This window comes from Pinus tabuliformis, chromosome X, assembly GCF_031772625.1.
Source record: "Pinus tabuliformis cultivar Carrire ecotype Pingquan chromosome X, CPIR1, whole genome shotgun sequence".
NCBI lineage: Eukaryota > Viridiplantae > Streptophyta > Pinopsida > Pinales > Pinaceae > Pinus > Pinus tabuliformis.
In genome coordinates this window covers 57,460,305-57,532,393 of record NC_142308.1, presented here as the reverse complement: position 1 = coordinate 57,532,393, position 72,089 = coordinate 57,460,305, and the positions used below count along the sequence as shown (strand labels likewise).

Here is a 72,089-nt window from a genome sequence, read left to right as displayed (position 1 = left end):
AATTTCTAAAGATAGGGGATTGTTCTTTAGAATTGTCCCTTGATCTGCATTTTGTACACCATACTTCTTCTCTAACTTCTTTGTTTTTCTTGATGTCTTGTAACTGTAGGGTTAGGTTTTCCAGTTGACTCTGAATTTGTTGCATGCATGCATTAGTATCTCCTATAGGGGAATCTTCCAATTTCATCACGATTTCTAGAGCTTCGATTTGAATTCCTATCTTTTGTTGCATTAATGGAAATCTGATATCAAATGGCAGCGCAGCTATAAAACACTCTTGATGTTGTTGTGGAGCTATATCGAAGCTTACTTGATCCAATAACACCTTAAATCTCTGATCAAACTCCCAAACAAACTCAATAGGTGTTTGTTTGATTTCTTTCAACTCGGTGATGCACTACGACTCAGATTTCAGCTTCTTAAACTCTCTTATCAATGTTTTTTTAGTATCTACAAATTTTCTGATTTGATTATTTGAATACTTCATATACCATGTCAATGCTCTATCTCATAACATCATAACGAATTGTGATTTATTTACATTCTCATAGTTTATCTACTTCACTATCCATACTACTTCACATAAAAACCAAAACATCCTCCAATCCAGTTCCTCTGAAAATAGGTAGCTTAATATCGTCAGCGATAATTCTCCTTGAAGGGGAGGGGAAGGGGGAGGGGGAGAAGTAAGGGGAGGGAGATTGGGGGTAGGAGGGGTAGAGGGAGAGGAACGGGGAAGGGGAGGGGGAGAGCCAAAAAAACCCTGGTTATTACTGGCTCCTGGCTTCGGCAAATTCTCAAGTTGGAAAGGTGAATACTACATAGTTACTTGAGGGTTATCGGGGAGGCTTTCTTCACTCTCAAATTCACTCGAAAGATGGCTATAATTAGTCTCTATGAAAGTCTTCAGATATTTTCCATGAGATCTCTTTCTGGTATATAATCTATATCTCTTTCCACTTTGTGTTGTTCCAATCTCTTGCTCAAATTTATTCCCTTTTCTTCCAAACATAAGTAAACTAGCAATCTGATTACATCTGTAAAACTCCCTTTTCACACAGAAGCATCTTGATCCAAAGTTTCAGAGATTTCAAATACTTACCTCGTGGTCCTTTGAAAAATCATTGTTTTACTTCTTTGTAGGGCACAGTTGAGTCTACCACAAACTTAGTAATGAATCCTCCCAAGATTCTATCGATCCAGAAAACAACAACCCTTGAAATTCTATTGCCAGTGCTCTTGAGTCATTGTATCAACTCAGGAGTCCACACCATAAGTTCTTCACCTTTACAACAGTTCATTCTTTCAGCCAACCTCGATATCCACTCATACATTTCAATAAGAAATTAACCAAAGAAAATTCTGTATTGATCTGTAAAAATATACTTCTATAACCAAGCTTCGGTTGTCAAACGAGGGTTTCTGTTTTCTTGCTTCGCAAATTTTTTCTCTTTTAGTTCTATCCAATCTTGAATCTCTTTCTTCGACGAGTGCCACATCCACATATCCCTCAAAGAGATCTTGGTCTGGGTAATGAAACCATTTGTTGGCTTGGTTTGGTCTGACCCAGGTTCGATCTATACTTCACACCAACAAAACCCTCAATCAATGGCCCTTTCGGCAACACCTACAAGTATATCGCAGTCTCATCCAAGGTGACTATGGGAGGATGAAAAAATAGGTTTGTGCAGCCTTGAAGGATGTGGAGATGTGGTATTATTATGTTCTTTTAATCTTAACATTAATAAATCACTTCACCACATTACATAAATCACTTAAACATATCATATAAAGCCATAAATCATCACTGTGTCGAAATAAAGTGGAACTGTAATAAACTGCTACGCTACAACTTATAGTAAGAAAATATACACATGAAGACACCAAATTACCATGGTTCACCCTAATGTGGGGCTATGTCCACAACAACTGTTGCTTATATAATGAATCTGTGTACAATAAACAGTTCTTGACCTATGCACTAAGCTGCAGGTTGTCTGTGCACTCAGCTGTAGAGCCTCTTCCTCAGCACAAAACTACAAATCACAATAATACTACCATAAACACTGATCTAGATCATAAAAGATGATTCTCTTCTTATTAATTACCCTATATATACTATTAAATCGATGGTTTCATCATCAAATACCATGGTCCAAATACCATGCATTCCCTAAAAGAAGCTACTATGGTCCGAAAACCATTGATCTCTTACAAAATTGTGTTCTTCTACAAAAAAGGAGTGGCCTCGACCCACCTTGAATCCCTTATACCACGTGTTATACTCCAACTACTCCACTTCCCATTCTGCTACTCTATTGCATGGTCCACTTCGCGCTCCAGTTCATTATCCACTGCACACCCTTCCTCACAAAATGCGGAGTCTTTGCCAAAATCTAGGCTAAGTTGGGTTGCACCCAATAGGCACCCACCAAAGACATCATGTGACATGACATGGTACCCAGTGGCTATTGACGTGGCTGGAAACATGGGCACCACGTGGCATCACTAGGATGCATCACATGGCATCACTATGGCATGCCACTTGTCCTCACTACACAAGTCCAATCAACACATACGTGGAACAATCTCGGGCCACCACATAGTAGAAACTAATTGGCTAATTAAATTTGGAATGTCAAAAAAAAAAAAATCAACGTTTGATATTTTTACATCACAAAAATACTAAGTTGAGAGCATGTGGGGCTTAAACCCTGGACTCCCCAAAAATAAAACGCACCTGTAGGGTTTGAACTTGGGACTCCCCAATAACCAAACTCTTAACATAGTCGTGCAAACCATGTGAGCCAACAAATCCTTTTGGAAATTCTAACCTAAACATATTATATAAATGTTCTTTATTTTGTGGCTTGAGGGGAGATCGATGAGCGGAGGACGACCCACCAAAAACTCAGAGCACAAAATTAGGTGGAGGTGACCTATTGCCAAGCACAGTAACATATTTTGAGACAGGGGATATTTTCAAGAATATTCTACCTTAATATTCCCAGTATATTTTGATGTTGTGGCATGTTTTTTGATGTTGAAATTACCAAAGAGGTCCAGTAGTGATGATGACAAAACCATATGATATTTATTCTCATTCTTCTCAAAATTTCTAGAGGAATCCATTATGTAATTAGAATTGTGATTTGAGCAATAGATCGAAGGGCTCATAGCTCAAGCCCATGTGTGTCATTAATGATTGGCACATTTTATGAGATGGAGTTGCACTTGTTAGAAGGTCTTCAAGTTTATACTAATTGTTCTAAAAAATTCACAAGGAATCCACTAGTGTAGTCAAAATTGAGATCTGAGGTATATCTAAGGGCTCATGGTAGAATCCCACATGTTTCGTTAAATGCTTGGAATGAACTTCGATATAACCTTGCACAGGCCAGAAGGTGGTCATGTTTATACTCTAAAGTTGTTGAATTTCGAGGTGGAGCTGCTGGTGTGGAGTATGCTACAGTTTGAGGAAAACAAATTTTGGTCATCCCCAGATGTGAGGTATTTCCATGTATTTTTCATTATTATTTTTAGATAATATAGAGGCTTCTCCAATTTGAAATTGGGCCCGAAGACATAGCTCACACATTGTGATTAAACTCTGTTAACAAATCTTGGTGCATTGTCTATAATGTCTTCATTTTTTGTTTCTTCTTCATGGATGTTGCATTTATGGTATTTTCATGCTCTTTAAGCAATTTTGTTTATCACATCTGTAGTATTAGCAAATTTTTCCTAGAAAAATATGCATAGATATCATTTGCTTCTTAAAGATTCCATTATAGGAATATTATGATAGAATGCACATGAATTTCATATTATTCTTATATACATTGAGTATCAATCCAAAAATCTGAAGTACTCAAATCATTTTTGCATGATTCACAGAAGTTCTGTAGAGACTGTTATAAGGGTTTTGCATAGAATTTCATCATTAACTTGTGTCACTACTATTTTATTAGAGAATTTCTTATATTAACTTCTTGTAGGGATCTATAGGTTTTTTATGTGACTCTTGTCTAGGTAAAACCTCTCTACAAACAGAGATGATCCCTCTAGCCCAATGAGTGGGACTAGAAACCTACGTGACAATCTACAATAAACTTTCCAAAATTACAATCGAAATGAGAGAAGAGGAAGATGGCCTACCTCATTCTAATGCTATAACGTCCTCCTTTGTTGAAGACCTAAAATCACTTTCTCCTCAAGCTCATCTCTACTACTCACAGCGTTCGAATGCCTACACAAGAGATCAAAGACACAAAGAATCATACGAATACAAATAACATAATCGAAAGTAATCCACTTAATAGATCAAGGAGCATTAAGATAAATGATGCATTAACACACACATTTATGGAAAGTGAACTAGTAGTTGTATATATTAATAGAATAAAGGAGGAAGCATGCAACCAAGACTTTATGTCAATAAGATCTCCTTGAGTGAATGTCCAATTCCAAGCTTAAGCTCTCCAAGCACTCCTTCTCCAAGCCAAATAAGTAGCATGTAGGAACTATCTTAGAATAAGGGTGCAAATAGCTAAAGTCTAACCATTTTGGAATGGGAAAAGATGAATATATAGGCAGGGAAAGGGAGTTGGGATCTCTCCAAAGATAGGAGAAGTCCCTCATCTCAAGGAGGTAGCTCATAGGGATAAGACCAAAGGGCCAAGTTGAGAGAAATCAACCTCATCCATGCCAAACAACCTCCATCTCATCATTCTGGAAGCCTCTAGATCACGAAGCTTCTTGTCCTCTTTGGAAAAAGTTTCCTTTTAGGGATCATCGCGGGTATCCAAGCCAAAAGCACACTGACAGCGAGTGTTATAACACCACTTACCACCCTTGGTAGATTTGATGCTCTGTGATATGGCCTAGGGCAACCCTTCCCTACTAGACTTAATCCAAATTCTAAAAAACAATGTTTTAAATCCCATACGCGATTTTTTCCTATATAAAGCACGTGTACACATGGGTCAATCTATACCCAACCTGCATATATGTGTTAAAACATTAAAAAATATATAATCTCCCTTAATTTAGGTAGATTTTATGGGTTTGACCTGTTACTCACCTACTATAAACCGTGGCCCAACTGTTTCCCAGCTGAAAAAGCTAATTTGGAGAATTATAAATAAACCTCCATGGGAAGGCCTAAGGGAGGAGAAAATATTAGATATTGATATTATATTTGATTACATCCCTGATCACATCTAAATAAATCCATGTTCCTTCTACTCTCCAAAGTCATAGGAAATCATTATTTCCTTCTTGAGATGTCCATCATCCCTTCATGACATCCTTGTGTATACCTATGGAGGAGGATTGCTAAGGCCTGGGCAGGACGGATCTAGAGGACAATTTAGCTTGGAGCCGACAAACGCCTCAGTTTGTAGTTCTTCCATGTTTTCTTTAGCTTACATTAATAAAGAGTCGATGTCTTGTTACTAATGATTGTGGTCTTTATGCATTAATCTATGTTATGATTTGCTTATAAAATCTCACGTTAATGCTTATTTTCTTACATGCTTATATGACCTAACACTTATACCATGAACATGCTTTCTATTACTATTGTTGTATATTCTTTTCTTGAATGGGTTACAAGTTTTAAGGCATTGGAAGAAGTAGATGGTTTGGACCCTACGGGAACGACCTCAAACATAGGACCTCTGGGAATACCTCTTCTTCCTACTTCACTAGTTTAGGTATTAGGACTTCTTGTTTGCATGTCTCTTTATGTTGTATGCCCTCCGCTCTGTTGGGGTTCTCAACCAAAGACCCTAGGGTGATTCTACCCATAATAGAATTGGCGACTCCACTAGGGAAAGCATTTTTGTTTTTTCCTAGATTGGGTTGTTTCTTCTTGATCAGGGTCTGCTTGATTGATTTCTTACTTTTACAGTTTTTGTGACATGTTTTCTTCCTAGGCATCAATTCTGATCTTTTGGATCATGCCTGGATTTTTTGTTTTTCTTGATTGAGCTTTATATATGAACTTCTCAAAGGATACAATAGAGTATGCACATTATTTTCTTCAAATAAACTCACGTATACACGAGTTTCCTCTGTTTTAGTCATGTATATATGCTCATGTGTCTTTACACAGTCGCGTATACCTTATTTTGAATTATTTTTTCAAAATCTTTGGCCTAGTTAAGATTGTTGCCTGGTGGTTTTTGCTATTTTCTGGTCATTCACTGTAAGTGAAGCTTTGCATTCTTGCAAGTTTCAATTTTTAATCTTCTTCTCGCTGAAAAACCTAGTTAACCTAGGGTTTGATTTTTAAGTAAGATTTTAGTTTGGGCTTTGGGTTCAAGGCTTCTTGTGGAAGTTCTTAGTTCTTTTGAATTTGTGGAACAAGAAACTGGTTGCAGTTTTGTTTATAACCCAATTTTTAGATTGTTCTTCTTTTCTTTCATTTTTTTGGTTGACCTATTTTGTTTTTCATGGTTTTTGAGTGTCTCTTGGAAATCTTGAAAGTATTTCTTGAAATTCTTTTGGTTTTCTGAAGTCCTTTATATTGTTTTTTAGATCAATCTATGCAATTCTGCAGTCCTTTGTCATTTCAAGCTTCATTATATTAATGATGTGCATAACTTCCGAATTTTGGGACTCTTTATGTTTGTTTTTGGTCTTTGAAGTTTAGTAGTCTTTGTGTCCTAAAAAACATTGTTGGGTTCTTTAAAAAAGAAAAAGACAAAAACATAGTTCTTGCCTTTCTTTTTCTTTTCAATTTTTGTTTTTGGTTTCTTCATTATTTTTGAGAAATTGTGAACTTTTTTTGATTGGTTTTGAGGGAAGTTTTTCATTGAATTTGTGCCCTCCTTGTAGTCAAATTGGCCTATTGATTTTGTGAAGAAATACATTTTCTTATTGTATGAGAATCTTGCACCATCACTCTAGTTTGCATTAAGATAGTTTGCACTACAAGAATTTTAGTCTTTTTGTTAAATTTTGAGTGTGTGGAGTGTGTTTTCTGGAAAAGAAAAATATTTCTTTCATAAGTTTTTTCGTAGAACCTCATAGAAATATATTTTCATCGAAGAAAAATAGATGCATTTTCTTATAGGTAAGTTTCTATTGATTTATTTTGCGTCAAAACACCATAAGTTTCACTCTCATTTTACCCATGACCTAAAGAACAATCATTTAAAATCAAGTGCTTAAATAAAAAAGAACTAGATTTTTTTTTGGATTTGTCATTAATTACACCAACAAGTATAGCTCTTTAGGGCCTTAGAATAGGTGAGTGGAGAGTTAACTCTCCAAGGCCACTCAAAAGGTTAAACATAGATGTTGAATAATGAGTGAAATCCAGTGTTGTTATAAAGACATGGAGAGCTCTATGACTGGGAGTCAAGCACGAGGGAGAGTGAAGACAAGGAAGAGAGATACCCCCTCTCCTACTTGTTGGATCCCGCCCCGAGACTGTTCGTCTCGGTTTTTGATATGAACTGGTGTCCATAGTTGTTATTTCTAGGGACCACATAGGTCGCCATAGAGGGGAATCCCATGACACCTTAGGCAGACATTGCATCACGTTCATTAGTACTTTTGGAGGGTATCCTTGTGAAGCTTGGGTACTTTCACCGGCAAAGGCTTTTGATTGGAGGTTAGCATAATTGCTTCTATTACCTTCGCTGGTAGGCTTGAGACGTATTTATCCCAAATTATCTTTGGAAGGTCCCTTACTTCACTTTCTTGTATTTTTGTGTCCGATCCTCATAACTCGGAGTGGAAATACTTGGAAGTTTCTTGATTGGTTGCATATTTAGGGACTTTATAGTTGAGTTCTCTTTTATCTTTGTATTTAGCTGGCTTTAGGTGAATTTGTCTTGTCACTTTTGGACCTTATATTTTGAGCGACTGACCAACCACTTCAATGATCTTGAAAGGCTTTTGATCTTTCTTCTTGAAAGCTGTGGAGTTTCCTCCTTAAGGCAAAGGTTTTTGATTGTGCATCTATCCTCCTTGGAAAGTCATTTGTACATTCCCATAAAGGGAAGGATCTGTGAATAACTTAGGTATGGCCAATATTCCTGTGGAGGCCAACCAAGGAACCCTTCCAAAAGGAGATCCTTGTGCTTTTCCTTTCTTTGGAAACATTGGTACCCCCTTGATGGCCACTTTGAATATTCCTGGGTTGAATGTTGCACTACCAATTTGGCTATGGTCCACTCCGAATATTCCAAATGTTCTTGAAGATTCTTAGATGAATGCTTTATTTCAAGGGCTTCAAATGGGTGTTAATTGTTAATTTTCTTCAAAACAGAAATCTAGGATTACTCTTTCTCCCCACTCATGTAATAACAGATCTAAAAAGAAGAGAAAGAAGAAGATGAAGAAGAAGAATAGTTCTATCCATAAATCATCACCAACCTCTGCAAGTCATGTTGGAGATGAGATTTCATCCGCTGCAAGTAACGTTGGGGGCATAAGTCTAGTTACTGCAAGTCATACTAGAAATTCATCACCAACCCTTGCAAGTCATGTTGGAGATGAGCTTTCAGTCATTTCAAGTCATGCGGGGGGCAGAAGTCTAGTCACTGCAAGTCATACTAGAAATTCATCACCAACCCTTGCAAGTCATGTTGGAGATGAGCTTTCAGCTGCTGCAAGTCACGTTGGGGGCATAAGTCTAGTTACTGCAAGTCATACTAGTAATGAGTCACTAACGTCTGCGAGTCATGTTGGGGAATCTCCACCAACCACTACTAGTCATGTTAGCGGAATGGATGTTGATTAGAAACCTAGGCATAGAATATTTAAACCTAAGTTCCCTTGTAAGATATGTAAGGGAGAAAATATTACTCATTTGTACCCTGGTATTCCAGTGGTACAAAGGATATGGTATGAGTCTAAAGGTTCTTCTACTCCTGAATCTGTTATGGTTTCTCAACAATCTCATCAACCATTGGTTGATGAAGTGGTCGAGCCAGTATAATCTCTGGTTAATTCCACTCCTCTTTTGGGCGGTGAAGTGCCTAACAACATAGTCTTCTTGATTTCTATTACAAAGTGTTCTGGTCTAGGGGGCATTCCGGTCTCTTCAAATGTACCCCCTCCAAATTATAGGAGTGTCTCCTTTGATTGGGATAATCTTGTCGAGTCTCGTCTTCCTTCTGCTACACCTTTCCAAATAAAGGTTAGAGCTAATTACACAAATGTTTATTGATGTATGGTGGATGAAGGATCCTTTGCAAGTATTATATCCTCCCTGAAATGGAAAGCTTTGGGTTCTCCAAAGTTGTTGGCAGCTGATAGCCAGTTGTTAGCCTATGAGAGAAGACCTGGTGAATCTATGGGTGTTCTTCCTCAATTTCCTATTACTTTAGGTGGGAAGATTGTCTTAATTGATATGATGGTGGTTGATCGCCCTTTATAGTTTAATATGCTACTTGGGTGTGATTTTGTCTATGTTATGAATGTTGTGGTGTCTTCACTCTTTCGAGTGATGTATTTTTCTCATAACGGAAATATTGTCATTTTTTATCAGCTTGCATCTGATAATCACCACCCTAATTCGAATATATTACAGAATACCCCTTGGTATGTTCAAAGTGTTCAAGTAGACTCTACCCAACCATGGGTGAACTATGTGGCATTATATCCTCAATGTTCAATTGCTTCTGAGAAGGATCCATTGAACTATTATTTCCTTCGCGGGACTTGGTCCCGAAAGTTGACCGTGTGATTTTTTCTATGGGGATATGGGACCTCTTAATTCCCTCTTTGGATACTTCTAGTTCTCATGTTTTATTGGAAGTTGAGTAGCCTTCACAGGAGGAATATTTTGAAGCCATGAGTTTTAACTACCAAAAGAGTCCTTGGCCTGAGCCTCGCAAGGGGCTTGTCCTGAAGAACTATTATGCGTAATTTGCAAGGCTGCATGGTACCCTGTACCATATTGTACATATAAGAATTTGGAAGACTTCTCCTTTGGACATTTTTATGGTTGAACCTCTCTGACAGGTATTGGTTCTCGAAACTGGCATATAGGTTAGCTTTTTCACCTGCATTGTGCATTTATCAGTTTCATTTTCCTTTTTGGCCTTAGGATCAAACCCACCAAGATATGATGTAGAACCTTCTCATTGCTTAGAAGTGTCATAACTTGTGTGGTAGAGCCTATCTTATCATGGGAGCCCTAGATAGTACCTTTTTGTCACTTGGCACGCATGCTAAACTTTTGTTCTTAGGCTCAGGAGTCCTCTTTAGTCCCGCCATGACTTATGCGTTGAAGCTTCATTCTCTTACTTCTTCACTATTTTTCTAGTTTTATACCCTAGAGGCTCATTTGTGTTAAGTTGTACTACTACATTGCATGTTGACTATTCGCCTCATTTTGGCCCTAAGTCGGCTTCACTTGGACTTGTTTTTAAGCCACTTTTTGACCATGTCTTTTTGCAAAATCAACCTTGCAATCACTTAGTCTCTGCGACTTGACACCTTTTACCCATGAAAAGAACATTCCTTTGAGTGTCATTGACCAGTTTCGTCACCTTGCATTAAGCATAGGAATATTCCCCTCTCAAGAACTAGCGCATCTGTATTTGGACACTCGTTCTTTCCACTATACCATATGCATTCTTTTATTCTTTTTCACGCTTTATAAATATGAAAAAGACAAAAAAAAAATATTTCAAAAAGAGTGGGAATGGGACATTATTTCCATGATTGATGACAACTAGAGTCAGTTGTGTCGCCCTTGAACAAAGCACTCAAAATTAATTCTTTCCTCCATTGGGATGGGCTTTAGTTAGACTTAGGAGAGCCTTAACATTGTTATTGAGTCAGTACTCCTCTAGTTGGTTATCTCTTCCAATCATATGGAGAGTTTGTTTGTGCATCTTGCATGACGAACTTATACAAAGTTATTATATGTTTCCATATTGTCACATTTGAGTCATGCTTTTGTTCAAGGGAAGTAAACCTGAGTCGGACTTGCTATGTTGTCTCTTGACTTATTTTCAGTTGGCTATCCCTGGATGTCAGAGTAATGTTTACTATCACATCAGCTATTTAGTCCTTTTCTCGTGCTGGTTTAAGAAGGTCTCCATTGACTTCTTACTGGTGGGTCTTGCTCTTATCGACTACAACAAATTTCTATAAGAGTGGACCTAGTGTCGCACCCTGGCCCTATTTTCATTATTAATAGGTCACCTTGTGCCCAAAATCAATCAGTATCATGGGTATTTGACTTAGTGGTTTCCCTTGTGTTCGACGTCAGCTTTCATTATCACACATTGGGATTCATGCAGTACCTTGGTTTCCATTAAACCCTATTGGTGAATTCTTCGCCTCTATGTCAGCTTTCATTATTGGTTGGTTTAGAGGATTTTTGTCGTGCACTAGCCACATCTTGTGTATGCTAAAAACATGCTTCGGTTTGGTTACTACATCTTTCTTTGTCTGATTCCTTCCACATTATTGGCCTATGGGTTACACTCATGCTATATTGATGAAGGATGCCTTAATGCCTTCCTTCCAGAAGATATTTTCCCATCGACTTCAACTCATTGCTCTGGGAACAAGGTCTAGAGTCCATTTGGCAGTACCTTAGGGTTTGAATTTATTAGTGGCAGACTCCTTCACTATCAACAGTGGGAAAACATCATTGTCTCCTAATTGATAGAATCTTCCAATTGTTCGACTTCAGCTCGTTTATTCGCACTTGTTAGACTGCATTGGGTACCTTGGCTCTCATCATCATTATCAGTGAGTAGTCTTGCATTTGTTAATGGTATACATCAATGATCGGCAATCAAACGATTTCTCACGTGGTTGAATTCAGATCATTTATTCCAATTTTTTAGAAATGTACCATGACGGTCGATGAAGACCTCGAGTTTACATCAGCATTTGTTGGATCACTTGTTAGTCCCTCCTGTTTCTTCTAGTGACACCATCTACCTTATCTATTGTAGTTCATCATAAAGACATCCTATATGTTGGCACCCGAGTTGCATGTAGTACCATTTGTTCCACTATTTTACTTGGTACTTTTTGGATCAACTTTATGACTTTAGTGATCATCTTTCTACTTCAGCATCATTGATTAGTTCTTTATATGTGATATTGTGACATGTACTTCTATGGATATGATCAGATGATCCTCCATGTACTTGCAGTCCTTTTATACTTGTATACATATTGGATCCGCTTTTGTATTTGATATGTAGACATGCTTTATTATCTCTAAGCATGGGTATGCTTACCTCAAACAACAACTTTCTTTCTGATCTCTTCCATTAGCTTGGCAAGCTGAAATCTGGTGAACTTCTCTCAAGTATTAACATGATTACTTCTATACACTTAATCTAGTTCGGCCATCATGTACCCCTTCTAACCTCATATATTAGGGGACATATGTTATAGCACCATTTACCACCCTAGGTAGATTTGATGCTCTGTGATATGGCCTAGGGCAACCCTTCCCTACCAAACTTGGTCCAAATTCTATAAAACAATGTTTTAAATCCCATACACGATTTTTCCCTGTATAAAGCGCGTGTACACACAGGTCAGTATATATCCAACCTACATGTATGTGTTAAAACATTAAAAATATATATAATCTCCCTTAATTTGGGCAGAGTTTACGGGTTTGGCCTATTACTCACCTACTATATCCCGTGGCCCAACTGTTTTCCAACTAAAAAAACTATTTTGGAGAAGTATAAATAAACCTCCATGGGAAGGCCTAAGGGAGGAGAAAGGATTAGATATTGATATTATAGTTGATTACATCCCTAATCAAGTCTGAAGAAATCCTTGTGCCTTCTACACTCCAAAGTCATAGGAAACCTTTGTTTCCTTCTTGAGATTTCCATCATCCCTTCATGACATCCTTGTGTATACCCATGGAGGAGGATTGTTGAGGCCCGAGCAGGATGGATCCGGAGGATGGTTTCACCTAGAGCCGACGGACGACTCAGGGTGTAGTTCTTCTGTATTTTCTTTAGCTTACATTAATAAATAGGTGTTGTCTTGTTCCTAATGATTATGGTATTTATGCATTTATTTATGTTATGATTTTCTTATAAAATCTCACGTTAATGGTTATTTCCTTACATGCTTATATGAACTAACACTTATATCATGAACATGCTTTCTATTACTGCTATTCTATATTCTTTGCTTGAATGAGTTGCAGGTTTTAAGGCATTGGAAGAAGCAGAGGGTTTGGACCCTATGGGAACAAATTCAAACATAGGACCTCCAAGTAATACCTCTTCTTCCTACTTCAGTAGTTTAAGTATTATGACTACTTGTTTGCGTGTCTATTTATGATGTATGCCCTCTTCTCTATTGGGGTTCTCAACCCAAGACCCTAGGGTGATTGTACCCATAACAATGATTCTAGTGAAGTGCATCTAGCGACCAGCATGAGTTTCCAATGTTAGGGGAGCTATGATCTTCAAATTAGGGTTTTAGAGCTATTTTCTTTATGGGAAGCTCAAGGGATTTTTCCATCAGTGTTTTACGGCGGATCTGAGCTACATATTAGGTACATGATTGCCAGGTTTCAAGTACTTTGGGGTATGCCACATGGAATTGCGGGAGGTGTGACATAATACTATGTAACATGTGCCCCTTAAAGCATGAAGGAAGAACAGGGAGTGATGGATGAGATGTTTTACGATATTTTGCAAGGATAAGAACAAACACTATTAGGAGACCTGCAAATCAATGATGCATATACATATAAAGATCTGATATCAAAACATGAATCCAGGGTATGTACACAGCTACCCGAATAAAAAGAACGATGTGAAAAAGATCCATGGTATGGGGGCAACCATCAAAATGAAAAGGATCATTTGTAAATCTAATATCAAGGGTATGGACACAACCATCTAATATAGAAGGATCAATATCATAAATATAAAGTCCCACGGTATGGTCACAACCATCCATATAGAAGAAACATGTTTACAATCATGAACAACATATAACTCCACGCAGCCTGAGTCATATCAGACAAGACTCAAGGTCTTGTGCTCCATCCTAACCTGATCAAAGTATGAATTCTAACATGCGAATGAATGTGTCAAAGTCAAACATGCTAGAAAACCACCTGATTATCAGCCAATGATGTGGACCATTCATAGGCATGAGAGAAACCATCAATAATGACAATGGTCCCCAAGGTACAATAGTACAATCCACAAATGTGAAAATGAAGCTGAAGTTGAACACTTGTGGAATCATCCGATCAAAGTCCAATGATGAAAACCTGGCATTGGATTCAAAGAACTTTCCATTAAGGCATGCAAGCTCTAAGGTACTAAAAGGGAGTCTCTAATTCATCTTCCTAGATAATGAACTGAAGTCAACAGGAATCAACCCATCGAAGGAGGGTCATAATGATTCCCCCATCATTGACATGAAACAAGGAATAAAGTGGAATGAATGAATAGGATCCAAGGCTGTAGAAAAGGGTGAGACAATGTATAGGTAATGAACTACAGATAGGAATTCTCTTGAACATCGGCGACACAACTCTAGAGTGTGGTACCATTTGAATCAACATAAGACCAAAGGTCATGATGAAGAAATGGAATGGTCAGATGAAAGGCAAAATGGATTACCCAAACCTGGAAGGATAGGTGACTAAGTGAGGATATCCCAAACTCGACATGAGAAATAGATGAGTGTCATGTTCAAAAGCAACATACTCCCTATAAAGGGATGTTTCACTTTCATTTCCTGCCACTATTTCTAGAGAGTACCCCAATTATTTTTAATCACAAACTTGAATGGGATAGCATATGCTTGTCATGTAAGTTCATTCTTCGAATGAATCCATCCTAGTAATTTTTACGAGTCCTAGGAAGGTGAAACTTAGTCTCGTCATGGTGACAAGTCTTTTGTCGTAAATATTTTTAACGAATCCAATGGAACGATAACTCAGTATCTTTTTCATATTTAGAGAGTTTGAAAAAGAGACGAAAAAGAAAATTCCAACATGTCCCTTTTCATAATTTGTCCCTCAAACCTGAAAAGGTAGAAAACAATATTTGAGAGAACCTCTTGACCATATCGACCAAGGTGTACCTTTTTCGTAAATAGTCAATCTCAACCCAAAAAAGCGGTGAAAATATACTAAGATGACGTCAATTCATTTAATTTAATGAGTTTGAAAGGACAAGGACTCAACAATCTTTTCATACTTTGAGTCAGAAAAGATCTTAAAGATGACTCTAGGGGGGTTCCTTTTTTGTTTATTTTTAACGAGTCTGAAAAATAGATAAAACAAAAACTCATTGAATCAGTAAAAAATAATCATTGTATCCACCAAAAAGTACCTGTAACTACACAAAGATAACCACACATCACTGATATTGAGAAAAATAATAAAATGTTGGCAAAAAATGAGTTTAAAACTATAAATAGACCAAAAGTAAAATAATTTTTACCATTTCACTTGGAGTAAATTGGAGAGTGCATTTTACCCCATTTTCTTCTATTTTTTTGGCGAGTAGTGTGGAAGATCCAGGGCATCATTTCACGAATCATCAGCTATAGGTAAGAGATTTGTCTTTTCTCTTGCATTTCATTGTGTTTTCATGCTTTTTCATTGGGTTTTTTCTTGCTAGAAGGGGGGATTTCAATTTTTTTTTTTTTTTATAGTGGGGGTGATCATCGTGGGTTTTCTCATCAGACTCGTGATGGTGTCCCCTGAGTCCGAAAGGCTCTTGCACTGACATCACGGGTTTAATAAAAACATACGAGATGGCCGCAGGGTGGAAAATTTGAATAAAAACTTCCCCTTAGAGTGAATTTTTTGAGTTTTTATCCATTGAAAAGCATCTAATCAATGTTTAATGGTTGTTTTGTAGGAGATTTCGACAACATGGTAACCAAATGGAAGGAGAGAGGCCATGAGGCAGAATATCACCAAGCTACCCAAGATCCAAAATGTGTGAATTCTTTGAGGAATTGTGGGCTACTGAAATTCTTCTGAACCACAAGACTCAGAGCCCAAACTAGTTGCTACAATATTTGATCAGTTTATGGGGATGTTGATCGAGAAATATTCATTATTGGAGACCAAGAACTGGAGCTAGAAGTAGCAGACATTTACTTCATTACTGAATTTTCCAAAAGATGGGAAAGGGTTCAACTCTTCAAATCTCATCCTGGAGGTGAGAGCACCAATTCCCTAATTAGGAGACATTTCCCAGGTGTAGAGACAACAGTGAGCAGGAAGGTGAAGATACTGACTGTCAAAAATCTTCCCCTAAGGATGATTCTACACACCATGGCTCGTATAGCCGTGTTACAGACTTTACATCATATTTCAAAATCTCAATTCCAGTATGAGGTAGACTACCTTACTCCAATAGTATTCAACTGTGTGATGGGTTGTTAGCTAATATGAAGAGGCAACCGACCAAAGGTAAGCAGATAAACCTGAAGGAGATCAGCTTTGGTTCGATGTTGGTCACTTTCTTTTTGGAACGAGTGCCCCTAGTTTCGTATCAGTGGATAGAGGTACCGGATCCTACTCCACAAGATCTGAGGTTGGTTAGATGGAGTGAACTCATGCCTTGTGGAGGAGGGGGCCAGCAGATGCATTTCCCTCCACAGCTTTTAGTTGGTTGCATCGCCAACTGATCATTGTGCATGACTATGCCTATGTAGGCACACATTTCAAATGGGATCCAGATCTACCCTTACCACCAGCTGAACAGTGGATTGATGCAGGTAAAACTTGTTTTTTGGATTTTTCAAGTTTTATGATTTTCTTTTTATTAAAGTGTGTTTCAGATTTAACTTGTGATAAATTTGCAGATGTTGGACCAGAAAGGCCTCTTGGCATGTCGCCAATATCATGGCGAGTAGCAAGTTAAATAAAAGATGCTCCACATGAGGAATGAGCAGATCCCATGGTGGAGATGGAACACAATCTGGAAGTGATCACCCAAGGGATTCCAAAATATGCAACTATAGATGACATGCCACTGTGATACCAAAAGCATATAGTCAGAGTGTCTGCGAGACTGCGTCGGTTATTAGGCTGAGTGATTAGAGTGGTCTCATGTTATCGTGAGCATCATGTGGGTGAATAGCCTTTCTAGTTGTTTTTTGCACTGTTGTAGGCTTTGAAAGCCATGTGTCTCGGAACACTTTATTTTTTGAGATTTTGATGGAAAAAATCTGATAGACATGATATATATATATATATATATATATATATATATATATATATATATATATATATATATATATATATATATATATATATATATATATATATATATATATATATATATGCATGTTTTATTTTCTACTTATGTATTCATGTATCATGATGATATGAACAGTTTTGTTTTATTTTATACTTATGTGTTCATGTATCATCATGATATGATCAATTTTATAAATTACACATATTTATATCAAGAACATAATTTGTCAATGCATCTATTAATACAAATTACATGGAATGTGTTGATATGTGATAATATCAAAATTTATTTCCAGTGATCGAACACGTAAATATATATGCAAAATTTGGGGATTTCTTACTAAGTAATGATTATTCAATTGTAACACAACAAGTTGTGAATCTAATTTAACAACTAAATTCCTAATTCCAAGGGAAACTACCTCGGATAATAGTTCAATGAATGCACCGTATTCGGCATTATTATTAGTTGTCCTTCCCAGGAAAATACCTTGTAAATCGATCAACTCACCATCAAGGGCAAAGAGTGCCCAGGGCTATGGAAGGCAAGTTTCGTGTGCTATGACAAACACCATCAGCAAAACCAATATAATGATTTGATGACATCTGCAAACTGAGTGGAGCACATGGTGAGCAGAAAAAACATGTCTGCAAAGAAAACAATCACACCAAAAAATCAAAATCTCACATGAATGAATTCACACAATAATGTACAAAGGTAATTACACAGATTATCACACGTAAAAAGTTTTGATGGAGCCCATTTTCAGACTCAGGTAATTGATCAATAGAGAATCAAACCGAAGTTTCACCATTGGCATGACATGTAAGCATTGACTCGGCTAAAAATTGGAATAACACTCATAAATGGCTATGCCCCCATGCCCCCCAAGCGAGTGAAGGTTACGAGTCATAGGAAGAATACCCCATTACAATAATGGGAAAATGGTAAAAACTTTGTGAGAAAATCTCATGAAAGGAGGTGAGAAAACATTAATCTCATGATGAGGAAAAGATGCCCCCAGTTGAAAGATTTTGACAATTTTAGGTTGAACCAAAATGTTAATGGGAAAGGTTGCAATAATATTTCCCATATTACCTTAGGCAAGACTTTGTGCACCAAAAGAGGTGTTTGAAGTGGATGTGTCGAGTCATGAGAAATGAAAGCTTCAAGACATGAAGGAATCTCACTTAGGCTTGGAAGAAATGAGCAATGATGATGAATATCATTCCAAGGAGTTTCGTCAAGAGACATAACCTCAAAAATACTATCGTCGATGGGGAATATATCGTTCAAAGGATTTTGGGAATCCCAAGAACAAATCCAAGGAGATTGTGCATAGGTATCCGGGTTCATACTAAGAACAACATGACTTTTTGAAGCAGCCGCTGAAGCCGAGACAATTTCACGATAAGCTTGTTCCAACGGACTTAGAGGCATGGCATCACCAAACTCGAATAAATCTGATCCAGAGAAGGAATAATCCATGGATATGCAGAAACAGAGATGATATTAATCGAGACAACATGTGGAGGTGGGAGAGAAATAGTTCCCATTAAAGAAGAATCTTTAAAAAGACTTGCCCCCACACTCTCATATGGAATTTTTGTATTTCCCACATATGGGACGTTGTCGTTAAAGGCACCAAAAAAGAAAAAGGACAATTGGTCGACGGTGATAATTTTTCCTTCACGTAGAAAACGGAGCACTCAAAACAAAGAGAAAACCACACAAAACATGGCATGGGTCCAACTTCACCCAAGTAGAAGGTTGTAATTCAGATTTGTGTCTACAACTTCCACATCTATCTTGACAGTCTTCCCGTCCAAAGTGATGGGCAAACTTGTGAGAATACTATAAGGATGGGAGCCTTTGTCATCAAAGGCCTCCAAGGTGTTCAGGGACTAGTTAAGGGGTGGAGAGCCAATGGTTTTCCAACATGAAATAGACATGGTGAAAGTGGAAGCACCTTCATCAATGATAGTCTGATGGATCATCTTTCCTTTTATAATAACCTGAATCAGAAAAGCAATCTGATGAGGAAGATGAGGAACATGGTTTTCGAGATAGAAGGTAATCAAACTAGAATCAACGGGATCAATGCCTCCTATAGTAGACAATAATGATTTCCATTGCATTGGACATGTTTGGAGAACTTCCAAAGAAAACATTGCCGAAGGTGCTTGAGCTAGATCTGTGACAATGCTAGCGTTTCGATTATAGGATGATATCTTAAGCACACCTTTGGGAGGTGGTCGGAGAATGGATTCATTATTAGGTATCTCAATATGGAGAGGACCGGAACTGGGTGGAGTAGAAGTAGAAGGTACATCAGTGGCTTCTTTCTCCATCGTCTACTTTTGAGGGGTTTGATCTTTCGATCGAGTAGTGACAGAGATAGGAAATGAACCCATCATCATGTAAACTTGAGAACCAGATGAGGCAGAGGATTGTGGTTTGTCTACAACCTAATTCTGCTAAGATGGAAATGGATCTTTCAAAATAGTCAGATTCCCTTTCAATAAATGATTAACTTTGGCGCGTCAGGGACAATCCTTGGTATAATGGTCTTCCTCACAAATGGGGCAAGGATATTTCGGCTTTCTTTTGGAGGCATCATCAATAGATGACTTGGGAGGATCCTATTTCAGGGTATCAAATATTTCTTTGCATTTACCCTTCTTCTTATCTTTTGAGGCTTTATCTATCCTGGTAGACTGGACGCCATTGACCTCAAAGGTTTTACCAAGATTCGATGGATTTTTTGAAGGATGACTAGAACTAGTATCTGCAACAGATTTTTGCTTCGAATTTTGGTGGAAGTTTGAGACACTGATCCAATTATACCATCAGTAGGTGGTACATCAGGTGACTTTGAAGATGTCGGATCCAAATATGGTCTCGAAGCATCAGGCAACATTTCATATAGCGTGCCAAATTGGGAATAGACTAAGTCCAAATATTGGGCATGGGAAATATCTTAGTCCTTGGTAACACAACCACCCATTGGTATATCTTTAGCAATTTATTTTACGAATGATTTGGTGAACCATTCAGTTAACAACTCATCAGGAATTTCAAATTTGATGAGGTGATACCGACTTCTCCATTCATCGATGTGATTGAAAATATGGGTCGTGGTATCTTGCTTAAGAGAGGTAAGCAAATGAGTACCAGTTTCATACTGAACCGAAAACTGGAAGTGGGTGAGGAAGGTCATAGCCAAAGAATTAAAGTTTGCATAGGTACCTCGAGGCAACTCGATATACCACTTTGTGGAAACACTTGTCAAGGTTTGCTGAAAGAGGCAGAGATGAATAGAATCGTCAATGTAAGAATTGGAAGAACACCATAAGTGATATGTCATCACATGGGCTTGAGGGTCCTCTTTAGGTTTTCCTTCGAACTTGGGGCAATCACTCGGAATTTTAGTAGGAACTAGAGGCCAGTAAGGTGAATGAAGAATGGGATCATTAGTAAGCCTCGAGACATCGAGTAGTTCCAACGTAGCTAAAAATGGCAATTGCAGATTAAAAGGCATATAAGGCCTTTGAGGAGGCCCAGCCTGTGGGTTCCAACCTTGTTGGTAAGGATTCTTCCCCCAAAGTGAAGGATTTTGACCATAGGGGATTTTATTTTTCCCCCATTGAGGGGTACCTTGACCATAAGGTGGATTCTGTCTAGGGTAGGGTTGATATTGACCTACCATAGGCCGTTGATAACCATAACGAGGATAACCATTACATGCGACATATGGATTGTAAGGTTGTTTCACCTGCTGACCTTGGATATGAAGTGATTGGCCTTGTTGCTGTAGGGGTTGACCTTGTATCTGCAAGTTTTGACCTTGTTGGTATATCGGTTGTGCTTGATGTTGCAAGGGTTGACCTTGTTACTAGAAAGGTTGGTTGGGTTGTTGAACAAACTGCGTTTGTTGTTGCAAAGGCTGTTGATACTGCTGCAAAGGTTGCCCATATTGTTGTAACAGTTGTTGGATAGTTCCTTGAGGGATTCCGTGTGGGTATTGGTAAGTTCCAAATGGGATTTGACCATATGCACCGGGAATAGCATATTGACTAGGTTGCACATGGGGACCTGTTTGTGGAATATAGGGTGGATTTTGTAGTCCTTGTGAACCATATGGAACATAAGACTCTTGGAGTGGTATCTAGGTCGTGTAAGGCTGTTGATACTGGATATTACTTGCCCTGGATGAACCAACGGGATAAGGAATATGTTGACGGTGCTGAAACCGCCAACATCAGGGGATCTCCCTGGTATGAAGTCCCAACTAGACCTCACATAGTTTAGTGTAGGAGTATTTTCTGATATGATGGCTGGGTTGCCATTATCACTAACCCTGAGTGCGAGGCATTGGAGCCACTACTTACTCCTCAAAGAAAATATTATAGACTCTCTTGGCTATGTGGGAGCAGCTGAGGTGAAAAGTCCTTTGCATGTACAAGTGAGGGGGTATTTATAGCCAAGGGTGAAACTAACCCTTGTGGTTGTTTGACTACCCTCATGACCATTTGGCTTCCATGAATTTTCAACTTACATGACTCTTTGTTCAACAAGTGAGTCTCTTGGACTTCCATGTTACATCACATTGATTGATGACATAGCCCACAGTGGAGATGTGGGTGACATGACTCATGAAATGACATGACATGACTTGACATGACAGTGCTGGTACATTCGTGTTGCTGCTGGAGTGCATGCCAAGCTACAGTGTTGTTGGGTGATGGATGTCTTCATGGTTTATCATAGCTTCACCTCCGCATGGCGTAGTGTGCGGAGTCTTCGATGGTCCTTGGTTCGCTTGATGAAGCTTTAGCATGTTGGTCCTTACTTGCATGCTGGAAGGCTTGACAGGCTCATCTGTTCACAAAGGTGCATGTTCGTCACATTTGTCTACTTCACATGCTTCGTTCATTCGTCCGTCAGTGAACCTGTCCTTCTACATGTTCTCCCTTCGGTCATCCCATTCGTCGTCTTTCCATGTTTGTTGGTGTACCTGTACCTGCAGTCACTCATGAAGAGACGACATCAAATCCAAAACCTCCTAGTCTACCATGGCACATGATCATTTCAGATGCAGGTGACCAGTAGAGGTAGCAAGGTTGTGAAGCGGTATGATGGCTTCGGGCACTGCTGATTAAAACTATGCAAGAGTCATTAAGTGATGGAGATGGGCAATCTGAGTCAATAGTGATTGCTTGTGAGATCTAGCTCAACTGGGAGGAAAAATTGCACAAATTTTGGGAGTGACAGTCCGGGCTGTAGAATGGCAAAGCAGGCATGCTCTGCACATTTTTCAGTATGAATGGGCAGCGGCAGCTGGACTATTAGTTCTGCTACATATTGCTGATATTTAAGGAGCACGAGTGGGCTCGGTCCTTGGTTTTGCTCAAAGGAGGCCCATACCGGTCGCTCTCAGCTTCCTCTTCACCCCATCCATCCTCTTTTCACCTCCATTTCCCAAGAATTGCTGTTAAAAATCATATAAAAACCTTTACTCTTAAGCCCCAAGCGCTAAGCTTAAAACCCCATAACACCGCCTCCACATGACCCTACGCCTTCACAAACCATTTACCCGCCATCACAGTCGTCGATTGCCACACCCGATGAAAAACCTGCTTAGTTTATTCCCCACCGTCCGATCATCTTAGTCGCGATCGGACAATGTTCGCTCTTCCTGTGCCCGCAAAGTGACAGCCCATTAATGCGTGATAGAGGGCGATTTCCACTACCATGCATCACCCTCTGAATGGTATCGCACGCCCTTGTACCTTTACCACCCATCGTCTGAAAGTGGTGCAATCGATACCGCCTTTCCCACCTGTTAAATCCCATGTGCCTCCTCCATCTGATGACAGTTGGATCTACCCACCCAAGATCCAACAGCTCACGATCGCCTTGCTCCTGCTTCCTCCCGCTGAGCCATATCCGCCATCCATCTGCTCAATCCGATGGCCAATCTTTTTCCTCCATCTAGTTCGCCCACCTGCTACGTAGTCCATGCCCCTTAACTGCTCTGCGCACCCGAGGGACTAAGAGAACCAGTTTTTGGTACTGTTTGCATTTGTTCCTCAACGACTGCATTTAACAAACAGTATGGCCAAGTAGGAAAAAGATGGAGCCCGAGCAGGTGAGTGCATTTAAAACTTATGGGGTTTCGTTCTACACAGCACTCCACCTGCCCGAAAAGGACAACAAAGCACCTAAGAAGATCGGATTTGTTCATTGAAACAAGAAAATTGCACCAAAGACTCCATCAGATAGTTAAAGCGGTTGGTGATCAATTATGACCTCCCCATACTTAGAATGGTCGAGTGCCTTTGTATTCAAACTCTATATATGCCTAGAAAGAAGATGTAATAAGGGTTGATGGTAGTTGTTTGGATGTAAGGTTCAACTTCTAGAGACTATAACTACCTTGATACTTGCAGCGTCTCATCTTCATTTTTAGTTAATACAAGCTTCTTTTGTTGTTAATTGCTCACTTTCCATTTCTATTATGTTCTAGGCTGTGCTTGATATGCAGTTTTCCTGAACTCTTGATGTTTAGCATTAGAGGAGCTGTCATCCTACCTCTGTGTCTAAATCTTGCATGTATCAGTGAATGTGTCATTCAAGTTTCTTTTCACTTAGTGACAGAGAGCTGTCATCCTATCTGAACACTAAGGAATTAGATTTGCAGACCTCTTTACTGGTTATAGCCGGCCATCACAAGGTCTTGTGCATCTGTTGGTGTGGTTAGTATTCTCCATATTCACCCAAATCTCTGAACTGTGAGTAATTGGCAGTCTAAAGCCTTGTAGTCTCGGGGTGTTCACGTATGTCTAGAGTTAAGCATAGTAGAAGTGGTTATCTGGCTTGAACAAGCATCATTCCTTCCATTCATCCATTTCCAACATTAAGTTGAGTTTGTAATGTTCCTGAGCATCTTCGAGCTACAACCTAGGAGAGGTTCTTGGGGTGATAACATTAATTGGCGCCATTGCCGAGGAGAGGAGATTGAAGCTCAGCTTCCCTAGGAGAATGAAATAGTTCTAGCTTTGATGATAGACAAAGTCTGGACACATTTCTGGTTGTAATCATCTATCTGGCCACTCTACTGGAGAACCAACCTAGTGGCGACTCACATTTCAGTTTTGGCTCCGTTTGTGAGGCATACCCGGAGAAATCCTCAGAAATCACCAGTTGACCTAGTGCCTAACCCTGAGAAGATTGCTTAGCACAGGAAGACATCACAGAAAGGAGCATCAGGATCAGGTAAGCCCAAGAAATCTTATGCATCTCTGAAAAAACATATTATCGTTGAGGATACACAGTTTGAAGATTTAGAGCCTAGCATTGTTAGTGAAGAAATATCCTTAGAGATTCATAAGTCTCCTTGTTCAGTCAGTTCCCCTTTGGATCTCAGTCCAAAGAAAGCCTCCCATACAGTCCAGCATATTCCTTTATGTCTGTCATCTATTTCAATACTTCCTACCATTCAAGTTGCCAGTATCGTTCCACCTATCCCAGTCATGGCAGGTCAGCAAGCTCCCATGAAGATGAAAAGAATCATAGCTGCTAGGTATGGACCCCTGGTCTTGCCTGTTCCTTTGAATTCCATGCCTGTAGGAGAATATCAGAAGTATATGCCCAAGTTCACTGGCACGGAGGGAGTAACAGCTGAAGAGCACCTTGAGTCTTTTTATAGTTACGCTGATAACTTAGATATCAGTGAGGACAATGTGTGGATGAGAGTATTTGTCCAGAGCCTTGATGGAGAGGCTAGAAAGTGGTTCAGAGAATTTCCCCATAGGTTAATAGTGGACATTGAAGCATTAGATGATGCATTCCTGAAGCAGTGGGGGGATAAGAAAGATTTGCTCTATTACCATACAGAGTTTGGATTAAAGAGGGAAAATCGGGAATCATTACCTGATTTTAATAAAAGATTTAACCATATGTATAGTAAGATACTAGTTGAAATAATGCCTACCCCCACCTCTGCCAAACTTACTTATGCCAATGCTTTTGACTCTGATTTTTGCCTGCTTTTGAGAGAAAGAAGATGTGCCACTCTAGCTGACATGCAGGATGCAGCTCTAGAGCTAGAAAGTCATGCTGATAGAGGAGGCAGAGAGGTGAGGCTTCTTCTTCCTTTGATTCATATTCAGAACCCAAATTAGATAAGATGACTAAAATGATAGAGTCATTGGCTGCTGAGATATCTAAGATGAAAGTGGAGCAGAGTTCTGGAAAAGCAAGGCTTCCAAACACATTTGCTCCAAGAAATTCAAATCCATTCAGAAGAGCAAATGAACAATTGGAAATCATTCAAAGGGGTAAAGAAGAAAATGAAGAACAAAGATTGAAGGCTCCCTTCCAAAACGCAGTCATGGAGGAGGAGCAAGTTGAAGATGAGGATGAAATTCATTGCATGGAAGACAAAGGCAGTGCTGCCTTTTTGACATTGGCCGCATATGAAGAATCATTGCTACAAGACCAAAGCAGTCAAGAGTGGGACAGAGAGGTTGTTCTACAGACGGGTGAATAGCAAAGATACAATCTAAGGTCAAAAGCAAACAATGTCAAGGAGAACCTTGCCCAAAGAACTGTTGTCCCAACAGAGCAATAGAATATCAAACGGAAAAGACCAGCAGCTGATCCAGTAATCCTCAAAGCACCAGCTCAGGAGGTAAGAGGTCCTGACAAGTCCCCTTCCCCTTTCATCTTTGAATCAAAAGTCCGGAAGTTAAAAATATCCATGCCTTTGATAGAACTTGCAAAGAGTGAAGTTTTTAGAAAGCCTATCCTTGATGCCCTTGAGCTAAAAGCCTTACAAAACCCCACTAACTACGTCAATTTGCAAGATGATAAGCCTGCAGTTGTGCTTAGCCCCATGATCAAACCTGCTGATAATAATTCCCCATAATTTTATGTCTCCTTGAACATTCATGACAAAATCCACCACAATTGCCTGTTAGACACAGGGGCCAGCCACAATTTGATGCCTAAAGCTGTCATGGAAGAGTTAGGCCTTGATATCACTAGACCATATCATGACTTATTCTCATTTGATTCAAGAAAGGTAAAATGCCTAGGATTAATCAAAGACCTAGCCATTACCCTCACTCAGTTGCCCATGAAGAGCATGATTATGGATATTGTGGTAGCAGATGTCCCTCCCAAGTTTGGCATGTTGCTGTCTAGAGGGTGGATTAAGAGACTAGGCGGGACATTACAGAACGACTTATCTTATGCCACTGTCCTAGTATTTGGAGGGGAAAGCATGAGATTGTACAGAGAAGCACAGTTGGCCTACATCATTAGTGATGAGAAGAACCCTTCTAATCATCCCATATATGTTGTGGACACTGACTTTGGAGCTTGTATTCTCCAAATTGAAGAATCCCAGAAGGCCTCAATCTAGATCAAGAAACAAGTGAATCAGGCCGAGGTAGAGCAAGGAAGTCAGGTTTGGGAGATGTTCTTTGATGGAGCATGTTCTAGGGAGACTACAGGAGCAGGGGTGGTGCTGATATCTCCAGAACAAGAAAGCACACATCTGTCTTTTAAGCTAGCCTTTCAAGTTACTAACAATATAGCAGAGTATGAGGCTATGATATTGGGTCTCAATGCTGCTAAAGATAGAGGAATCAGGAGCATAAAGGTGTTTGGAGATGTTGATCTTATCATTTAGCAAGTGAATAAAACATTTCAAGCAAAGCACCCAAGGCTGAAAGCATACAGAGATGAGGTATGGAGACTTAAAGATTCTTTTGATAATTTTTGTATTTCATATATCCCTAGAGTAAAAAATCAGCTTGCCGATTCCCTTGTTGCATCTGCTAGCATGTTTATCCTTCCCATGGCTCCCAGACTAGTTCATGAGGTTCATATGAAATATAGACCATCCTTGCCTGATAATGTCCAGCATTGGAAAGTTTTTGAAGATGATGATGTAGTGAATAGGTTTCTGCAAGTCATTGATGAATTTTCTGAAATGCATATTGACCAAGAAAATGAAGCCTTGGAAGAAAATCCCCAGTCCCAGCTTAGAAACAGAATTGGTAAAGATATAATTGTCCAACTACCCAGCAATCATATACCTAAGGGTATGGTTCCATTAGAAAAGTTGTTTGACCAAAATGGTGTGCATTATAAGGCTGCCCAAAAGGAAGACCAATCTATAGTCTGTAAGCATAATATAGGTAGTCCGGGATGACCAAGATATATAAATCTGTCCACCCATCTATCTGCTTCCCAGAGTGCTAAATATTGCAATTTAATGAAGCAATTTGCTGATATCTTTTCCAAGGAATATAGTGACCTGAAAACATATGACAAAAAGATCATCCAGCATAAAATTCCTTTAGAGAAAGACACCATCCCTTTCAAGCAGAAGCTGAGACCAATAAATCCGTTGCTCCTTCCTCTAATTGAAAAAGAAATCAAGAAGTTACTAGCTACCAAAATCATAGTCCCTCTCAGATATTCAAAATGGGTAGCCAATTTGGTAGTGGTGAGGAAGAAAAGTGGAGAAATCAGGCTCTGCGTTGATTTCAGAAACTTAAACAAATGTTCTAAAAAAGACAATTATCCTTTACCCAAGATGGAACATTTGCTGCAGAAGATCTCAGGCGCCAAAGGAATGTCTTTCCTAGATGGATTTTCAGGGTATAATCAGGTTGTTGTACATCCAGATGACCGAGAAAAGACTGCATTCACCACTCCTTGGGGCACTTTTATGTATTCCAAGATGCCTTTTGGGTTGATGAATGCTAGAGCCACCTTTCAGAGAGCTATGGATATAGAATTTGTGGGAGAGAAGGATAAGTTTGTCCTTGTCTACCTTGATGATATAACAATGTATTCCAGCAGCTATCAAGACCATTTACAACATTTGAATAAAGTGTTCCTGAAGTGTACAAGGTTTTGGATTTCAATCAATCCTAAAAAGTCACAGTTTTCTTTAGAAGAGGGCAAGCTGTTAGGACATATTGTTTCTGCTACAGGTGTCCGAATTGACCCAGAAAGGGTAAGAGCAATACAGACCTTGTCTATCTGGCACAGATGGATTTATGCCACAGACTTATTATATAGTACCTTGTATTAACGAGTAGGTGTTACTTATTAGATAAAACCAAGTGGATAGTGCAATAGAACCTAGTCAATTTTAGGTATGTGAAATTACAAGTTACTCTTTGCAATAGGTGGAATTCTGTAATATCGGGCTCTACTCGCTCTAATAATTAATATTGAAAAAACCTAATCCGTCTAGAGGGTCGAATTATTGGATCAATAAGATCGAGAAATGAAAGGACAAACTGGATATTCATATTCTTTCTTACACCTAAACGTGAAATTCACAAAACTTTGGCTATGTCTGTGGAGAGTTTTCTTCCGGTCCAGTCTCTGGACCGATAGCTACTGGTAAAAAGATAATGCCAGGTGATCCAATCGTATTGATTGAGAATTCATTCACCCTGTAAGAATATTACATTCGACAATTATATCTACTATACATATCCTATAGTAGATATAGGAGAATTGGTACGAATTGGGACAATTGATCTTTTGTATTCTGATCTCAAGGTTATGAAAAGAAAAATTTAGGTAATTTTCTCATGAAGATATGTATAAACCATATTTCATTCAGTCCTTCCATGCCTACTATAACTATAATTAGTTATTTCGGTTTCTTATTGGCTTCTATCATTTTCACCCTAGTCCTATTCATTAGTTCGAGCAAGAGACAACTTATTCAAAATGAAGGAAGGGGAAACCCTCTCAGTTCACTATTTCAATTTCAATAATTTTGTTTATTCCCTCTATATAAATTTCTGATCATTGAGATTCATAGCAAATTAAGGGTACTATCCAGTATAGCTATTATCCCTACTTATTCCGTTGAAGAGAAATTATTGAGGCTTTTCCATCCAGAATTGTGTTAGGTCTAATTCCTATAACTTTGGCCAGATTATTTGTAACTGCATATTCACAATACCGACGTGGTGATCAATTGGATATTTGATCCTGGAATAGCCTCCAATTTCATTGGCCTCCTACTTTTCCTGGGAGGTTAGATTCCATTGCTCGTTCCAGTTGGAATGAATTATCGATAATTTTGAGGGTTGGATTTGATAGGAACAGAATCACGCTCTGTAGGATTTGAACCTACGGCATCAGGTTTTGGAGACCTACGTTCTACCAAACTGAACTAAGAGCGCTTTCTTTAATATTCGGAGATGAAGGAAAAATACCTTTTGTTGATACTCTTAGAGCAAAACACTTTCGCATCTGATACGATTCAATTATTTGATGTTCCCGTCGAATCGATATCAAATGATCTTTCATTCCTTTCTTTCCATAGAAAAGAAGGGAAAGGTAGGGATGACAGGGTTTGAACCTACGACATTTTGTACCCGAAACAAACACGCTACCAAGCTGCGCTACATCCCTTCTAATCATTAGATAATGTTATTTTAATTTTATTTTATAGAATTCGAAATATGTTTCCCACATTTTTCCACCTTCATTTCTCTTCGGTCTCGTGAGTGAAAAGACTTAATACATGTAGGGTCTATTATCTAGAATATCACTATTCATTATGGTGATGAAACATCCTTTTCCTTTTCTATAAATAGGACCACAACCCGGATCACATTATATATATTCATCAGTTCCGAGTTTTCTCTAGGATTCATAACTATTGATACGGTTGAATCACTTACACATTATGATCAATAAGGAGAATTTACAATGCAAGATTTAAAGACCTATCTTTCCACAGCGCCTGTGTTAGCTATTTTATGCATCAATTTTTTAGCCGGCCTATTGATAGAAATCAATCGTTTTTTTCCAGATGCTCTTATTCTTTCCTTTTTTTAATTTTTTTCCTCCCCTTAAAGCCAAGGGAAAAAATATTGTGCTAGATTAACTTCTCCTACCTCTTGGAGAAATTAGTGCATTTAGCCCCAAAAAGGATCTAAGTTTAGGACTAGAAGGGGGTAGAATTCAAGTAGAAATATCGATCTAAAGATTCTTTCCACATTCAATTTTGTAAGTAAAACTGAAAACTCACTCCTGATCAATTTTTTTTTTACTTTCAAATGTTTCATCGTAGGATCTCCGGCTATCAACTTCTATCCCTTTTTCCCTTTTTATTTTTGAGGTCGAAAAGCAAAACCAATATTCAGAGTAAGTTTATGGCCAAGAGCGGAGATATAAGAGTAACAATTACTTTGGAGTGCACTAGTTGTACCCAAGATAGTGTTTATAAAAGATTCCCGGGGATTTCTAGATATACGACTCGGAAAAATCTACGCAATACACCTATTCGATTGGAATCAAATAAATTTTGTCCCTATTGTTACAAGCATACCATTCATGGAGAGATAAAAAAAAGAGATTAAACGTACTACTCCTACCCATGGATAGGAATAAATCACAGATATAAAAAGAAATGGTATTTCAACAAGATCTTTAATGGAACAATATTTTAAAAAGATTTGGAATAAATAGTATTCAAAAGGTTCATGAAACAAACTATGGATAAACCCAAGCAATCTTTTCATAGACATTTGAAACCAATTCGCAGACGTTTGAAACCAATTCATAGATATTTGAAACCAATTCGTAGACATTTGTCACCTATTAGGTCGGGAGATCGGATCGATTATAAAAATATGAGCCTAATTAGTCGATTTATTAGTGAGCAAGGAAAAATATTATCCGGCCGAGTGAATAGATTAACTTCAAAACAACAACGTCTAATGACTAACGCTATTAAACGAGCTCGTATTCTATCTTTGTTACCTTTTCTTTATAATGAAAACTAATTTGATCCATGGGAAATAAGCCTACTCCTTAATCAAATCGGAGCTGTAATATCTATTCGATAAAGATGCAAATCTTGACTCTCTTGTTGAAAAAGTCAACAGGATTTCATTTTTGGAAAAGAATTGGATTGAATTCTTTTCGTTCATTTCCAATCCAATATGAAAAAACTTTTCAATATTTCGACCTTCCCGGAGGGAATTCTCCGGGAGAATCTATTCTATCCATTCCATCTTTGCCTATTTATTTCATCTATACCTAACCTATTTCATCATACGATAAGTTGTTAAAGATGGTGGAAAAGCAATTACTATCTAATACAACTATTTGTGCAAGTGTCTTACGATTTGGAAGCAACTGCCTCTTGTACAAATATTGGACGAATCTATTATAAGAAACCCCATTGGCACGAGCTGCTGCATTGATCCGAGTAATCCACAAATGACGAAGATCTCTCTTGCGTTTACCTCTATCTTGGTGGGTGGAAACTAAGGCTCTAGCTTTCCATTGGTTAGCAGTTCGAAAAAGTTTCGAATGAGCCCCTCGAGAGCCTGATACAAATGCAAGAATTTTTTTCCGACGTTTTCGAGCTATATATCCACATTTTACTCTGGTCATTGAAGTTTAATCTCATGAATCGTTAATATTTTTCTCGGTTAGTCATTTGTTTTGTTTGGTCCATTGAGAATAACACTGATTCTTCTTATTTAGAAAATAAAAGTTCCAATGGCTTTTGCTACTGCAACCTTCCCAACCATAATTCCCTTTGGATAGGCATCTTCCTGGTAGGCAAGGACTAGGACCTTGTACTAAGAATGAGAAAAAATCATGGGTTTCATCGTTTCTATGGTTCTTTCTCCAACGGTAAGGTCCTCTCTACACGCCGGAGCCTTTTATTCATTTCCGAAATATGAGATGAGTATGTTATCGGTAACTTGTACGGTTTACCATCTCTAGCTCTCCTCTTGAATCATTAAGTAATAAATACTCTCATTACAAGATCTATTAATACAGTAACGACATGTAATTCTAGGGTTGGCCAGGTAGCTGACCCTGTTGTTCCGTTCTCGCAGCAATATGAGCATAAATTTTATGCTTCTTCAATTTGCATGATTTCCCCACTCAATGGATTGATGACCATTCGCTACCAATGAGGAATTGCTTTTCATCCCACATCAAGGTGATTGGATTTGCACCAATGGAAACCATAAATTTCATCCCCGGTAAGGTTAGATGATGGATATTTACTTGATTACAGCGGAAAAATTCTTCTGTTATTCCGTTGTAAGAATTTCCCAGTCTGTTTAAGTTTCTGATCCAAACGAGTTGCACATACACCCTAGCACATACTCCTCTATGCTGAGGACATCCTCGAAGAGCAGGAGATTTTTTTCTATTCTCTATTGGCTGTCTTGCATTTCTAATAAGTTGTTGAATAGTGGGCATTCTAGCTGTATTGTATGCGAAATCAACTGGTTCGTATTGATCCTAACCATACCATATCAGGTGATTATGAATTGAATCACTTCCCCCCCCTTTTTTTTGAAAAGGAACAAAGAGATCACAGTTTACAGTTCATTATAAAAATAAATTACAAAGATGATCTTCCACTATGAGATCAACCTTCCGCTACGACATCAACAATGCCATAAGATTGGGCTTTTGTTGCTGACATAAAAAAATCTCTGTTCAGGTCCCATTGAATTACCTCTCCGGGTTGGTCCATTCTTTCTATATAACATCTGGTTATGTAATCGCGAAGCATCGTTACGTGTTTCGATTCGTTATGAAAATCTGCAGTCGATCCGTCATAATAGGAACTAGCAGGTTGGTGGATCATAACCCTAGCGTGAGGTAATGCTATACGTTTAGGCATTTCTCCCCCGATTAGGATGAAAGATCCCATTGAAGCAGCTACCCCCATGCATATTGTATGTACATTTGGTACTATTGCTTGCATCATATCGAAAAGACCTACCCCTAGTAATACTGATCCACCGGGACAGTTGATAAATGAGAAAATATCTTTATTTGAATCTTCTGCACTCAAATATACCATGAGACCCATGAGTTGATTTGCAATCTTGTGATTGATATCCTGAGCCAAAAAAAGTAATCTCTCTTGATAAAGTCGGTTGTATAAGTCGACCCAAGTTGCATCTTCATCTCCAGGGGCTCAGAAAGGCACTTTTGGAACACCAACGGGCATTTGTTTTAATGGAAAGAAGTGAAACACTATACTCTAATATGGGAACGTAAAGTATATGAAGTTGTGTAACATATGAACTCTGGATGGATGGTATAGGGAAAGTTTTGAACCTATCTAGAAATAGAGCTTTAGATGGATCAAAGATCCATGTAAAATATCCTTCCATTATTCGAGTTGATAATGTAACGAATCACACTTTTACCGCTAAACTATACCCGCCACGATCCGATTGTAACATACGGATCGATCTTTTGTCCAACCAACCCATTTAGATTTTTTTGAGTCTTTTCCAGATAACTTCGATCAGATAACGATAAACCCCATTCACTATTAAAATTATTAAAATTATCAAGCATGAAACATTTTGTATAATTTGAGTCCATAAAGTCTTTTTTATCGGAACTGGGCCAATTGATCACAAATAGAGATTCCATAAATTGCTTTAGAGTTGTTTTAGTTGCAATAATTAATTTCTGAAGGGACTCCATTTTATCGATAGGCAAGTTTATTGAAAAAAAAACTTGAGAAAACCAAGAATTCTGGTCATACTATTGACAACTTCCCGATCACTTTCATATTATAAAGAATAGATTGGTGGCCCCTATCGTCTAGTGGATCAGGACATCTCTCTTTCAAGGAGGCAACGAGGATTCAACTTCCCCTGGGGGTACCATGATCCATTCGTTAGGTATCCTAAATAATTTTCAATTACTGTCTTGTTCCTGGGTCGATGCTCGAGTGGTTAATGAGGACTGACTGTAAATCTGTTGGCAATATGCCTACGCTGGTTCAAATCCAGCTCGACCCAACCAATATCATCAATACCAATCTATCGGTATGGTTATATTCATGCTAATCATGAATGAAAAGATAATTGGTTATTGAACCCCGACATCGATATATATTCATATCGTAGATGCCCAATTCCGTATGAATCGATACATTTCAAAAATTAAAGAGAAGGATAAGATATTTAATCGACCTAGCACTCGCATAATCTATATGACCTATCTAGCACCTATCATGAAATAAATATTATCCAATAGTAGGTGAACTGTACTGTATTTCTATAGATCAGGGGACAAGGCTTGGGTGTTTCAAGTAGCTGTAAAATGCACGCAAATGGCCTTTCAGACTGGATTCCACGTCTGATTCATGCATCTGGAAAACTACTGCAACATAGATAAGATATTTCAGTCTTTCCGCTAATGGAATCAGGAATTTCCCTACTGGAATGTGAGGCATTTCTTCATGCCATGAATTCCTTCCCCTCCCTGACCTGGATGGCTCAAAGTGTATGGCGATGTTCCAGAACAGGTGCATAGTCAATAATGCATTGTAATGTAATCCAATCGAGGTAGAAACATGTGTTCTGTAGCGTTAAGTGAACATCTATCTACAGGTAGGACCTGCTATTTTGTGTCGGTAAGTGCATGTAGGAACGTGTTTTGTTTCATGGCAGTAAGGGGATCATCATCGCGTAGGTTAGGTAATCGGGCTCAAGGAATCGGGCTCAACTAGGGACTAGGTAGGAATCGGTCCCAATAAGTCAATCGGGCAATAAGAATCGGTCCCAACAAATAGGCTCACCGAGGAATTGGGCTGAACAGTTGAATTGGTAACGACTAGGTAATTGTTCTAAATAAGGTAATTGGTTTCGAGAAGGTAATCAGTCAAACCGGGGCAATCGGTCCCAACAAGTGAATTGGGAGCAAGAAGTGAGTCGGTAACGGTAATCGGGCTAAACAAGGGCATTGATATCCACAAGGGGAATGGGTGCACCTCACCACTGGGACTCCATCCCCCACCCAGCCACTTTCCTCCCAGACATACTCCCTTACCATCGTGAAAGAACCAACCTGACCAGCATGTCTGATTGATCGGCTATTACAGGCAAGTAATCTCGGCAATCATCTGTTGGCCCACCCATTTCAAATCCCTATTCCGTTGGCTCACCCCTCTCGAATACATCCGTCGTCTGCCTTAACCAGGGGGGCGGTATAAAGTATATAAAAGCAAGCAATCGACATCGACATCAAAATACATTTCCACATCCAAAGAGATACTTGAGGGTTAGTTGCCTGACTGGCTGGAGAAATGAAGATCATTTGAAACAATCCAGCATTTCTATTAGAAGACTCTATAGTGCCAAAATTTCAAAAAGTGCCAAAATTTCAAGTCGGCTCATACCTATGATAAATCACTATAGGCCCTTTGAACGATCTTTTACCCTATTCGTGTGATATCAGTTCCCTAGAAAAGAACTAATATAGACGATTTATAGGAATTATCTTGTCCAGATCTCAATAGATGAATCAATCCAAACCTCAGATTTCAATTAGACCCCAATGATTTTATCAAATCCCCAAAAGGTTCTCTAGGTAATAACCTTTTCATTTTCAATCATTCGACAAAATATGCTAACTAAGAGAAATCAGATACTATATCATTCTTTGGTCATAATCAGCATAATTATGAGAGGGGATAGATCCTTCGATTTATTATAGGAAATACCTCTTTCAATTTCTTTATTGGAAGTTTGGTGACGAGAAAATGATAGGTACAAACCATAGTTCAGATCTTCCAGAACATATCTATGATAGACCTCGTGCTCTAGAGATTCAATATTCTAGAAATGAAATATCCAACGAGGTAGGACCATCTTGATGAAGATAACAGATCGGTCTTCTATATTATAAATATGCATCGATTTCAACAAGTCGCACACCCATATTCCAAAAATCCTTAGAGAAAAGTAATTACACGATCAAACTATTGGAACAAGATAAGCTAAAAACTCAAAGCCACTATTTGGTCTGGGTTTGAATCCCTCAGTTCTTTTTTTTTCTTCAAGAGCTCACCAGGTGAATTTTGGAGTTCCTCAGCCCCAACTAACCAGAATCCCATCCAATAAAACAGAAGAATTATAAATCTCCAAGATAATAGATAGGAATACTGCAAATAGAGCCATTGCAAAACCCATAAGAGGAGTAGTTCCCCATCCATGCGCTACTTTACCATATTCTGAATTAAGCAGTTTTAAGGTCGTTCCTACAAGGGTTTCTTTTGGCGTGGTTTTGGAAGTATCATCAATGGTCAGTGTAGCCATAGAAACTATTGTATTGGTTGAGATCTGTTAACTTTGTTATTATATGGTAAACATACCATGATATTGGGATCACCTAATAATGGAAACTGCAACCTTAGTCACCATCTCCATATCTTGTTTACTTGTAAGCTTTACTGGTTATGCCCTATACACCGCCTTTGGGAAACCCTCTAAACAACTTAGGGATCCTTTTGAGGATCACGAGGACTAATTGAAAGAATGACCTTCCCTATAGGGAAGGTCATTCTTTATTTGATGGGAGAGAAAGAATGACGATTTGGAGAAGAAAAATTATTTTGCCCCTTTAGTCGGAAGTTTGGGTGGTTCTCGGAAGAAAATAGCGAAAAAGATTATCCCTAGGGTCGATACCAACAAGAATGTATAAACCAATGATTCCATAGATTTGATTTGATCATAATTTACAATTATGGAGATAGCTTTCGTACTAATATTTATTAGAGAAGAGATAGGAGCAATATCATACCACTTGTCTTTTAGTAGTTGGATCTCCCAGTTTTTGGAATGCTCCAAATTCTACTCGAGCATCTAGATCCAAGTCGATACCAGCAAAAACATCTCTGAATAAGGTCCTAGCACCATGCCAAATGTGTCCAGAAAAGAAAAGGAGAGCAAATGTAGCATGTCCAAAAGTAAACCAACCCCTTGGACTACTACAAAAAACACCATCAAATTTTAGAGTAGCACGATCTAATTCAAAAATTTCACCTAATTGAGCACGTCTAGCGTATTTTTTAACTATAGCAGGATCACCAAAACTGACCCTGTCAAGTCCACCACCATAGAACTCAACAGTTACACCTACTTGTTCAACACTATACTTTGATTCTGCCCTCCTAAAAGGAACATCGGCTTTCACAATTCCTTCTTTGTCCACCAGAACTACTGGAAATGTTTCGAAAAAGGTAGGCATACGATGTACAAAAAGCTCATTTCCCTCCTTATCTTTGAAGATAGGGTGTCCTAACCAACCAACAACTATTCCATCTCCATTGTCCATTGCACCTGCTCTGAATAACCCCCCCTTAGCTGGATTATTACCAATGTAATCATAAAAAGTGAGATTCTCTGGAATTTTGGACCAAGCTTCTGATAGGCTTAAATTTTCGGCCAGACCGGCACAAACCCGTCGATCTATTTCTTGTTGGAAGTATCCCTGATCCCACTGGTAACAAGTGGGACCAAATAATTCGACCGGAGTAGTTGCGGAGCCATACCACATGGTCCCAACAACAATGAAAGCTACAAAAAACACAGCAGCAATACTACTGGATAGGACCGTTTCAATATTCCCCATGCGTAATCCTACGTATAAACGTTGGGGAGGACGAACACTAAGATGGAATAGACCTGCTAATATACCCAAAATACCCGCTGCTATATGATGAGAAGCTATTCCTCCTGGAACAAAAGGATCAAAACCTTCATCTCCCTATGCTGGATCCACTGGTTGTATTTTTCCAGTTAGTCCATAAGGATCAGACACCCATATCCCAGGACCATACAAACCCGTTACATGAAATGCTCCAAATCCAAAACAAGATACTCCTGAGAGGAATAAATGAATTCCAAATCCTTTTGGCAAATCTAAACAATGTTTTCCCGTACGTTCATCACAGAATATGTCCAGATCCCAATATACCCAATGCCAGATAGCTGCCAAAAAGCACAGGCCAGAAAACATGATATGTGCCCCGGCCACACCTTCATAACTCCAAATACCGGGATTAATTACAGTTTCTCCGGTGATGTTCCATCCACTCCATGAATCCTTTATTCCCAAACGAGTCATAAAAGGTATAACGAACATACCTTGTCTCCATATTGGATCAAGAACAGGATCGGATGGATCAAAAACTTCTAATTTGTACAGAGTCATTGAACCAGCCCAACCAGTAACTAGAGCTGTATTCATTATATGTACATAAATTAACCGTCCAGGATCATTCAATACGACGGTATGAATGCGATACCAAGGCAAACCCATGCAAACACCCCTTTATCGGAAAAAGTAGACACTATGTAACTTTCTCACATTGGATTGGAAGAGATCATGTTATCGAGCTAGACCCAGATCATCTCGAAAGTGAACATCTATTCACTTGGACATTGCTAATGATGGAACAGGTTTGAAACAATTTTGTTCATAAATAATAGCAGGGAGAGGCAAAGATATTTTATAGTTTGTATGTACCAATACACAATGTAGGGATTGGTCCCATTTATATTGATAAAAAAAGAGGAAAGAAACGAAATATTCTAATCCTTCCATTCGTTCATGAACGATACCTTTGCAATTTATGGACTAAGTCAGATATAATTTTTGATGAAAAAATATCATTTTTCTACTAAAGAGTGGAGCTATTACTGTTCCATAAACAGTAATACTTTACTGCGGGAAAAAATAAAATACTGAGTTCAAATGCTCAGTCAAAATGATAACTTTATCATTTTGTGCTATGCAATGAAAAAGAAGGTCAAAATAGGAAGTCTCTAGGTTAATGGACCTTTTCCGTTCCATAGAAAGATTCGGGGTTATTCGTTTTTAGGATCAATAGTGGATGAACGGAGAGAGAGGGATTCGAACCCTCGGTACGGATGATCCGTACTACGGATTAGCAATCCGTTGCTTTGGTTCGCTCAGCCATCTCTCCAAGATGGAAGAGTTCATGTGTAACAAAATGAATGGTGGAGTAAAGGTGTATATCATAGTATGTACAGATTGTATTGGCAATATAATGAATATTGCCATTATTCAGTTGGATAAAGAACAATCCAGTCAATCGTATTGTTCATTTCGTTAAAAATAGTTCTGTATGACTGATTTTTTCTGCTTTTCTTGGCCTGGCTGATGGCCAGGCCAAGAAAATCAGAAAAAATCAGTCATACAATGCTTGACCTAATTTGATAGCTAGAATACCTGCTATAAAAGCAAGAAAAAAAGCTATCAAAAATTTAACCTCTATTACCATATCTTCATTCCCTCCCCAATTAGTTTGATTAAATGCGTTACATGGATTAGTCCATTTATTTCTCTCCAGTATCAAATTTTATTATCTAGATATTGAAGGGTTCTCTATCTATTTTATGTATTATTGTAAAGATATCAGTTGCTCAAGGCCATAGGTTCCTGATTGAAACTACACAATGGGTAGGAGTCCAAAGAAGACAAAATAGAAGAAAAGTGATTGATCCCGACAACATTTTATTCATACATTCAGTCGATGGAGGGTGAAAGAAAACCAAATGGATCTAGAAGTTATTGCGCAGCTCACTGTTCTAACTCTGATGGTTGTATCGGGCCCTTTAGTTATAGATAGATAAAGCTTTGGAGGGATTAGAGATCCATCCAAATATCCTTTAACTATTTAAGTTGATAATGTAACGAATAAAACCCACCTGTATCACTAAACTATACATGCCACAATCCCATTGACGGATATTCCGTCACTTCTTTCCTTCCACATTTGAATCCAAATTCCGGAATTCCTTAATTCTCTCTCTTCTATTTCCGAGAGAGAAGAAAGGATTCTATCCATTCTAGTTTTAGAAATTCTAGGTTGTTCTTTCTCTTTATCAAGGAATTTTTTTTTCTCAACTCCTCTAATCTTCTAATTGAATTCTTTCTAATTCATTTTAGAAAGATCTTCCTCTTCCAAGAAGAAAAAGAGCCATAAACTGGAATGGCTCCATATTCTTAGCTCTCAATCTTTGATGATCTCTTATAGTAATCACATCTTGAGGTTTGCAAGGGTAACTTGGTATATCTACCATATGGTCATTGACCCAGATATGTCCATGATTCACTAATTGTCTAGCTCCGGGAATGGTGGGAGCCATACCCAATCGAAAAAGAATATTATCCAAACGCATTTCAAGTAATTGCAATAGGACCTGACCCGTTGAGCCTTTGGCTCTTCTAGCAATATGAACATATTTAAGCAAATGCTCTCAGGCATAACTTGTCTCCATCCGCTTCGTATCAGCTCAGCCCAGAGTTTCCAGTATAGCGATCCTTACCCTATGAGCTACTATAATATATGTTCTCAACTTGATATCTATAAAGATAGATGGATCATCCATATCCAATTTGTTGTCCATCTACCATAGTAGACTCACTCATTCATATATGATGAGGGGGCCCTTTTAACTCAGTGGTAGAGTAATGCCATGGTAAGGCGTAAGTCATCGGTTCAAGTCTGATAAAGGGCTCATGTTTCCCACGAAGAAAGAGGGCTCGGGTGTCCATTTCTATTACATAGATACAAATATTTTCACTGAAATATGAAAATGACAACAAATCGGATTCGGATCCAGTCCGTTTTTTATCTTCTTTTATGAGGCGAACAACGGGAATTGAACCCGCGCGTGTTGGATTCACAATCCACTGCCTTGGTCCACTTGGCTACGTCTGCCCTGGAAAAACCAATTTATCTATCTACAGTCATTTCTTCCAAGAATAAAAAATGAGCTAGCGTTTGTTCTTATGTGGGTCGGTGACCTCTGATAGGGGATCAAAGCAAGATCGATGACTAATTGTCAACTCTGGCACAAGTTGTATGGCTTATTATCAAATATGTGATAAATATGAAGTATTTTGTATTTCTCCCAGAGAAATATCCCGATCCCATCTTCCCTCCATTCTTTTGAACGTGAAAGAAGAATCTTTCTTCTTTCGTATCGATCCTTTGTCTATTCACTCATGGGCGATAATTATTGTTTTTCCCTATTAGATTTTAGTTTTCAACTAACACAGTTTTGCAGATTGGTTCGGTAGATCCCATGTTATTCGAGTTGTAACGAATGGGCCATAACCATTAAAATGGTTCAGTGTAAATAGATCGAGATCTATCTCGATATTTATTGTATGTTTTATCTTGATACTAAGATCTTGTCCATCTGAACAACTCTGGGCAAGATAAATTTTGTAAGGAGGTTTATCCCAAATTTTGCAGAACTTGTAAAACATATTACCTCCATGTTGAGAAAGGGGTCGGAGATCAAATGGACTGATGCAGCAAGAAGATCTTTTGAGTCCATTAAGAAATCCATTACAGAAGCTCCCACTTTAAGAAGTCCAAATTACAGCAAGGAGTTCCATATATTTTCATTTGCCTCTGAAGACACCCTTGCAGCAGTTTTATTGCAAGCAGATGAAGAAGGCTCAAAGCATCCAGTGGCCTTTTCAAGCAAAACATTAACGGATGCTGAGTTGAAGTATGATATCATTGGAAAATAGGCATATGCTCTTATTAAGTCTTTGAAAGCTTTCAGAATTTACATTATGCATTCCAAGATAATTGCATACGTACCCTCTGCTTCAATAAAAGATGTTCTAACGCAGCCTGATGCTGATGGAAGAAGGGCTAAATGGATTGCAAAGCTGATTTAATTTAACATAGAATTTAAGCCCACCAAACTGGTCAAAGGACAGGGCCTTGATAAACTAATGGCAGAAGAAAATTGCAAAATGCTTGACATAAATCTCATAAGCACAATTTCAAGGAATGGTCAGATCGAAGAAGAAACAGCTGAACCAGGGAAAGAACAGTCATTAGCAGAAAATCTAGCTTCTTGCAACTGGTACTTTACAATAGCTCAATTTTTGCTGAAGCCAAAAATTCCTCCAGGCCTTAGTTCAAGCTAAGCTAGAACTATTAAGCTCAAGGCAGCCAAATATTGCATTCATGAAAACCTGCTCTACTAGAGGGACCCCTCTGGAATTCTTTTGAGGTGTCTGGACAAAAAACAATCCATTGAAGTCATACAGCAATTTCATTCCATCATGTGTGGAGGGCATCATTATTGGAAAACTACAGCCCATAATATTCTCAGAGCTAGGTACTTTTGGCCCTCCTTATTTTCTGATGTCTTTTTATTTGTTAAATCTTGTGATAGGTGCCATAGGTTCGAAGGAAAGCAATAGTTGAAGTCCCTTCCCTTAAAACCCATACATGTTGGTGGCCCTTTCTAGCAGTGGGGCTTGGATTTCATTGGAGAAATCAATCCACATTCCAGTGGCCAGCACAGATGGATCTTAGTAGCCACAGATTACTTCACTAAGTGGATTGAAGCAATCCCTACCAAAAAGGTTGATCATAATGTGGTCATGAGGTTCTTGACAGAGAATATCTTTACCATATTTGGTTGTCCACATAAACTGGTTATAGACAATGCAGCAGACTTCAAGGCAAAAGAATTGGTGGACATGTGTGACTCAATGGGCATTAAGCTGGTTCATTCCACCTCATATTAACCTCAAGGCAATGGTCTAGTAGAATCTTCCAACAAGAGCCTAATAGGGACAATGAAGAAATTGTTGGAAGACAACAAGAAGAATTGGGATTCTAAACTCAAGTATGCACTATGGGCTGACAGAGTAACCACCAAGAAATCCACTAGGAACTCTCCATTCAATTTGGCATATGGCACTGAAGTTGTATTCCCAATTCAATTAACCCTCCCTGTGGCAAAATTCCTACAAGAAGAGCAGGATGGGAAAGAAGACATGGAAAAAAGGATCACTGATTTAATAGAGGTACATCAAATCAGAGAACAGCTGGTGGAGAAGTCTGCAGTACATCAGAAGAAGATCAAGGAAGCTTTTGACAGAAGAACCAAAACAGATAATTTTCAGGTTGGAGATTTGGTTTTGAAGTGGGATGCACTGAAAGAGAAGGAAATCATGGGAAGTTTGATGCTTTGTGGATAGGGCATTTTATCATTTCTCAGATCCAAGGAAACAATACTTTCATACTGCAAAGTATGGGAGGGGGAACAGTTTTTGATGGCCTAGTTAATGGGCGGTTTTTGAAAATTTATGTTGCTCAAGGTCTTCTAGCCTTAAGGTTGTAAATATGTAATTTTATCAGTTTTTAGTATAAGCTCAGTTAGACTCCATGCCCAATGGAACACTAGGAAATTTTGCTAATTTGGTTTTCACAGGAAAGGCAATGATCTGCAGTTCTTGAGACCTCACAGGGAGGATCTCATCCCCAGAAGGAGCCAGTGTTAGTTCTGCTACATATTGCTAGTATTCGATGAGCAGGAGTGGGCTCGGTCCTTGGTTTTGCTCAAAAGAGGCCCATACCGATCGCTCTCACCTTCCCCTTCACCCCATCCATCCTCTTTTCACCTCCATGTCCCAGGACTTGCTGTTAAAAATCATATAAAAACCTTTGCTCTTAAACCCCAAGCACTAAGCTTAAAACCCCATAACACCACCTCAATGCGACCCTGTGCCTTCACAAACCATTTACCTGCCATCGTAGCTGTTGATTGCCACACCTGACAAAAAACATGCTTAGTTGATTCCCCACTGTTCGATCATCTCCATCGCGATTGGATGGCGTTTGTTCTTCCGCGCCCACACAGTGACAGCCCATTAACGTACGATAGAGGTCATTTTCCGCTGCCACGCATCACCCTCTGAATGGTATCGTGCACCCTTATACCTTTATCACCCATCATTTGAAAGTGGTACGATCGATACCGCCCATCGCCGAAATTGCCTTTCCTGCCTGTTAAATCCCGTGCGCCTCCTCTGTTCGATGACTGTTGGATCTGCCCACTGAGATCCAACAGCTCATGATCACCTTGCTCCTGCTTCCTCCTGATACCTCCCGCCGAGCCATATCCATCGTCCATATGCTCAATCCGATGGCCAATCTTGTTCCTCCATCCAGTTCACCCACCTGCTATGTAGTCCACACCCCTTAACTGCTCCGTGCACCTGAGGGACTAAGAGAACTAGTTTTTGATACTGTTTGCATTTGTTCCTCAACGACCACATTTAACAAACAGTATGGATGAGTAGGAAAAAGACAGAGCCCGAGTAGGTGAGTGCATTTAACAATTATGGGGTTTCGTTCTACACGGCACTCCACGTGCATAAAAAGGATAACAGAGCACCTGATAATATCGGATTTGTTCACTAAAACAGGCAAATTGCACCAAAGACTCCATCAGACAGTTAAAGCAGTTGGTGGTCAATTATGACCTCCCCATACTTAGAATGGCTGAGTGCCTTTGTATTCAAACTCTATATATGCTTAGAAAGAAAATGTAATCAGGGTTGATGGTAGTTGTTTGGATGTAAGGTTCAACTTCTAGAGACTGTAACTACCTTGATACTTGCAGCATCTCATCTTAATTTTCAGTTAATACAAGCTTCTTTTGTTGTTAATTGCTCTCTTTCCATTTCTATTCTGTTCTAGGTTGTGCCTGATATGCAGTTTTCTTGAACTCTTGATGTTTAGCATTAGAGGAGTTGTCATCCTACCTCTGTGTCTAATTCTTGCATGTATTAGTGAATGTGTCATTCAAGTTTCTTTTCACTTAGTGACAGAGAGCTATCATCCTATCTAAACACTAGGGAATTAGATTTGCAGACCTCTTTATTGGTTGCAGCTGGCCATCACAAGGTCTTGTGCATCTGCTGGTGTGGTCAGTATTCTCCATATTCACCCAAATCTCTGAACTGTGAGTAATTGGTGGTCTAAAGCCTTGTAGTCTAGGGGTGTTCACGCATGTCTGGAGTCAAGCATAGTAGAAGTGGTTATCTGGCTTGAACAAGCATCATTCCTTCCATTCATCCATTTCCAACATTAAGTTGAATTTGTAATGTTCCCGAGCATCTCCGAGCTACAACCTAGGAAAGTTTCTTGGGGTGATAACATGGACAACCAGATTTGCACAATTTTCTAGAGGAACAGGTTGGGCTACATGAAGGGTCAACAAGAAGAAATTGCACAGTATTTTGGAGGAACTGCCTGGGAGACTGGCAGCCAAAACTGTGCAATTCCCAGAGGGAATAGGAAATTGGCTACTGGGGTCACTGCTAGTTGGTTGCTCTGTCACTGGCAGTAGAAACTACGTAATTCTTGAAGGGAACTGGCACTCTCCTGCTAGGAGATGCTAGTGGGGAAATTGCACTGAAGTTGGGAAGCCGACATGCTGATCATCTTTGCAAAGTTTCTGAGGTAAGCGGACTGTTAGATAGCAGAAGGCCTGCTCATGAAAACTACGCAATTTCTTGGATGAGCAACTGATCGACTGTTTGAATGACCGACTCAGAAAACTACACAATTGTCTGACAGAGATAGGGACGGACACTTGGTGTCTGTTCAGCCTGTCTACGCAATTTCCTTAGTCAGTTGAGTGAGTGAGGTCAGTGGCCTCTATGCAAATTTTGAAGGGAGTCAGTCCCAGGGTGACTACCAGGTCTAGCTGCCCAGATGGTCAACATGGAAGTTGATTGAACTACTTGCGAGCAGGGCAACTTGAAAATACTATCTTGGTGCTTCTACGATGTTCTGGTTGATAGTTGATCGAGTCAATGGCGGGGTGATGGCCCAGCTGTCAGAGGGGAGTCTGGTCGTCAAGACTTCAGCAAACACACAAAGCAAACACACACTCACATGACTCGATGACGAAATGGCTCAAACCATCCAGACACACAAAAATGACTAACAGTGCAAGTGATAAGCGCGACACTCGTGATTGACCGTTCATTGATCGAGATGACGTTTGCACGACAGTGAACATGACTCTGTGTGTGAGTGAGACAGATGCTTTCATAGAGAACACAACAAACACATACAAAGCGAAGACTTCGATCATAACCAAAACATGGTCACAAGCATGACTTAGACACCAACATGCAGAAGCTTGAATGAAATGAACAAGCAAGGTGGATGTGAGGACTCACATGAGCTCATGGAGCGAACCCGCGTGTGTGCAATCTGTTAGAGTCAATATTTGCATACTACCATCAGTGATCAAAATCCCTCTTTTATATGATATTAGTGTCCCGCTGAAATTTTTTGCATTCCACTTAGGTCATCGTGCAAAAATTTACTCAGTGATTGTAGCCCAAAATCCAAAATCACTTTCCCCTCTCAAAAATTTGTGTTTGCTGGCCCACCTTCATGTGTCTTGCTAAGCATCCATTGACCATGTAGGCTCATTTCATCATGTTTTATATTAGTCAAATTCACCATCTCACTGCATAAGGTCAGCAAAATATGAGAGTGAAGCAAATAATATCTTTTTCAGTTAAATAAATGGTTACAAGCATCTAACCATGGTTAGTGAAAGCCCCAAATTTGATTTCAAAAAGGGAATTTATTCCAATTTGAAAATTTTTACTTCAAAACAGATGTAGTAATTCTTATTTTCATCTATGTAATTTTATGTCTATTATATGTAATAAGTCACTATTTCAGCTGTATACTCAGTTCCATTTGCCAATAGTATTGAAAAAAAGGTCATCAATATTGCCAAAAGCATCATCCACCTGTCAAAAGAAAAAAGGGTCAGAAAGTCAAAAGAAAAGCATTAGTATGAAAGTTTGAAAAGTGACATGGAACATTACAAAGTGGGTTTGCAACTCATAAATCAAACTAATTCAAGTATAAAAGCTCTCAAGACATCTATGCAAACTCCATTTTCACTCCTACACTTTCAAATCTCCTTAGCAAAAGAAGATTTTCAAATTTAAGGTGAAATTGGGCAAAATAGAGCCAGAGGGCGCGTTTAGACAAGGGAGGGCATTGCGCATTTGCCAGAAATTTCAGTGCATTTTTACACGATGTTGCGCTTCTGTAGCTGAAGGATGCGTTTGAATGGGTCGATGTGCATTTGTCTGGGAGGACCAAAAACATGCCAGAACATCCTCCATCACCACCAAACTTCGAAATTTGTCATCACACACTTCAGTAAAGGAGGTAGGTGGGAAAATATATTTAGCCCTCCCCTCCATTGTTGATCTACATATGGTTTCTTAGTCTTTGTTGTCATTTCAAAACTCAAAACCCTAGTAATATATTTTCACTCTTAAATCACATTTCTAAGAATTTCATTATGACTCCTATCACTTAAAGGCTATCCGTTATCACCTCTCTCATACCACACATCCCCATTCCCTCCTCATCAAATCTCCTCACATCATTCCATATTTCCCACACCCAGAATCCATTTTATCATCTCCCTAGGGTTTTGACAGCAATAAATCATGGGAGAAGAAGAGCATAGAAGTCAGAGTGAGGAAGAAAGACAAGATAGGAGGCGATATAAGAAAGGAGGAAGAATTATCAGACATGAGCCAACCAACACCAGAGAACTCATGGTATCTCTCATCACTCTGGAAAGCTTTAAACATATGGACTATTTTGAGTTTTGTGAGAAAGTGGACAGGATCCAGCATCATCCTGAGTTGACCAGATTATTCATCACTGACCTCCATAACAACCAGGCAACCCTTGATGGTGTCACCTTCACCATATCTCCTTATATTATATCAGCTGCCACTAGGATCCCAAATATTGGAGAAAAATGGTTTAAACAAGGAGAATTAGATCATTACTATTATGAGCCATATCTTAAACCAAGCTACAAGAATGAGATAAAGAGGATTTTTCCTTTCTCTTACCCACTAGACAGATATGTTCCCATGATGAAGATCATCATGAAGTACTTCACATGTGAGGGTAGGTTTTCTAGACTCTATTCCTATCATATTCTATTACTCATGCATTTCACAAGAGTCAAAATGCTCAATCTACCCCACTATCTTTACCGGGACATTGACAAGATGTCATTCATTGCCTGAAGAAAGGATTATGATCATAAAATGCATAACATATTTCACCACTCTCTCATCAAGATGATAGTCCTACACCATCTTGATCAGCTTAACATTGCATGGGACACTTTCATATCTAATGAGATTTTCACAGTCCCACCTATTCAGCATGGCCAAGAAGCACCTTCATCTTCTCACCCATCCACCTCCATTCCTCCACCTCAGCCCATACATCATCCATCTTCATCTGATGAGTCAACCACACCATCACCTCCATCATCACCATTTCATGAGCCTATTCATTCACCTGGTAGGGATGAAGGTAGTGGGCAAGAGAATATTGATCATGGTGAGAGTAGCAAGCCAAAAGGGGTTGGTTTAGGTACCTTGGCACATACCTATCAGAGAGGGAATGGGAAAGTTTTTGCCCCACTGATTGTGGGAGGGGTTTTTCCTTCTTCATCAGCAAAGTAGGTACAAAAGGGTAAGGAAAATGTTAAAGAGGAAGAGATCCAACAGTAGGAGGAAGACCTCCATGAGATAGAGCATGATTTTCAGTTAGTTGATTCAAATCAGCATGATGAAAGTGAAAGCACAAATATTGTCATCAAGAAGAATAATTCACTCATAAGAGAGCTCCAGGTAAACTTGCAAAGGGCCAAATACATTATTTCCTACTATGAGCAGGAGAATAGGCAGTTTGAGGTCAAACATGAGCTTATGGAGATTCAGCTCAGAAAAGAAAAGAGAGAGGTTGAAAAGGCTAAGGCCTTACTTGATGAGGCATATGGATAGTATGGTGAACAACTTGATGAGTAGGTACTGAGAACAAGGCCAAGGACTAGAGGCCTAAAGAGAGCCTTGGAGCTAGAAAGGCAAAAGGAGGCAAAACTAGCCAATGAGCTCACCTTGAATGAGAAATTTGCCAAAATGATAAATGAGAACCGGGAACATTGGCTCGAGAGGGTAAATGGTCATCTTGAGAGCCTCTTAGATAAGGCCAACAGGGATGTTGAGATTCTGAATGCAAGAGTAAATTTCGGCAAACATCTCAGAAGGAGCAAACTTCATTAGGTCCCAAAACATGGAGAAAGAAAGAACCGCAAACAGAAAGATGTGGTATAGCCTTGTATGCAGAAGAAAAAGAAAATCAGTGGTACATCAACAGTGGATGCTCGAAACACATGACAGGTGATAAAGAAAAACTTTAGTCATATAATGCCTTAGAAAAGGAAAAGAAGGTCTTATTTGGAAATGACACTTCTACAGTCATAAAAGGTAACGACTCTATTCTCTTAAAAGAAAAGGTTAAAGCTGGGAATGTTATGTATGTTGATGGTCTAAAGCATAATCTATTGAGTGTCATTCAAATGTGTGATCAAGGAAATGAGGTAGTATTTTGATCAAATGGATGTGTTGTTCGTGAGCTTGATATAGGAGAAATAGTGATCAAAGGTATAAGAACTCCAAATAACCTATACATACTCAAGTGAGGACAACAATAGTGTTACCTAAGCAAAAATGATGAACACTGGCTATGGCACAAAAGATTAGGGCATCAAAGCTTCTCTCAAATAAGAAAAGCATGCAAATGCAAGGCTGTTCGTGATCTTTTAGATATCAACATTCCAGAAAATACAATATGCAAATCATGTCAATTTGGTAAGCAAACCAGAGCTCATTTCCCTAAGAAGAAAGGATCAGCTAGTAAGCCTCTTGAACTTGTTCATACTGACTTATGTGGTCCATCAAGGAAAAAGTCACCTCGTGGAGAAGAATACTTTATATTGTTCATTGACGACTTTTCCATAATGTGTTGGATAGGACTTCTAAAGCATAAAGATGAAGCATTTGAAAAGTTCAAAGCCTTCAAAGCATTGGTTGAAAATGAATCAGATCGCAAAATAAAATGCCTCAGGTCTGATTGAGGAGGGGAATTTACCTCAGATGAATTCTTCGACTTTTGTGAAGAACATGGAATAAAAAGGGAATTCTCTACCGCAAGGACTCCTCAGCAAAATGGAGTGGTAGAAAGAATGAACAGAATTGTTCAACAAATGGCTCTTGCCATGCTAGATCAGTCTAGAACTCCTGCAACCTTCTGGGGTGAAGCTGCATTTGCTGTCGTCACTATTCTCAACAACACAAAAGTTTGAGTAAACAACACTCAAACTCCACATGAACTTTGGAATGGTAAGACTCCTATTGTAAAATACTTCAAAGTTTTTGGAAGCAAATGTTACATCAAAAGGACTGATGAAAACCTTGGCAAGTTTGAACCTAGAGCAGATGAAGGCATTCTCCTTGGTTACTCTTCCCGAAGTAAAGGATATAAGTGTTATAATAAAAGACTTGGAAAAATTGTTGAAAGTATTGATGTTGTGGTTGATGAAGCAGGCAAAAATCCAAAGCAGGTAAAAACCAAAGATTATGAAGAAGATGAGGATTATCCTTCCACATCAAATCAAACTAATTCTGAAGAAGAAACCAATGAAGCACCAGAAGAATAGATAACGATAGAAGAAAAGACTCCATCTAGGTATGTGCAGAAAAATCATCCAGAGACTCAAATTTTGGGACAAAAAGAGGCAAGTGTGCAGACAAGAAGAACTATTACAGAAGCTTCAAGCTATCTAGCATTACTTTCCACCATCAAATCTCAAAGTGTACATGAAGCATGCAAAGATGAATGTTGGTGTTAGCCTCCTATTGCAACAGGTGTTCATCTTTCATGATTGACAGTTTTACATGCCAAATATGTCATACTTTGCATACTGCAATGCTCCATATTTCTTAAAGAGGCCAAAGAAGAGGCCATGAAAATGTGCCAGTCTAAATGCCATTGCTATATTCCAATTTTGATGACTTAACCATTTTTGAAGAATGTTCTGTAAAAGGGAAGTCCAATCAGCTTAATCTTGGCTTCCTTAGGTTTCAATTTCTTGTTTTAGAATGTAGAGAATTGATATCTGTCCAAATAGTTTAATCTTGGCAGATTTGTAGATAGGTAGAGAATCAAAGGAGCCCAACTGCTTAATCTGGGCCCTTGGAAGAAATAAGGATAGATTTAGATAGGAGGGCAGTCAAAAGAAAAGTTGTAAAGCAGGGTCTGCAAGTCTAAGTGCACCCAAACCAAAAAGAAGAAAAAATGCTAGGTAAGTAGGTTGGGTAGGTAGTTTTTGAGGTTGCAGAATGTTGATATGTGATCAGTTTTGTGTTTTAAAGTGATATTGTACTTCAGATCATAGGTACAAGGCAGTTTTCATTTGGAGGAGCTCAAACTGGACATCTCTAACCTCCCCTTCTTCCTCTTCCCCCAAATCACTCACTAATTTCCCTAAAGAGGTCAAGATCTGCTTCATTCCTCTTAGTTTCATCATTTTCCATATCATTTGCCTGGTGAAGATCTCCTTCACTCAAAGATTTCCATTCTTCCTCTATGAGTCACTTTTCCCCCTTTGATAGCCTAAGATCCACATACTTAGCGCTTTCTTGTCATTTCCATATTAACTACTGACTCTATTATGTAAATCCCTATCTGTGTTCCCCTTCCCCTACTAAAATTATGTTAATATCTCCCCTATATACTTATCCCCTCCCCCTAGTTGAAACATAACCATAAGTTCATTGGGAATTGCTAAGTTTATCTGAAACTCAGCATAAACCCTCATCTCCACCCTCAAACTATTTCTTCATGCATATTACTCCATCACACAGCATAAAATTCCTTTCATGTGTATAAAAACCATCTTATTTGACTTATTTTCACCCTCCCAAGGCATAAACCCCTTGTTTTGCCTTAAAACCCTTCTCAAACTGCATAAATCCATATTTCTAGGCTTTTGGACCCCTCCCGATGCCTTTAAAATCTATTATAACCATAAACCCACATTTCTAATGTTTAAAACCCCCCTTCGTTTAATAAATCATTTAAATCGCGCCGTGGGCCCCGTCCCTAATCCTCCGCCACCTCATCTTTGCCGCCAACCGTTAGATCTGGCACGCCGCAGATCAACGGTGGGCGGGTCCTTTCCCCAGCAAAGCCACCGAGGGTTAATGCCCGGGAGATCGGCGGTTTTGCCATCGTACTCCCGCCACGCGTCACCCTCCCGGCTGTGGCGGAGCCCCCTCTGCCGAAACCACCTATGCGGATAGGCAGTGTGCCCGAAACCGGATACTGCTCTCTCCCCCTTCCTGCGTCAGCATGACATCACCCTGCCGCATCACCATCCTGCGCCGGCCTCCTGCCACTGTGTCCTTGCCACGTAGCTGCCTCCGTACCGCCAAGTCACCTCCTTTGCCGTACCGCCATGTCACCCAGCCATACTGCTGACGTCATCTGCTGATGTCATCTTGCCACGTCACCATCGTACTGGGACCCACTGCTGACGTCATGCTGATGTCATGCTGACGTCATCGTCAAAAAGTGCAAAAGGCGAAAATCGCAGCCTAGGAAGCCCGGAATCAGAATCTGAGGCAGTTTTTCATGCGCGATTAGCGCTTAGCGCTAATCGCGCATGGCTACGGGAAATAGGCCAAAGTGGAAAGCCCCTCACCACGCGGCCCCTAGCAAGCCCGAAAGGCGCAGAATGACCCGATTTTCTTCACGAAGCATTCAGAAAGGGGCAAACATAGTTTTTAAAGCAACAGAGAGTCGAACAACTGCCATGAAAGATCGATGGGACAGTCTAAACCACTCAAAAGATATTAAAGACTCCAGGATCAGCACCAAAGAGGATCAGAGGGAAGATGAAGCGGCAAAGAGTATCAGTTCAGCAACATCAAAGTAGGTGAAAATTAAAAACCTTCATCAAAGTCAGCAAAGCAGTTAAGGCCATTTAAAAGCTAATCTGGTCGGGATTAGTGCACATTAATGCCATCAAAACAACAGCAAAACCAAGTTAGAGGTGGAGATAAAGGACAAATCACAGTTATTACAGGAGGACTGCACCAAGCCACCTAGGACAAACATTAACTCAGTTTTGATATAGCTGCCCTCAGCGCAGCTCAAAGATATTTTCATGCATTTATTTCTAGATAAGATTAGGTTAAAGTAATCATTTTCTCTCAGACCTGTTTAGGTCGGCTGTAATAGATTAATTTTTGGATAATTTTCCCTATTTATACCGACCCTCTGTATTGTTTAAAGGGTTGGTTGGTTGATAATCCTCATTAGAGACTCGCACTAGATATCTGAGATGTTTTACTTAATCAAAGATTGTAGAAAAGCTTCGGAGGAATGACTGTCTACTCCGTGTCTAATGGTTTGAAGAATTGAATGCGGAATTCTTGTGCTGCTATATGAATCAATAAGTTTTCCTTACCTCTGTTATTTCGATTTCACATATGCTCAAGTCACAGAACAAAGGATTGGTTTAGAATTTGCTTGGCTGCACTCTATGCTCAGTTTCTGTGGCTTCTTAATGTTTTCCTCTTGAATTAGGCATAAATATGAATTCTGTTATGGCTCATGTTTGACATATTTCACATATGAATGACTGTTATCTAGGAATTCTTAACTGCTCCTAGATAGGGCTCATTTATCTTCTCTCTGCTAACTAGAATGAGAGATTCTTAATTGCCCCTCATTCCTTAGCCTTTAATCCATCTCTTTTACCTTGAATGATTGTTTCATATACGGCTAGCTTGCTCCATATTCCTTCTAGTGACCAAGAAAACGCACCAGCAGTCCTACTCCTTGACTCCATGCCCAATGGTTCTAAAACTTTCATGCTATCCCTGCCTCTTTACTTGAAAGCATCATCCTTCCCACCAAAAATCAAAACAAAACCCCTTGAACTCAATAACTAGCCTAAAAACCTTATCAACAAAGCTAAATCAGAAAGAGAGAGCCCTCTCTGATTGCAGGTGGGCTAGAACCTGCAGTCCAAAGATTGGTCTGTGGTTACCTCGGCCGTATCCTTTTGAGCTGACTAGAAGGACAACTTGAGTGTTAACATAATGGTGACTCCACTGGGGACATCCTCAGTTATTTTCACAAATCAAGTTGGAAAACTCCATAGGAACAAAAATCAGTGCTGTCTATTCGTTAAAACTACAGATGAAGTCTGAATGTCGGCTAGGAAGCCTTTGAAAATGTTCTTGCTTTGCAGTTACAGGAGTAAATAAATGTTGCTTCAGTCAATCTTCATGCTAGTTTTAAACTACAGATAGCTGTCCCAGAAATTTGATCAGTTCCTTGCTAATTCTAAAAACATTCGCAGAAAATACCAAAACAAATTCAGAATCTGGCTCCCAAAAAGAATTCTCGCTATACTAGGTCAAATCCAGACCCAAATCCCCCAGCTGCTTTTGAAAATCCGAACTTAATCCCAAAAATCCTTAGGAAGCAAGAACAAAGAGAAGATTTTGCTGATAACAGTCCTGAAGCAGTTCACCCAAGCAGTGTTCCAACCCCTGTCAAAGTTTTATTTCGTTCAACCCCTGTTTCCCCTTGTTCATCATCTAATTCCCAAAGCACTCCTTCCACACCTCCATTCACTGCACATACTACCATTACCACTACTGTTGTTCCAGTTGTCCCAGTTGTTCCACTTATCCTTGTTGTTCCGGTCGTCCCTGTAAACATGGCCAATAGATATGCACCCCTGCAATTACCTGCAAACCCTGGGGCTATGCCTCAGGATTATCAAACTAAAATCACATATTTTGATGGGACTGGTACTTGCACAGCCCTTCAGCATACAAAGAAGACGTAAGACTACTTTGAGAACTACGAAATAGATGATGATAGTGTGAGAATGAAAATTTTTGTTCAAAGTTTAACAGGTGATGTAAGAACTTGGTTCAGATCACTTGCTGCAAATTCCATAACCACTCCGAATGAGCTTTACCAATCCTTTACCAACAGATGGGAGAAAAAGAAAGACCCCTTGCACATACTTGCTGAATACGATACAATAAAAAGAGGCCCCCAAGAGTCTGTCCTAGATTACTGTGCAAGATTCAATAATGTCTATAATGCAATACCACAGAACCTAAGACCTCCACCTGACCTTGCCTTCTATAAATTCCCTGATGGATTCGACCCAGATATGGCCTACCAGTTAAAAGAAAGAGCCCCTCAAACCGTTGCAGACATGCAAAATGTTGCTGTTAGCGTAGAGGCCAACCTAATTGCCAAAAGAAATAGAGCTAGAATGGAGAGAAGAACCACTTTCAAAGAAGAACCCTCAGCCTTAGATCAGAAACTTGATGCTATTATCAATGGCATGCAAAGGCTGGGAGACAGAGTAGAAAGTGCTGAGAGGAAATCATCATGGGAAGGACAACAGTCCAATACCATAAGGAACCCAAATTTCCGGAAAACACAGAACACAAATGCTGGTAGGTCTAGTCCAGACCATGATATAAGACCACCTTTTCATGAAAATTATGCGGAAGCATCCACATCCGGTGAGCCCACAGAGGACACTCACATGAACCTGGTGGATTCAAGGGCTGAGCAACAAATTTTCCTAACTCAAAAAGACCAAGATGAGCATGACTTTAATCAATTTCAGACTAAGTCTGGTGAGTCTTTTGATTTTAAACAAGGCTATGATACTGCTGTGTATGAGGTCCACAAACAATATAAGCTGATAACTAGGACCATTGACATTCCCGAACCTAACAAACCAAAGGATGGCAAACAGCCCAACAAGATTAAAGGAAAGGCTGTCATAACAGAACCAGCTGATATACCTGTCCCAAACCCGCATCAAGTGACTTTAGAGGACATAACACAAATGCAGCCTTCTATTGACCAGTCTCTGCCACCTTCTTCCTCGAAAGAAAATTTGAATAGCATTCCAAAAAGCCCTCCTAAAACAAAAAAACCGAAATCAAATACTTCCCATAACACTGATAAACAAGACCAAATTGCTGATACTCCAATGGAAAAAGGGAAACCTGCCTCTCACATTACTAAAACCCAATCTGAAAAATCATTTGACTTAGAGGCAGAAATAGGTAAACTGAAGATATCCATCCCCTTATCCGAACTGGCCAAACATGATGTGTATAGGCAACAAATTCAAAGGTCACTTCAAATGCCAGAGGTAAAGGATGATGTGAATGTTCTTGATGATCAATTCTTGGTCCAGAAGTTAATGGAAAATCAACATATGGATCTGTCTTGCCCTTTTATGTCAGTTTACATATACATGACAAAGTCCTGCACAATGCCATGTTTGACTCAGGTGCCTCACACAACCTTATGCCCAAAGCTGTAACGGAAAAGCTGAACCTTGATGTTACAAGACCCTACAAAGATCTATTCTCCTTTGACTCAAGTCAAGTCAAGTGTTTAGGCCTCATCAAAGACCTGTGTGTCTCCTTAGTCCAATTTCCTAACAAGACAATCCTCATGGGTGTGGTGGTTGCTGACATTCCACCAAAGTATGGCATGTTATTGTCAAGATCTTGGGGAGCAAAACTCCAAGGATCCCTCCAATTGGACCTCTCTTATGCCACTATATCTGTCTTTGGGAAACCAAAGAGACTGTCTAGAGAAACCCTGATGAAATATGTGGTAACTAGTGATAACAAGCCTGAAACTTTTCCCATTTACTCAATCCATTCTGATATGGATTCTTTCATTCTATTTAATGATGAAATAAGTCCTCCCATTGATGAAAAGCCGTTGGCTTTAGAATTGAACACACACATCAATGAAGAATCAGTTGCCCATACTGATAAAACTGTCAAAACAATCAAGGCAACCAGCTTACAAGAAGAACCTCCCCAAACAGAAAATTCAAATCTGTCCACTGCAAGAATGACTGAAACTCTTGACACTAACCACAAGCAAGAAATCACATGGTATTTAGAGTTTGATGGCTCTGTCAACAAGTTAGGAGCGGGGGCAGGTGTCTGGATTCACAATACACATAACAATCATGCAGAAGGCCATGCCTACAGACTAAATTTCAAATGCACTAATAACATGGCAGAGTATGAGGCTCTCCTCTTAGGCCTTAAACTGCTCAAAGCTCTAGGAGCTGCAAAAGTATCCATTTTAGGTGACTCTGATTTAATCATACAATAGATGAAATGTAATTTTGTTACCAATGACAATAGAATGAGGGCCTATAGGACTGCTGCCACTACTATACTCAATACATTCACTGAATCCAAGCTTGCCAAAATTTCAAGAGAGCATAACATTCATGCACACAGCCTAGCCACTTTTGCTAGTACATGCAAGCTTCCCTTTGAGCCAAATCATCATTTTACTGCTGAGATAAAACACAGGCCCGCTGTCCCAAATAATGTTAAAGATTGGCAAGTGTTCGAGAATGATGCCCAGATTAACAATTTCCTCACTCTTGAGCATGAGTTTTCAAATATTAACATTGACATGGATGCTATGATGGATGAACAACAGCAAACGAATGAAAATCAGCAGGTTGTAACACCTATAACGGCCAAACGAATGCTGAACCCAACTGTTTTTGATAATACAAATATAGAAGAGCTGAAACTGATGCATTTGGAGGAAATAGCCGAAACAGAGGCCGAGATCGTTGATCTGAAAGATAACTTACTCCCTGCTGGCCTCACTCCGTTGGAAGACATGTTTGATGCTAATGATGTTCCCAAGAAACCAAAAATGCAACCCCTAAACGCTGCTATAGAAGAACATAACATCGGGACAGCAGAGAAGCCCAAAATGATCAAATTATCTAAAAATTTGCCACCTGATCAGAAGCCCAAATATGTTGATTTGTTCAAAGAATTCCAAGATGTATTTGCTTGGAGTTATGAGGATTTGAAATCCTATGACACCTCAGTAATCCAACACACCATTCCCTTAAAACCAAACCAAAAGCCCTTCAAACAGAAACTGAGGAGAATCAATCCTATGCTTCTCCCTTTGATTGAAAAGGAAGTGAAAAGAATGTTTGAAGCAGGTATCATAGCACCCATCAGATTTTCTGAATGGGTATCCAATCTTGTTCCTACAAGAAAAAAGACAGGTGAGATTAGGCTGTGTGTAGACCTAAGAAATTTAAACCAAGTCTCCCTAAAAGACCACTACCCATTGCCCAAAATGGATCATATTCTGCAGAGAGTAGTGGGATCATCTAGAATTTCTTTGCTAGATGGCTTTTCAGGTTTCAATCAAATACTGGTTCACCCGGATGACCAAGACAAGACAGCCTTTACCACACCGTGGGGAACATTTAAGTATGTGAAGATGCCATTCGAACTTAAAAACGCTGGTGCTACCTTTCAAAGGGCAATGGATATTGCATTTTCCAAAGAAATACATGATTTCCTAGTTGTATATCTTGATGATCTAACCCCTTCCTCTAAATCTGATCAAGAGCACCTGAAACATTTGAGGCAAATATTCATGACATGTAGGAAATATGGCATTTCCTTGAACCCCAAGAAATCCCTCTTTGGCCTTGAAGAAGGCAAACTCCTTGGCCATATCATATCAAAGGACAGGATTAGAATTGATCCTGAAAGAATCCAAGCCATTCTCCAAATCCCATATCCAAGAAACATAAAAGAATTGCAAGCATTCCTGGGAAAGATCAACTTCCTAAGGAGATTTATTCCAAATCTAGCTGAGCTGATAAGACTGTTAAGCAACATGTTAAAAAAGGATGCCAAGGTAATATGGTCTCTTGAAACCAAACAAGCCTTTGAGGGCATAAAATCTGCCTTAACCCAAGCCCTTGTCCTCACAAGTCCACAATTTGATAGGGACTTTATCATATTTTCTTTTGCATCTGATCACACCATAGTTGCTGTTCTTTTGCAAAAGGATGATCAGGAAGCTGAAAAGCCAATTGCATTTTTCAGCGGAGCCTTAAGAGATGCCCCTTTGAAGTACCCAATCATGGAGAAGCAGGCCTATGCCCTGGTCAAAGCAATCAAAGATTTCCGAGTGTACATTTTATATTCACATGTGATTGCCTATGTCCCAAATGCTATTGTAAAAGGCATATTAACCCAAGAGGGATTAGAGGGCAAAAGAGGCAAATGGATTTCTAACATCCTTGAGTATGACATAGAAATAAAACCAACCAAGCTCATAAAGGGACAAGGTTTAGCCAAACTGATGTCCGAAACAAACTTTCAAGCCTTAGACATTAACCAATTGGGTAATGAACAGGAGCTGGCGACTCCACAGATCAGTGAAACCTTTTTGCAATCCCCATGGTATGCTGATATATGCTTTGTATTGTTAAACCTGTTTGCTCCCCCAAGATTGTCCAGAACTAAGAAAAGATTTTTAAGAATGAAGGCTTCAAAGTTTTGTGTCATAGATGGTGCTTTATTTTGGAAAAATCATGAAGGTATATTGCTTAATTGTTTAACCATGAATGAAACTAACAATTTCATGAAAGAATTCCATGCAGGTGACTGTGGAGGGCATCTATATTGGAAGGCCACTGCTGATAAAATTCTAAGGGTTGGTTTCTATTGGCCCTCTCTTTTTGCAGATGTAAAGAAGTTTGCCATTTCATGTCATAAATGCCAAATCTTTGAGGGAAAAAGAAAGCTGTTGCCCCTGCCCCTTAAATCCATTTCAACTGAAAAGCCTTTTCAACAATGGGGTCTTGACTTCATTGGAGAAATCCATCCCTCTTCCTCAGGCCAGAACAAATGGATTTTAACAGCCACCGACTATTTCACCAAGTGGGTTGAGGCCATCCCATGTAGACAAGCCAATGACACCATCATTATCCAATTCCTTGAGTGCAACATCCTTTCTAGATTTGGCTGCCCTGAGAAGATCATTACTAACAACGCCGCTGCTTTTAAATCCAAAAAAATGATCAATTTTTGCCATAAATTTCACATCACCTTGGGGCATTCCACAGCCTATTACCCCCAAGTAATGGCTTGGCTGAGTCATCTAATAAGAGCCTGATTAATATCATAAAGAAAGTGCTAGAAGAAAACAAGAAGAACTGGCATAGAAAGCTCACAAATGCCCTATGGGCAGACAGACTTTCAACAAAGAAATCCATTGGGATGAGCCCTTATGAGCTAGTATATGGCATGGAAGCCAGGTTTCCTTCATCTTTGGGCATCCCTACTATCAGACTGTTACAGGAGATTCAGGCTGAACCAAACGACATTCAACGAAGAATCAACCAAACCATTCATCTTCAGCAAACCAGAGAGCAAGTTTATGACAGAGCTCAGATTTTGCAAGAAAAGTTCAAAAAGATGTTTGATAAGAGAGCTAAGGCTGAAGATTTCTACATTGGTGACAAAGTTCTAAGGTGGGATTCACGAAGAGAAGACAAGGGAAAACATGCAAAATTTGATTTTTTATGGAAAGGGCCATTCGTTATTTCTGTTGTTCAGGGAAATAACACATATTTTCTCAAATCTGTAGAGGGCAGCACGGCTGAAGAAGGCCCTGTAAATGGCCGAATGCTGAAACATTACCATGATCCCTTTTAAAGGGATATAATCTAGCTCTGTACATATCTCTTTGTACATTGATATTTGTATATATCAGCGCTTTGTTTTTAGTTTTTGTATAAGCATTCTGAGTGTTAGAGGAGCAGCAACAATTTTTGTGAAGACATAGCCAATTGCCAGTATTCCATTTTTAAAAGCTCTGTCTTTGCATTACTCTCGGTAAAACAACAATAGTAGCATTGTTATATCACAGAAATTCATGGTAAAAGCAAACAGTGGGCAGCTTGCAGTCTTCAGTCAAACAGTATCAATAAGAGCGGAGCATTTTTTTAAGTTTCACATCAGCAACTGTTTCTAGACCAGAGCTAAAGGAAACACATCAGTTTTGATCTATGTTTTTCAAAGGCACAATGCTCAAGCAATACTGTACATAACATCAAGCATGCAGAAGAAAGCAGGCGATGCTATACAATTCACAGTAATTCAGTTGAGGAGGGAGCTGTTCATATTTCAAAGTTTCACACTTTAACAGCCAGCATAAAGAAGTTTTTCAATCTACAGCAACAATAGAAGATCAAGGCAGTCTGACCTACTGTTCTTGGCTTTTCACAAGGAAAAGCCATCCCCAAGTGGAGCCACTGTTAGCCTCCTGTTGCAATAGGTGTTCATCTTTCATGATTGACAGTTTTACATGCCAAATATGTCATACTTTGCATACTGCAATGCTCCATATTTCTTAAAGAGGCCAAAGAAGAGGCCATGAAAATGTGCCAGTCTAAATGCCATTGCTGTATTCCAATTTTGATGACTTAACCATTTTTGAAGAATGTTCTGTAAAAGGGAAGTCCAAACAGCTTAATCTTGGCTTCCTTAGGTTTCAATTTCTTGTTTTAGAATGTAGAGAATTGATATCTGTCCAAACAGTTTAATCTTGGCAGATTTGTAGATAGGTAGAGAATCAAAGGAGCCCAACTGCTTAATCTGGGCCCTTGGAAGAAATAAGGATAGATTTAGATAGGAGGGCAGTCAAAAGAAAAATTGTAAAGCAGGGTCTGCAAGTCTAAGTGCACCCAAACCAAAAAGAAGAAAAAATGCTAGGTAAGTAGGCTGGGTAGGTAGTTTTTGAGGTTGCAAAATGTTGATATGTGATCAGTTTTGTGTTTTAAAGTGATATTGTACTTCAGATCACAGGTACAAGGCAGTTTTCATTTGGAGGAGCTCAAACTGGACATCTCTAACCTCCCCTTCTTCCTCTTCCCCCAAATCACTCACTAATTTCCCTGAAGAGGTCAAGATCTGCTTCATTCCTCTTAGTTTCATCATTTTCCATATCATTTGCCTGGTGAAGATCTCCTTCACTCAAAGATTTCCATTCTTCCTCTATGAGTCACTTTTCCCCCTTTGATAGCCTAAGATCCACATACTTAGCGCTTTCTTGTCATTTCCATATTAACTACTGACTCTATTATGTAAATCCCTATCTGTGTTCCCCTTCCCCTACTAAAATTATGTTAATAGCTCCCCTATATACTTATCCCCTCCCCCTGGTTGAAACATAACCATAAGTTCATTGGGAATTGCTAAGTTTATCTGAAACTCAGCAAAAACCCTCATCTCCACCCTCAAACTATTTCTTCATGCATATTACTCCATCACACAGCATAAAATTCCTTTCATGTGTATAAAAACCATCTTATTTGACTTATTTTCACCCTCCCAAGGCATAAACCCCTTGTTTTTCCTTAAAACCCTTCTCAAACTGCATAAATCCATCTTTCTAGGCTTTCGGACCCCTCCCGATGCCTTTAAAAATTTGTTATAACCCATAAACCCACATTTCTAATGTTTAAAACACCCCTCCATTTAATAAATCATTTAAATCGCGCTGCCAGCCCCGTCCCTAATCCTCCGCCGCCTCATCTTTTCCGCCAACCGTTAGATCTGGAGCGCCGCAGATCAACGGTGGGCAGGTCCTTTCCCCAGCGAAGCCACCGAGGGTTAACACCCGGGAGATCGGCGGTTTTGCCGTCGTACTCCCGCCACGTGTCACCCTCCCGACTGTGGCGGAGCCCCCTCTGCCGAAACCACCTAGGCGGATAGGCGGTGTGCCCGAAACTGGATACCGCTCTCTTCCCCTTCCTGCGTCAGCATGACATCACCCTATCGCATCACCATCCTGCGCCGACCTCCTGCCACCGTGTCCTTGCCACGTAGCTGCCTCCGTACCACCAAGTCACCTCCTCCACCGTACCGCCACATCACCCGGTCGTACTGCTGACGTCATCTGCTGACGTCATCCTGCCACGTCACCGCCGTACTGGGACCCACTGCTGATGTCATGCTGACGTCATCGTCAAAAAGTGCGAAAGGCGCAAATCGCAGCCTAGGAAGCCCAGAATCAGAATCTGAGGCAGTTTTTCATGCGCGATTAGCGCCTAGCACTAATCACGCATGGCTACGAGAAATAGGCCAAAGTGGAAAGCCCCTCACCACGCGGCCCCCAGCAAGCCCGAAAGGCACAGAATGACCCGATTTTCTTCGCGAAGCATTCAGAAAGGGGCAAACACAGTTTTTAAAGCAACAGAGGGCCGAACAACTGCCATGAAAGATCGATGGGACAGTCTAAACCACTCAGAAGATATTAAAGACTCCAGGATCAGCGCCAAAGAGTATCAGAGGGAAGATGAAGCGGCAAAGAGTATCAGTTCAGCAACATCAAAGTAGGTGAAAATTAAAAACCTTCATCAAAGTCAGCAAAGCAGTTAAGGCCATTTAAAAGCCTATCTGGTCAGGATTAGTGCACATTAATGCCAGCAAAACAGCAACAAAACCAAGTTAGAGGTGGAGATAAAGGACAAATCACAGTTATTACAGGAGGACTGCACCGAGCCACCCAGGACAGACATTAACTCAGTTTTGATACAGCTGCCCTCAGCGCAGCTCAATGATATTTTCATGCATTTATTTCTAGATAAGATTAGGTTAAAGTAATCATTTTCTCTCAGACCTGTTTAGGTCGGCTGTAATAGATTAATTTTTGGATAATTTTCCCTATTTGTACCGACCCTCTATATTGTCTAAAGGGTTGGTTGGTTGATAATCCTCATTAGAGACTCGCACTGGATATCTGAGATGTTTTACTTAATCAAAGATTGCTGAAAAGCTTCAGAGGAATGACTGTCTGCTTTGTGTCTAATGGTTTGAAGAATTGAATGCGGAATTCTTGTGCTGCTATATGAATCAATAAGTTTTCCTTACCTCTGTTATTTCGATTTCACATATGCTCAAGTCACAGAACAAAGGATTGGTTTAGAATTTGCTTGGCTACACTCTATGCTCAGTTTCTGTGGCTTCTTAATGTTTTCCTCTTGAATTAGGCATAAATATGAATTCTGTTATGGCTCATGTTTGACCTATTTCACATATGAATGACTGTTATCTAGGAATTCTTAACTGCTCCTGGATAGGGCTCATTTATCTTCTCTCTGCTAACCAGAATGAGATACTCTTAATTGCCCCTCATTCCTTAGCCTTTAATCCATCTCTTTTACCTTGAATGATTGTTTCATATACAACTAGCTTGCTCCATATTCCTTCTAGTGACTAAGAAAACGCACCAGCAGTCCTACTCCTTGACTCCATGCCCAATGGTTCTAAAACTTTCATGCTATCCCTGCCTCTTTACTTGAAAGCATCATCCTTCCCACCAAAAATCAAAACAAAACCCCTTGAACTCAATAACTATCCTAAAAACCTTATCAACAAAGCTAAATCAGAAAGAGAGAGCCCTCTCTGATTGCAAGTGGGCTAGAACCTGCAGTCCAAAGATTGGTCTGTGGTTACCTCGGCCGTATCCTTTTGAGCCGACCAGAAGGACAACCTGAGTGATAATAGTTGGGTCAGGGCCATGAATTAAGAGCTTGAGCAAATTGAAAAGAATAATACTTGGGAATTAGTTCCTAGACCTCATGATAAGAATATCATAGGAACCAAATGGATATTCAAAAACAAGCTGAATGAAAATGGAGAAGTTATTAAAAACAAGGCTAGACTTGTTTGTAAAGGATATGCTCAACAAGAAGGTATAGATTTTGAAGAAACTTTTGCACCTGTTGCCAGACTTGAAGCCATAAGAATGTTCCTTGCTCTTTCTAGCTTTCAGAACTTCAAAGTATACCAAATGGATGTAAAATCTACTTTTCTTAATGGAGACTTAGAAGAAGAAGTATATATTGAGCAACCAGATGGATTCATCCTTGGAAATGATCCAAAACTTGTATGCAAACTCAGAAAGGCTCTCTATGGTCTAAAACAAGCCCCAAGGGCCTAGTATTACTGTCTTGACAAATACCTCCATCAACAAGGTTTTTCTAAAGGATCAGCTGATAGCAATCTATATACAAAGATTGACAATGATAAACTACTAATACTTGTTGTGTATGTTGATGATATCATTTTTGGTAGAAATGAAGAAGCCATGAGTCAAAACTTTGCTTTGGTAATGCAGGAAGAACTTGAAATGTCCCTACTAGGTGAGCTCACATATTTTCTTGGTTTACAAGTTCAACAAAATAAAGATGGTATCTTTCTATCACAAACCAAGTACCTCAAGCAGATCTTGAAAAAATATGGCATGGAAGATTCTAGACAAGTATGTACCCCTATGGTAAGAGGATGCAGTCTCAGCTCAAATGATGAATCAGCAGCAATGCATCAACCAACCTACAGATCCATGATTGGCAGTCTGCTCTATCTAATAGGTACTCGACCAGACATCATGCATGCAGTGGGAATAGTTGGAAGATTAGAAGCAAATCCAAAGGAATCACACCTTTAGGCAGTCAAAAGGATTTTCAAATATCTTCAAGGAACTCAGAATTTTGGTTTATGGTATCGTAGATATACATATCTTACACTTCATGCATATACAGATGCAGATTGGGTAGGAAGCATGGATGACAGAAAAAGCACTTGTGGTGGTGCATTTTATATGGGCTCCAGATTAGTATCTTGGTTCAGCAAGAAACAAAGTTCAATTTCATTATCTATAGCTGAAGTAGAAAATGTGGCTGCTGCATCTTGCTGCACACAACTCCTTTGGATGATGCAAACATTGCAAGACATTTAGATCACCTGTACTCCACCCATCTCCATTCTATGTGATAATACAAGTGCAATCAATATCTCAAAGAATCCAGTCATGCATTCCAAGACCAAGCACATACCTATCAAATATCATTTTCTCCATGAACCAGTGCTTGAACAAAAGGTCAAATTGGAGTATGTTCCCTCCAAGGAATAGGTTGCTGATATATTCACCAAACCACTACCCTGAGAGACATTTGAATATCTCAGACAGAAGCTGGGAGTAGTTGATGCATCATCTTGTTGTTGAAACTTATCTGTTTCAAAGAAAAGTGGTTGTACGTGATTTTCATGAAGCGTATCCACGTACATACGTAGGTTTCTGTGGATATAGTTGCGTATATGTTGCTTTGAAGAAAAATAGTGGGCCAGACTCAGGATGAAAAGAGTCTAATATGGGTCTGACAGTGATCATCTGGCACAGGTTCAAGGGATCATATACTTATAATAATGCATTGTTGGCATTATCTTAGAAGATCTTGGTACAAATTCATAGATTTAGGTGGAACAGGTGCAGAGAAAGATCATGGTTGCTGATCTGGATGGTGATTGACAGATGCTACTAATGATAGTTGCTGATAACTATCATAGTCTTGTTTTAGATATTTTGTCTCTATGTCATGTATATATTTTATTATCAAGGTCATGAAATGACCTATTTTGATTCCCCACTATGCATGGGATGAATGATGTAATGTTCTTGTTTTGTCATGTATAAACATTTGGTATATCCCCACTTGGTTGGGTGGATGAGTCAATCTTGGTATATCCCCACTTGGTTGGGAGATGGATGTATGTATGAGTCTTTGGTGATAGGAAGGTCATTTATGATGTATAGAGTCATGTTCTTCTTGTAGAACATCATTTTGCAAACCTTGCTTGCAGTCAGGGGGAGCATGGATAGCACACTTTAGCATATCAGAGAATTAAGCATGTACTCATGGGGAGCATAACCCTTTGCCCTTGATGACAAAGGCGGAGAGTGACTTGGGGTTGCCATCAAGTCCAAAGGGGGAGATTGTTGGCATTATGACATAGATTTGGCGCTATGACATAGGTGTTGTCCTTGATGGAAACTCCCATAGATGATAGATCACATTTTAGGCTCACAGAATGAAGAAAGAAAGGTATACGCAGGTTCCCATTGACAAAGCCGCGTTTACACATGGGTTCATAGACCAAAAGGTGCATATGAGCATACACACGCACTTTCACAAAAGGAAAGGTGCGTACATGTTGGAAAACTTGGTTTTGGTCCGTGGTATTTGGACCATGGTATTGTGATCCATGGTATTGGTCCAAGGTATCTTGTCCGAAGTGTTGACCCTAGGTATTTGTTCCAAGGTATTGATTTTAAGTGGTTTTGGACCATGGTATTGAGCAAGGCCTGAGACTATAAAAGGAGGAGAAGATCATTAGGCAAAGTCACTCATGAATTGAATATCTAATGAAGAACAAGATCTAGAATACAGGTGATTGGGTTATGGTGCACAGCTGGATTTGAATCAAGGATGAACCTGAGCGCTTGATGAAGGATAAGTTCTATTGATGGGTCAAGATCTTAAGGCTTGAAGAGAAGTATCTTTGTGTGGTTTTGATCTTTTATCTTAATAATTGGCACATGTCGTAATCTGTAAATATGATGATTTGGGTATATCTGATGTCTGAATAATTGTAAAGGTTAAATCATCATTTAAAGATCTGTATGTAGGTTCCTTATAGCAAAGGTGCATATACACGTTGGTTCGGCTTTTTAAAAGTGCGTATACGCAGGTTTTCCTTGACAAAAATGTGTATGCATGCAGGTTCGTCACATTATAGTAGTGTACACCTCATAAAATATGCTTTAGCTACTTCTGATTGTTGTTGCAGTGTTTTGGGTTCTAGCTTGGGTTCTGGTTACTGTTACTGTATTCTGGTTACAGCATTCAGAGAAGTGATTGTTTGATTCAATTTTTGGTTGGTGCAAAGGAGATTGGTTGATGCAGATATATTTGACGTTTGATTGATGTTATTTATGGATCCAGTCTGAAAATTTATGAAACGTGGTCCCTGGAAGAAAAGAGAAGGTTGTAGCCTTCTATAGGTCAACACCTATGTACTAGTACATTAGCTAGTACAAGAGCTAGGGGGTTGTAGCTCCCTTCCAGGAGAAGCTGGAGAATGAGAGAAGGTTGTAGCCTTCTGCAGGTAGAAGCCTGCATAGTGGTATAAGACTACACCAGTACAAAATATTGTAAAAAGAAGTTTCTTATTAAAAGAAAGATAGAGACGATTGCAGCAGGTGGTTTTCACCCACATTGGGTTTCCACCTTATATCTTGTGTTCATGTGTGTGACTATCTGTTCTGTTTTTACTGCTCCTGGTTACTGTTTCTGATGCACAGATTAAAGATCAACTTATGAAGAATTAACTAAATTACAAGTTTACAGGGTATACGCTAGTTTCCTTATATGCAGTTGCGTATACACGCAAGTTTCATTAATTGAAGTAGCGTATATGAATCAGAATATGGAAATGAAATATTATTGACTTGCCAATACTGATTCACCACCCCCCTCCCCTCTTAGTATTATTTCCAACACCTTGCTCCATCAGATGTCTGCAATCATACCCTCATTTTTCCCTGACCTAGTCTTTTTGACCTAATCCTCTTCCAACAACCCAACCCAATTATATTTCGGACAACATGAAACCTCCACCTAATTTGGCACATTAGCATTACCCGGATGCTATTGATCTAGAGATGGCCTATTAGTTGATCGAAAGGAATCCCACAACACTCGAAGATATGCAAAACAATGCGGTAACTGTGGAAGCAAACTTGATAATCAAGAAGTCTCAATTGAAACATGAGAAATCGGAAATGTGAGTACAATCAAAGAAGAACCTTCTACTTATACCAATCTGAAACTAGATGAATTAATCAAAACCATGGATAGAATCATTGACCTGATGATAAATTTAGCTAGATCTCCGAGCCAAAAGTTAGAAATCCTAACTTCAGAAATCAGCAGCAACCTCAGTACAGGATAAAACAAAGAGAGCAGAAGGCTTCTGAAGCATCGACATCTCAGCAACCTATTCAGACACCCTTGTAGTAGAATTATGCTTAAGGAGAATATGATGATGAAATAGAACCAATTGTTGAGGAAAATCACTTCTTTAGGGAAGATCACCATCCCATTTTCTTGACTAAAGATGAGAAATATGTCGAGAAGGTAGAGGAGCCTAAAGATGATGACTACATACTGGCAAGTGACAATGCATTGGAAACCCAAACCAATGATTATCAAAGAGGATATTTGAATGCTCTCAGTTCTCAGCAGAATCAATATTCTTTGAGGAATAGAGATGTCCCAATCACTCAGAAAAGGACATCACAACAGAAAGACACCCAACAGAAATCAAATCCTCAAGGAAGTCAAAGCAAAGGTAAGGAGCTGGCAGCAACCGATCAAAGCAGAGTGAAACAACAATCTACAAGTAGTCTAAACAAGGATCATGACAGCCAAAGGAAGGATCAGATACCAAGAGATCTACCCGAGAAGAGAGACAATGTCCAAAAAGAGGTAGATAAAACTAGCTCTTTCAATCTAGAAACTGAAATTTCAAAGTTGAAAGTATCAATCCCTCTCACTGAACTTGTCAAAAATAACCATTACAAGTCTGATATAATTAAAATTCTTAAAGTTGATCCTATTTCTGACATGGTTAATATTGAATATGACCAACTTGAATTGATTTTTGGTCCAGCCATAGATGGTCAGTTAGGCGATAGTAATGTTCCTCCATTTTATCTCAATTTAAGAATTCACCAATTCATTCTTCACAACTCCATGCTTGACTCCGAAGCCTCTCATAACTTAATGCCAAAAGCCATCATGGAAAGGTTGGGTTTAGATATAAATCGTGAGTATCATGACTTGTATTCTTTTGATTTCGGAAAGGTCCACTATCATGGTCTAATTAAAGACTTGGTAGTATCTCTAGATCAAATCCCTGCCAAGAATGTTTTAATGGGTGTGGTGGTAGCTGACATACTACCACAGCTTGGCATGTTATTTTCGAGATCCTGGGAAGAAAAACTTAAGAGGCATGCTGCAATTAGACTTCTCCTATGCTACCATTCTAGTTTTCAGGTAATTGAGAAAGTTGTACCGAGAAAACAAAATGAAGTTTATGATAACTAGCAAGGAGAAACCCAATAATCATCCCTAATGCAGCGGTAAAAGAAGTCCTTGTACAAAATTACCTGGAAGGTAGGAGAGGAAGATGTATAGCAACACTATTACAATATGATCTTGAGATCAGGCCTACAAAGCTGATCAAGGGTCAAGGCTTAGCCAAACTCATGGATGAGTCAAATCTTCGTGCTCTAGACATCAACCTTGTGGGAGCATTATCGGACAATCAAGAAGAAGTGGATCTCATTCAGGTATCTAATATATTTCTCTCGTCTCCATGATATTATGATATTATTTATGTACTTCAGCATCTAAATCCCCCTCCAGGCATGTCTAAGGCTAAGACCAGGTCATTGAAGTTGAAGGCTTCCAGATATTGTATCATGAACAGTGCACTTTATTGGAAAGATCTGGGAGGTGTATTGCTGAACTATTTGACAGAAGATGAGTCCAAAGAAGTAATAAATGACTTCCACAAAGGAGATTGTGGGGGTCACTTGTATTGGAAGACTATGGCCAACAAAGTACTGAGAGCGGGTTACTATTGGCCTACACTTTTTGCAAATATCTACAAGGCAGTGATGAGTTGTCACGAATGTCAAGTTTTCCAAGGTAAAAGAAAGCTTCTTTCTTTGCCTCTACAACCTATATCAGTCAATGCACCTTTTTAGCAGTGGGGCCTAGATTTCATAGGTGAGATCAATCTGTCATCATCCGCACAACACAAGTGGATATTGACAGCTACAGACTACTTCACAAAATGGATCGAAGTGATCCCAACCAGGCAAGCAACTGATTCAATTATCATTCAGTTTTTAGAAACTAATATATTGTCCCATTTTGGTTGTCCCTATAATATTATCACAGACAACACGGAAATATTCAAGTCCAAAAAGAGGACTAAGTTTTGTGACAAGTACAACATAAATTTGGGACATTCTACAACATACTATCTGCGAGGTAATTGTTTGGGAGAGTCCTCCAATAAATCCTTAATCAACATCATCAAGAAATTGTTGGAGGCCAACGAAACGAATTGTCACAAAAAAATGATCAATGAATTGTGGGTAGACCGAGTGAGTAGTAAGAAATCTCTTGGGCTTTCTCCTTTTTAGATTGTTTATGGAGTAGATAATGTTTTTCCTACATCATTATTAGTCTCGGTCATCAAATTGTTACAAGAAGCGGGAAGTGAAGAGAATGATATGCAGTGCCAAATCAAGCAAATGATTCACTTAGAACAGACATGGGAAGAGGTATTTGAAAACACCTCCAAGCTTCATGAGAAGATAAAGAGGATCTATGACCGGAAAACAAAGGAAGATGATTTCAAAATCGGAGATGTGGTACTTTATTGGGATGCTAGAAATGAGGACAAGGGTAAGCATGGCAAATTCAAGAATTTATGGAAAGGCCCTTATCAGATTTCAGCTTTCCAGGGACAAAATACTTTCTTGTTGGAGGAGATGAATGGAGAACCATGCTTAGGAGGACCAATCAATGGTAGGCTCTTGAAGCATTATATTTTTTGAATTGTCCTGGTTTCATTGTACATACAATTTAAATTTTCTGCAAGTGTGAAGCTGAAGATAATTGGATTTCGGAGCCCGAAGTGAAGGCCATGGAGCTTCACTAATTTTATTCTCTTTTAATATTCAGTCCTTAGTCATATAAGTCATTTTCAACTCAATTTTGAGTCAGTTTTGATTTTTTGACCGTATTGGCCCATATGGTAAGGCTACTTGGTCTACGGTGTTCTTGGCACCTCCAAGGCGCTGCCATCGCCAAATAAGACCAATGTTAGAGTTAGTATTTGCATACTGCCATCAATGATCAAAATCCCTCTTTTATATATTATTAGTGTCTCGTTGAAATTTTTTGCACTCCACTTAGGTCATCATGCAAAAATTTACTCACTGATGGTAGCCCAAAATCCAAAATCACTTTCTTGTCTCAAAAATTTGTGTTTTCTGGCCCACCTTAATGTGTCTTGCTGAGCATCCATTGACCATGAAGGCTCATTTCATCGTATATCAATCAAATTCACCTGAAATTTAGTCATTTAAGGTTTCATTAGGTCACATAGGTTTTATTTTCCTAAGGTCCAATAAATCACCATCTCACTGCATAAGGTCAGCAAATATGAGAGTGAAGCAAATAATATCTTTTTCAGTTAAATAAAGGTTTACAAGCATGTAACCATGGTTACTGAAAGCCCCAAATTTGATTTCAAAAGGGAATTTATTCCAATTTGCACATTTTTACTTCAAAACAGATGTAATTATTTTTATTTTCATCTATGTAATTTTATGTCTATTATATGTAATAAGTCACTATTTCAGCTATATACTCAATTCCATTTGCCAATAGTATCCAAAAAAATCTCATCAAG

At 39.2% G+C, this 72,089-nt stretch overlaps 3 non-coding genes across 3 annotated transcripts; 1 reads left to right on the top strand and 2 right to left on the bottom strand.

The window, feature by feature from the left end:
• Positions 1-29,366: 29,366 nt before the first annotated feature.
• On the bottom strand, positions 29,367-29,440 carry TRNAW-CCA (transfer RNA tryptophan (anticodon CCA)). The gene has a single exon. It is a non-coding gene; the product is annotated as a tRNA-Trp (tRNA).
• A 158-nt stretch (positions 29,441-29,598) lies between these two features.
• TRNAP-CGG (transfer RNA proline (anticodon CGG)) lies at positions 29,599-29,672 on the bottom strand. The gene has a single exon. It is a non-coding gene; the product is annotated as a tRNA-Pro (tRNA).
• A 4,310-nt stretch (positions 29,673-33,982) lies between these two features.
• Positions 33,983-34,066, top strand: TRNAY-GUA (transfer RNA tyrosine (anticodon GUA)). The gene has a single exon. It is a non-coding gene; the product is annotated as a tRNA-Tyr (tRNA).
• Positions 34,067-72,089: the final 38,023 nt, after the last annotated feature.